Source organism: Cydia amplana, chromosome 19, assembly GCF_948474715.1.
Source record: "Cydia amplana chromosome 19, ilCydAmpl1.1, whole genome shotgun sequence".
NCBI lineage: Eukaryota > Metazoa > Arthropoda > Insecta > Lepidoptera > Tortricidae > Cydia > Cydia amplana.
The window spans coordinates 291603-363691 of record NC_086087.1 but is presented as its reverse complement, the minus strand read 5'-3'; the positions used below and the strand labels follow the sequence as shown (position 1 = coordinate 363691).

General features: G+C 36.8%; 1 protein-coding gene and 1 long non-coding RNA gene across 4 annotated transcripts; one reads left to right on the top strand and one right to left on the bottom strand.

The window, feature by feature from the left end:
• Positions 1 to 3757: 3757 nt before the first annotated feature.
• Positions 3758 to 6714, bottom strand: LOC134657203 (uncharacterized). 3 transcript variants are annotated; one of them, XM_063512757.1, is made up of 3 exons: positions 6385 to 6714; positions 5806 to 5976; positions 3758 to 4864 (listed from the first exon to the last, which is right to left on the bottom strand). In XM_063512757.1, exons 1-3 carry the CDS (start codon positions 6574 to 6576, stop codon positions 3764 to 3766), a joined length of 1464 nt encoding a protein of 487 aa, XP_063368827.1. In that variant the 5' UTR covers positions 6577 to 6714; the 3' UTR covers positions 3758 to 3763. The 3 variants fall into 3 exon arrangements, with proteins under 3 accessions (XP_063368827.1, XP_063368828.1, XP_063368829.1); XM_063512758.1 differs by having other exon boundaries at positions 5818 to 5976; XM_063512759.1 differs by lacking the exon at positions 5806 to 5976.
• Positions 6715 to 19441: 12727 nt separating this feature from the next.
• On the top strand, positions 19442 to 62700 carry LOC134657299 (uncharacterized). The gene is made up of 2 exons (XR_010097591.1): positions 19442 to 19679; positions 62447 to 62700. It is a non-coding gene; the product is annotated as an uncharacterized LOC134657299 (long non-coding RNA).
• The last annotated feature ends 9389 nt before the right edge of the window (positions 62701 to 72089 follow it).

Here is a 72089-nt window from a genome sequence, read left to right as displayed (position 1 = left end):
TATAATTAACATGCATTACGAGAAAATAAGGGAAAAAATACAAGGGAAAAAATACAGTTCTGTAGGATTAGCCATAAATATACCTCTATTCGGCAATATGATTGTCAATAACAACATTGCGTTCGAGCTGTCAGCGCAATGTGAAGTGATAAAGATGCCGGCGGCTGCGAAGAAAGCTGCATAAATATTTTGGACAATAGTCACTAACTGATCATTGTGTAATAAATGATCTATTCATACCTATATGTTGGATATACCTACATACAATCATACATCGTGAGGCCTACGCGGCTTACTTTAAGAGTAGGCTATAGTAATGTCACTAGCATTATTCTGTTTATCTTGGAAAGACGCTTGTTAGACTCGCCCATACGGGAAGAGGTTTGTGATAGGTATGCACAGTTGCCAGCTCTTATCTTGTCTGTCTAAAAAAGCCCTTGTCCTATAGGTAAGCTAAAAATATCCTTACCAACAATGTATGTTCATAGGTACTTCATTTCAAATTGCAGGATGCAATTAGTCTATTACCCAGCAGAATTATAAACAATGGAATGTCCTGCGTCAGAGTGCTGACATCTTCCGAATGCCACATGATAGCTTATTCCTATGGCTATTGCCCAAGCCTCCTACACATAAAATAGCCCCTCCCCCTTTGCACGAGTACATTGTCACCGCCAATTAGCTGCCTATCAGCATGAAAGAATTCGGAATTCATTAGCGGCTTATGTAAGGTTACAGAGGTGAGGTAAGCTATTTATTATATAGCGTTTTAGATGTTCACGCTGCTACAAGGCCTAGGATATTCATAAAGTTTGTACACGATGTGCGAGCAATAGCATGACCATTGTAACTCTGCGACAGTTTCTCAGGTGCGAGGCAGACTACTTTTTTCCGCTACTAGCTATTATTTAATTGGAAACAGACAAGTCCCGCTCGCAATTAAATAGATCTCTTAATTCGAAATAAATAATTTGAGTTGAATGGGGAATGGATGAAAATATTAAAAGTGCCTGATTATTTTTCTGGTGATAGGACTAACCATTTCTAGTTACAGAAAAAAGTTACAGATTTTTCGGTTGCGTCATACATTTTATAAAAATAAAAACATTTTGCTTCACCGCTCGTCCGGCCCCTTACGGCTGTTAACATGTTTGTCAAAGTCTTAAAAAGTTAAGACTACTTGAATCTGTGGTGGGCAATGACATTGACAGTTGATTGACAGCTTGTCACCTTCTCGCAAAATTCATAACCGTTTGTGCTCTCATCTGGTGAACTGCTTTCTTTGATATATGTGCGACTTATCGACTCGTTTCTCCACCCGGACCTCTGATCTTGCCTGCTTCAACGACGACCTTCGCTTGTGAACCCCGGACCTGATTTTGATAGCAACTTCGACGACCCTTGGCATTTGAATTCGGCAAACATGGATACCGCTGCTTTTGTTAGAGCAAACTCATCAAATTTGCCAAAAGTAGACCCATATATGCTTATGGAGTTTATGAAAAATAGCGACAAACATAATGCTGGTGAAATAAGAGATGCCAAAGCTTTATCGTAAGTATTAACCTTAGAACCTTACCCATACCCCATACCATATCTCACACTACCGCGCGTTATCTTGATCTTGACTTGGCAAGCGAAAAATAAACACGTAGGACCATGGCCATTTTTCATAAAGTGTCTGCACGTGGTCCTTAATTGAATAAGTATCATTTACTCTTACCTATTTTATTATTAAAGAAGTAAGTACTTGTTTATATGATTTTTTTTGTTTAAGGTCTTCAAGAGAATCATATGTTGACACTGCTATTGGCTATGTCGAAATAAAACGGACTGGAAATCTTTGTGATGTAAGAGCGAAAGTTGTTCCTGAACAAAGAGTAACAAGCAAATACTATGTTGTGATGGTCCATCTAGACGAGGCAAATGAATCAATCATAGATACTTCATGTGACTGTGCAGCGGGGGCTGGTAAGTTTTGCTATAAACATGTTCATATTGATTTTGTAGAAGCAAAATGCAATAATTACCTCTTATCTTCATAAGATATTACCATTAAATATTAAAAGATATGTGCTACATGGAATTTAGTCTGTCATTTCAAGAAAAGTGGAGCTTGTGAATGTTCTGAATTAGTAGTACAAGTTTTACTATAGATATGTTTAAAATATATTTTTTTGTTTCTTAGGTGGGTGTAAACATACTGTTGTTATACTACATTGGCTACAAAAACGAAGTGATGAACCTTCACCTACCAGTGTCCAATGCTACTGGACGAAACCCAACCTTAAAAGAGCTCTAGAAAGACCGGTAATGTGTAAAGATTTGGCGAAAGGAGAAGTAGCTGAAAGGGGGCCAAAGGACCCTCGTGTACTAAAAAGACTGAGAGAAGAAGCAATGAAACATGGTTGTGGCAAAAGCCTGCTCAGTGCATATGATCCTGAAAGACCAACTACCATCATGTCAAAATATTGCATTTTTGACATGATGGTAGATTTTTTTGAAAAGGAAAATACTCCAAGTTTCAATAAATTTAAAATATTTAGCAAAGAAGTAATGCGAGAAAATAAAGAAAAAATCATGAAAGAAACGGAAGGCCAAGTGAACTCGAAGCTGTGGCATTCTATTCGACAAGGCCGAATCACGGGTTCAAAGATTTATGAAGTCGCTCATTGCAAGACACCCCAGGGCAGTCTTGTTGAAGAAATATTAGGAGGAAGCAAAGCACCAGAAACGAAAGCCATGAAAAGGGGTAAAATCCTAGAAAAACGAGTACTAAATAAACTAAGAACTGATATAAATAAAGAAATAGAAGAATGTGGATTTTTGATAATAGATGGAATTTTTGGAGCATCGCCTGATGGCATTGGAGATGACTTTGTGGTCGAAATTAAGTGTCCCATTTCTGACAAAACTAAAAAAAACTATATAAAGAATGGGCAAATTGCTAATAAGTTCATGGGCCAAGTGCAATTAGAGATGCTAGCGGCTGGCAAAAATAAGTGTTTGTTCTGTGTAGCGGACCCAAAATTTGAGAGCAACGGGATAATTGAGAAGATTATAGTAAACTTTGATAAAGATTATATCGATAATTTGATGAAAGATGCAGAGAAATTTTGGAAAGAGAATGTGTATCCTGTAATTTTGAAAAGTGCATCTACAGCATAATTCATTATGAACTTTGTATTTATCTTAAATAAATATATTTGTCTTGACCTGATTATTACTCATTTTAACACCTATTGATAGTGTATTGTATATTAGTATTAAAGTATATCAGCCTAACCAAGCCTAACCCTTAAAAAATGCAATGTTAGGCCCACTTGAGGCTGAAACAGATGGACTGCAATCTAGTTACAAGTCCCAGCTGAATTGCAATCCTCTTAATTGGCAAGTTTAAGTGTTTTCTTATCTAGTACCCCAAGCTTTTTGGAGGCATTTAAATAAATAAATATTAAGGGACATCATGGACATACACAGATCAACCTAGCCCCAAACTATGCAAATCTTGTACTAGGCCTAAATACATACATACTTATATACATAGAAAACACCCATGACTCGGGAACAAATATTTGTGTTCATCACACAAATAATGCCTTTACCGAGATTCGAACTCCGGACCATCGGCTTCACAGGCAGGGGCACTACCCACTAGGCCAGACGGTCGTCATTTGGCCTTACCCTCTATATGGCCACAGCACTAGACTTCACTCTGGTTACCTATGATTTGTGATAAAATAAAACAACATAATAGTTAATATCAAACGTCTTTTATTATCGGATTCTGAAGATTACTTAATCCGCACGCTATAATGACTAGGTCGTCCAAATATTTTATGTGTTTGTTATTAACCACAGAGTGAGGTTTTAACATATGGAATTCCCGTATTCTCCTAATTACACGCTCAACGTGCACCCTCAAACTGGCAATCACCTTAGTTTTAATTACATCTTTTTTTAACATTTTTTGATTGGCAAAGACACTAGGAGGTCTTAAGAGTTTTCCATTTTTTGTACTTAGAAGGGATTCAATCTCCTTAAATCCTCGATCGGCCATGATTACCGCATTTAGGGGAAGAACATCAACGAAGCCACTCCACTCCGTGATGGCTTTGTCAGATGTACGTCCCCCATAACCCTGTGAGATGAATGATATGTATCCAGCGGGTGTGCAGCCAATCAAATATTTAATTGTGTTGCATGATTTGTACTGCGACCAAGTCTGCGCTTGCTTCTCTGGATCACTGGGTTTTTCTATTTGAATCTCGAAACAGTCTATAATGCACTGTACATTGGAATATCTAATTTTAAATGCTAATGGTAATTTTTTTTTTATTTCTGTCAGTGGAGGTAAATATATACAATTTTGAAAATATGTCGACAAAACTACGACATTCTTTTCAAACACTAAACGTATGGTTGACCTAGCCATTTGAAACTCTTCACTCATCCTAGCAAACGAGTCATTGTTTTTTAATTTAAAGAAAGTTAAAATTATATGAAATGCCAAACAAGAACACTCCTGGGCAATGAAATTAATAATCCACCAAAAGCTTTTTGGCAGACCTAAAAACAATTTAGGTTTGTTGGCAATAATTTTAAGTAGGTGCTCCCTGCCACGTTTTTCAATATGCTCTTGTTGAGCACTCGAAGACGAGTCAAAGTTGGATGTCCCGAACAAGGATGGTGATTGATTGGGGCTCTCCTCAGTGTTGGGTAGTTGCATCATTCGTGATGGTATTACTCTTTCTTTTATTTTTCGCCCACGGAATTGAGTAGCTCTGGTTTGAGTCTTTGCCTGGGCCATAACATACTTGTTTGAAACTCCTATTCTTTTATCACACTGTATAGCTGAGTCAATCTGAAACAAAGATACAAATGTAGCATACCTTAGACTTGTGAATGTTTCATTTAATTTAACGGCCTCCATAGCCTAGTCGGTAGTGACCCTGCCTACGAAGCTGGAGGTCCCGGGTTCGAATCCCGGTAAGGGAATTTATTTGTGTGTTCATCACAAATATTTGTTCCTTAGTTATGGATGTTTTCTATGTATTTAAGTACTTATATATGTATCTATATATTATATATATCGTCGTCTAGTACCCACAACACAAGCCTTATGAGCTTACCGTGGGACTAGGTCGATTTGTGTAAGATTGTCCCATAATATATATATATATATTTTTTTTATATATAGGTAATCAAATTCTTATGCCTAGCGCTAGCGGTAAAACATAGCATTCGCAATATGCTTTAATTATAAGACCAATACAATGTACCTATGATATAACGAATAAATGCGTTCTGATTCTGACCTTATGCCTTTTGTAATAAGGTATACCGATGGACAGTTAATAGTGTGGGCGATGGAAGGTGCATTGGTATACAAATATTAGACATAATATTCATTTCTGAGTTCTGTAAACACATCTTCATGCTCAATGGCCACTAGTAATTTTTACTTAGAGGTATACCTTTTCAAGTCAAGTGCTTATTTCACAACATTGACTTACATTAAACTTGAAAATAAGTGATTTAAGAAAAATTTAATAAAATTTATGATTATCACCCAGCCCGGATTTAGGGTAGAGCGAGTGGAGCGGCCGCTTTAGGCGCCAGATGGCAAGAGGGGCGCCAAAATGGTAAATGAAAAAAAAAAGTTTCAAAAGACGCGAGCTTGGCAGGGGCCCAAAATACGTTTGAAAACTTCAACGAAGGGCGCCAAAGTCGGGACTTTACAGTACAGGTACTGTACCCAAGAATATTAATACATTGTTTGGCATCACTATTATGAATACTTACACTGTGAGAGACCTGCATGCCAGCAGCACTTGAAGTTGATGGCCGATCTTCCATATTCATATTGATTGCAGTTAATGGTTTTTTTGAGAAATTCTTGAGTGTGGCATTTATTTTCAGTCTTGGCTTTGCACCAGAGATCCATTGTCCATAATTTTCTAAATCTTCTTCAAACTGTAAAAATATGAATAAAATATAGTAAACATTTAGGTATAGTTTCATTTTCCAAGTGTTCCCTGGTATTTGCTGTGGCTCACTTACGGAACCTGGGGTCTGCTGGGCAATATAATATTAAGTATTGGCATAGGCACAATTTTTTTTAACTGGAGAAAACTAGGCCTACATAGGATCATGTAAGTACTGACAACTACATCTGTTATTTTAATATAAAGTTTTGAGAAACTCAGTGGTATGAGAAAGGGTTTTTAAACATAAATCGTATTCACATTAAACTATTTTGTTACCAGATTACCTACATTCAATATTTTAATCCATAATTACACAATAAAAAATGGCATTTCATTAAATCTAACATGGAGGTTATTTTTTTTACAGAATAGTAAACAAGACAAGGCATCTTACATTTAAGTGGTCCTCACAGCAAAACAGTGCTCGGCTTGGGCACTTCCTGCCAACCATTTGACACCAACGTTCTTTCAGCTCTTTTCTTACAGTAAAAAACTTCAAATCCGGGTTTTTCAGATCAGTCTTGGAGCAAGTTGGTATAAAGCATGTTTTAGGATCTTTGTACCGTTGATAAGTATTTGTATTCATGGTGCTAAACACGGCACAAAACCAATAGTCCAGTTTCAGTTGCAAGGGTCGTCGAAGTTGCTATCAAAATCAGGTCCGGGGTTCACAAGCGAAGGTCGTCGTTGAAGCAGGCAATATCAGAGGTCCGGGTGGAGAAACGAGTCGATAAGCCGCACATATATATCAAAGAAAGCAGTTCAACTGATGAGAGCACAAACGGTTATGAATTCTGCGAGGTGACAAACTGTCAATCAACTGTCAATGTCATTGCCCACCACAGATTCAAGTAGCTTTAACTTTTTAAGACTTTGACAAATGTCTTAACAGCCGTAATGGGCCGGACGAGCGGTGAAGCAAAATGTTTTTATTTTTATAAAATGTATGACGCAACCGAAAAATCTGTAACTTTTTTCTGTAACTAAAAATGGTTAGTCCTATCACCAGAAAAATAATCAGGCACTTTTAATATTTTCATCCATTCCCCATTGAACTGTATGCACAGACCAACCACAGGTGGTTTTCCGTGACTGTAAGTTATTCATGTTCTAACTGTTCCAAGGTACCCCAGAGGTGTAGAGAGCTTTGGTAAACTCGTCGCGCCATCCTGTTCTGTCCTCGCCACAGAAGTTCTACATGAGTTGATTGATAAAAGGATGCTTCTTTTATTATCCCCAAGAAAGGAAACATTAAACCTAAGGAGACCGTGGAAGATCGAGATATGTGATTATATGTATACTAGCTGTTGCCCGCGACTTCGTACGCGTGGATTTGTATATTGGTGGTTATATATATTCTACATTAGCTTAGAACATTATGCAGCAAAAGATAGCAGTAGGGACTGTTAATCATTTGTTAATTATTATGCACAACCTGGCTACGAAGTTTCAAGCCCCTAACTAAATAAAATTGTTCTCGATATAATCCCTCTCAACCCCCAGCATATTTTCAAGTCCACTATTTAGTAAAACCTACTACCTAACTACCTATTTACGAAGTTTGAAGTTCCTAGCTTTAAATACAATTTGAACTTTCTACCAACTTTCAACCCTTTCTTAAACCTTTTAGGGGATGAATTTTTAAAGAAGCTGAAATTACTTTTCATGTATTCTAATAATATGCCTTTATACAACGATTCAAGTCCCGCACTCTAATGAATGTTTGACCTCCATACAAATTTTCAAACCCCTTTTTTACCAACTTGAGGGATGTATTTTCAAAAATGCCGAAATTACTTTTCTTCTATTCTAATAATATGCCTTTATACAAAGATTCAAGTCCAGCACACAAAAAAATGTTTGATCTCCATACAAACTTTCAACCCCTATTTAATCCTTTTAAGGGATGAATTTTTAAAAACGCTGAAATCACTTTTCTTGTGTTCTTATAATATGCCCTTATATAAAGAATTAAGTCCCGCACTCAAAAAAATATTTGATGTGCATACAAATTTTCAACCCCTTTTTCACCACCTTGGGAGATGAATTTTCAAAAACGCTGAAATTACTTTTCGTGTATTCTAATAATATGCCTTTATGCAAAGATTCAAGTCCCGCACTCAAAATAATGTTTGATCTCCATACAAACTTTCAACCCCTATTTCCCACCTTGGGGGATGAATTTTCAATAACGCTGAAATTGCTTTTCTTGTATTCTTATAAAATGCCCTTATACAAAGATTCAAGTCCCGCACTCAAAAAAATATTTGATGTGCATACAAACTTTCAACCCCTTTGTCACCACCTTAGGGAATGAATTTTCAAAAACGCTGAAATTGCCTTTCTTGTATTCTAATAATATGCCTTTATGCAAAGATTCAAGTCCCGCACTCAATAAAATGTTTGATCTCCATACAAACTTTCAACCCCTGTTTCCCACCGTGGGGGATGAATTTTCAAAAACGCTGAAATCACTTTTCTTGTATTCATATAATATGCCCTTATACAAAGATTCAAGTCCCGCACTCAAAAAAATATTTGATGTGCATACAAACTTTCAACCCCTTTTTCACCACCTTAGGGAATCAATTTTCAAAAACGCTGAAATAACTTTTCTTGTATTCTAATAATATGCCTTTATGCAAAGATTCAAGTCCCACACTCAAAAAAATGTTTGATCTCCATACAAACTTTCAACCCCTATTTCCCACCTTGGGGGATGAATTTTCAAAAACGCTGAAATTACTTTTCTTGTATTCTAATAATATGCTTTTATACAAAGATTCAAGTCCCGCACTCAAAAAAATATTTGACGTGCATACAAACTTTCAACCCCCTTTTCACCACCTTGGGGGATCAATTTTCAAAAACGCTGAAATTACTTTTCTTGTATTCTAATAATATGCCTTTATGCAAAGATTCAAGTCCCACACTCAAAAAAATGTTTGATCTCCATACAAACTTTCAACCCCTATTTCCCACCTTGCGGGATGAATTTTCAAAAACGCTGAAATTACTTTTCTTGTATTCTAATAATATGTATACAAAGATTCAAGTCCCGCACTCAAAAAATTATTTGATGTGCATACAAACTTTCAACCCCCTTTTCACCACCTTGGGGGATCAATTTTCAAAAACGCTGAAATTACTTTTCTTGTATTCTTATAATATACCCTTATACAAAGATTCAAGTCCCGCACTCGAAAAAATATTTGATGTGCATACAAACTTTCAACCCCCTTTTCACCACCTTGGGGGATGAATTTTCAAAAACACTGAAATTACTTTTATTGGAGTCTTATAATATGCCCTTGTACAAAGATTCAAGCCCCGCACTCAAAAACATAATTGATGTGCATACAAACTTTCAACCCCTTTTTTACCACCTTGGGGGATGAATTTTCAAAAACGCTGAGATTAGTTTTCTTCTCTTTTATTATAATACCTTTTTACGTAGTTTCAAGTTCCTAGCTTACAATAAAATTTGAACCCCAAGACAAACTTTCATCCCCTTTTTAACCCCCTTAGGGGTTGAATTTCCTAAAACGTCGCAATTCCTTTTTTTTGTAATCGGCTATTATGCCTTTCTAAGAAGTTTCAAAGCATTTGTAATGGATTCAAACTTTCAACCCCTTTTTAACCCTGTTAGGGGATGAATTTTCAAAAACGCTGAAATTACTTTTCCTGTCTTATAATAATATCTCCATATACAAAGTTTTGAGTCACGCGCTCGAATTTTTTTTATATTTCCATACAAACTTTCAACCCCTTTTTCACCACCTTAGGGGATGAATTTTCCAAAACGCTGAAATTAGTGTTCTTGTATTTTAATAATATATCTTTTTACGAACTTTCAAATTCCTAGCTCAAAATAAAACTTGTACCCCATACAACCTTTCATCCCCTTTTTAACCCCCTTAGGGGTTGAATTTTTCAAAATCGCTTCTTATCTCTTGTACACTTTATAAATGCAACCTGGTGTGCAAATTTCAACTTTCTATCTTTTGTAGTTTCGGCTCTGCGTTGATGAATCAGTCAGTCAGTCAGTCAGTCAGGACACTTGCATTTATATATATAGATATAGATTACTAGCTGTTGCCCGCGACTTCGTACGCGTGGATTTGTATATTGGTGGTTATAATTATATTCTACATTAGCTTAGAACATTGTGCAGCAAGTGATTGCGGTAGGACGGTTAATCATTTGTTAATTATTAATATTATTATACAACGCATGAGACTTTGTCTTTCACAACCTACGAAGTTTCAAGCCCCTAACTGAATAAAATTGTCCTCGATATAATCCCTCTAAACCCCCTTTGAAGATTTTCATGTCCTCTATTTAATAAAACCTACTACCTAACTACCTATTTACGAAGTTTGAAGTTCCTAGCTTTAAATAAAATTTGAACCCTATTCAAACTTTCAACCCCTTTTTAATCATTTTAGGGGATGATTTTTTAAAAGCTGAAATTATTTTTCTTGTATTCTAATAATATGCCTTTATACAACGATTCAAGTCCCGCACTCAAAAAAATGTTTGGCCTCCAAACAAATTTTCAACCCCTTTTTCACCACCTCGGGGGATGAATTATCAAAATCTCCGAAATTAGTTTTCTTCTCTTTTGATAAAATACATTTTTACGAAGTTTCAAGTTTGTAGCTTTAAATAAAATTTGAACCCTATACAAACTTTCAACTCCCTGTTTTAACCCTGTTAGGGGATGAATTTTACAAAACGCTAAAATAACTTTTCCTGTCTTCTAATAATATCCCCAAATAGAAAGATTCAAGTCGCGCGTTCGAAAAAATGTTTGATATCCATACAAATTTCCAACCCCTTTTTCACCACCTTAGGGGATGAATTTTCAAAAACGCTGAAATTAGTTTTCTTGTATCTTAATTTAATACCTTTTTGCAAAGTTTCAAGTTCCTAGCTTAAAATAAAATTTGCACCCTAAGACGAACTTTCATCCTCTTTTTATCCCCCTTAGGGGTTGAATTTCCAAAAACGTAGCAATTACTTTTTTTTTGTAATCGGCTATTATGCCTTTCTAAGAAGTTTCAAAGCATTTGTAATGGATTAAAACTTTCAACCCCTTTTTAACCCTGTTGGGGGATGAATTTTACAAAACGCTGAAATTATTTTTCCTGTATTTTAATAATATCCCGAAATACAAAGATTCAAGTCCCGCGTTCGAAAAAATGTTTGATATCCATACAAAATTTCAACCCCCTTTTTACCACCTTAGAGGATGATAATTCAAAAACACTGAAATTAGTTTTCTTGTATTTTAATAACATATATTTTTACGAAGTTTCAAGTTCCGAACATAAAATAAAATTTGAACTCCATACAAACTTTCAACCCCCTTTTAACCCTGTTAGGGGATGATTTTTACAAAACGCTTAAATAACTTTTCCCGTCTTCTAATAATATCCCCAAATACAAAGATTCAAGTCCCGCACTCTCAAAAATATTTGATCTCCGTACAAACTTTCAACCCCGTTTTTACCACCTCGGGGGATGAAGTTTTAAAAACGCTGAAATTAGTTTTCTTGTTTTTTTAATTAATTACGATTATTACTTATTAATTAATTACTTTTTACGAAGTTTTAAGGTCCTAGCTTAAAATAAAATTTGTACCCCAGGACAAAGTTTCATCCCCTTTTTTACCCCCTTAGGGGTTGAATTGCCTAAAACGTCGCAATTCCTGTTTTTTGTCATCGGCTATTATGTCTTTCTAAGAAGTTTCAAAGCATTTGTAATGGATTCAAATTTTCAACCCCTTTTTAACCCTGTTAGGGGATGAATTTTCAAAAACGCTGAAATTACTTTTCCCGTCTTATAATAGTATCCCCATATACAAAGTTTCAAGTCCAACACTCACAAAAAGATTTGATCTCCATACAAACTTTCAACCCCTTTTTCACCACCTTGGGGGATTAATTTTCAAAAACGCTGAAATTACTTTTCCCGTCTTATAATAATATCCCCATATACAAAGTTTAAAGTCCAACACTCGCAAAAATATTTGATCTCCATACAAACTTTCAACCCCTTTTTCACCACCTTGGGGGATGAATTTTCAAAAACGCAGAAATTAGTTTTCTTGTTTTTTAATTTAATACCTTTTTACGAAGTTTCAAGGTCCTAGCTTAAAATAAAATTTGCACCCCAGGACAAAGTTTCATCCCATTTTTTACCCCCTTAGGGGTTGAATTACCTAAAACGTCGCAATTCATTTTTTTTTGTCATCGGCTATTATGTCTTTCTAAGAAGTTTCAAAGCATTTGTAATGGGTTCAAACTTTCAACCCCTTTTTAACCCTGTTAGGGGATGAATTTTCAAAAACGCTGAAATTACTTTTCCCGTCTTATAATAATATCCCCATATACAAAGTTTCAAGTCCAACACTCACAAAAATATTTGATCTCCATACAAACTTTCAACCCCTTTTTCACCACCTTGGGGGATGAATTTTCGAAAACGCAGAAATTAGTTTTCTTGTTTTTTAATGTAGTACATTTTTACAAAGTTTCAAATTCCTAGCTTAAAATAAAACTTGCACCCCATACAACCTTTCATCCCCTTTTTAACCCCCTTAGGGGTTGAATTTTTCAAAATCGCTTCTTATCTCTTGTACACTTTATAAATTCAACCTAGTGTGCAAATTTCAACTTTCTAGCTTTTGTAATTTCGGCTCTGCGTTGATGAATCAGTCAGTCAGTCAGTCAGTCAGTCAGTCAGGACACTTGCATTTATATATATAGATAAATTAAGCTAAAACATCATATTAGAAGCTCAATACAAAAGTAGACACATGACAATTACTCCACTGGCAAGAGTTGTGCTACGTATTAAAAATGTCGAGTACTAGTTCGTGACTAAATATGTAGTTCAGACCAATAGGTACAAATTGCAGCTCATTCTCGATGGTCCATTGCCTTTACGAAGCTAAAGTTCAAGTTAATAGGGACAAACCAATTGAGAACTAATTGATTTATGAATAGCGAGATGACAGGGGTGATGGCCGCCACACGACACGCCTCGACACGGCTTCCACGCAACCACAATTATATGTATAATTATAATTACAATACAATCCACTCGATAAACATAACGATATGGACATTTTCCCCGGACGGTTGGACGCTATCTCGTTGTTCATGGAACTGATGGAACAATGACCGAGCGTAATAAAATCAGGTGTTTTCTGTTTTTCTTCCGCTTGCTGTTTATCAGACAGGATCAAACATTATACTTACATACAGAAATTTGAATAAGTTTTTTTGTCAAAATATGTGTTTTTAGGGTTCCGTACCTCAAAAGGAAAAAACGGAACCCTAATAGGACCACTCGTGCGTCTGTCTGTCTGTCCGTCCGTCTGTCACAACCTATTTTCTCCGAGACTACTGGATCAATTAAGTCGAAATTTGGCACACATAATGTAAATTTGTGACCCAAAGACAGACGTGTAACGTAAACAAATGAATTTTAAATATGGAGGCCACCAACCACAAAACAACGGGTTGCACTCCGGGAGTGCCGACAGAAGTGAAAATTCAATGACTAGTCCAAAATGTCTGCAGCACAATGTATAATTGACCCATCCTCCTTTCTATTGAAAAACTTTAGCTCCGAAATTGCTGGTCACTGAGCTTGTTTAAAATTAGAAATTCAAATTTGTAGCGTTAATTGTTTAAAATTCAAATACTTACTTATAAATTGTAAAGTTACCTTGCAGACCTCGCATCTAAATATATTTAGTCACTTCGATCAACACGGGCTTCCGACACGTCGGAAGGGATAGGCCCAAGCGATATCTTGACATACAAATCATTCTGCCATTTTTCGCGGGGGGGAACGTTCACACAGTCGCACTTAGGGTTGCCAAATTGAAAGGCGCTACTATCGGGAAAAAATATAAAATTTTCGGGATTTTGGGTCTTAAGTCGGGAAAAATAAAACCATTCAAATTAAATGAATTGTATTAAAAACAACGATATTTTACATTATTGGCACTACGTCATCAGCTGATCTGCCCAATCTCGCCACGAGCGGCGCGCGCGCGCGCTGTCGGGCTCGACGCGGGTCGCTAGCTCGCTCGACGACAGTTCGGAACTTGAAATTATTGTTTTATACTTAATGTGAAGCTGTTTTTCGGGACAATTTTCACTTTGTCGGGAATCGGGACCACATGCTAAAAATCGGGAGAATCCCGCCGAATCCCGACCATCTGGCAACCCTAGACTCGCACTTCTCACACACTTACGTACAAAATCCAATCTGTAATGACGACATAAATACATAGAAAATGACACCCTACACAGACAAATCATGCACACCTCGATCTGTTTTTGTGTACGGACGGGTCACAAGTGTCACAACACGCACACTAACACATTTTCGTCAAGAGATGAGAAGTCGGATTTGTCGCTCGACCGATCCGCAATTTGTACTGGGCGAGAAAAATCGATAAATCCAACAATTACATGAAACTAAAATATAATAATTGTGTTTAAATGTAATTAAACGTATTATATGTAAAAAAAATATTACATGTGAAATGTAACACCTTCTTTTTATAAATTTGATGTCCCCGACCTCTTTGTACAACAAATAAAAAGCGGCCAAGTGCGAGTCGGACTCGCCCATGAAGGGTTCCGTATTTAGGCGATTTATGACGTATAAAAAAAAACTACTTACTAGATCTCGTTCAAACCAATTTTCGGTGGAAGATTACATGGTAATGTACATCATATATTTTTTTTAGTTTTATCATTCTCTTATTTTAGAAGTTACAGGGGGGGGGGACACACATTTTACCACTTTGGAAGTGTCTCTCGCGCAAACTATTCAGTTTAGAAAAAAATGATATTAGAAACCTCAATATCATTTTTGAAGACCTATCCATAGATACCCCATACGTATGGGTTTGATGAAAAAAATTTTTTTGAGTTTCAGTTCGAAGTATGGGGAACCCCAAAAATTTATTGTTTTTTTTCTATTTTTGTGTGAAAATTTTAATGCGGTTCACAGAATACATCTACTTACCAAGTTTCAACAGTATAGTTCTTATAGTTTCGGAGAAAAGTGGCTGTGACATACGGACGGACAGACAGACGGACAGACAGACGGACAGACAGACAGACAGACAGACATGACGAATCTATAAGGGTTCCGTTTTTTGCCATTTGGCTACGGAACCCTAAAAACCAAGCAATTAGGCATTTTTAGGGTTCCGTAGCCAAATGGCAAAAACCGGAACCCTTATAGATTCGTCATGTCTGTCTGTCTGTCTGTCCGTCTGTCCGTCTGTCTGTCCATCCGTATGTCACAGCCACTTTTCTCCGAAACTATAAGAACTATACTGTTGAAACTTGGTAAGTAGATGTATTCTGTGAACCGCATTAAGATTTTCACACAAAAATAGAAAAAAAAGCGGCCAAGTGCGAGTCGGACTCGCCCATGAAGGGTTCCGTATTTAGGCGATTTATGACGTATTAAAAAAAAACTACTTGCTAGATCTCGTTCAAACCAATTTTCGGTGGAAGTTTACATGGTAATGTACATCATATATTTTTTTTAGTTTTATCATTCTCTTATTTTAGAAGTTAGGGGGGGGGGGGACACACATTTTACCACTTTGGAAGTGTCTCTCGCGCAAACTATTCAGTTTAGAAAAAAATGATATTAGAAACCTCAATATCATTTTTGAAGACCTATCCATAGATACCCCACACGTATGGGTTTGATGAAAAAAAAAATTTTGAGTTTCAGTTCGAAGTATGGGGAACCCCAAAAATTTATTGTTTTTTTTCTATTTTTGTGTGAAAATCTTAATGCGGTTCACAGAATACATCTACTTACCAAGTTTCAACAGTATAGTTCTTATAGTTTCGGAGAAAAGTGGCTGTGACATACGGACGGACAGACAGACGGACAGACAGACGGACAGACAGACAGACATGACGAATCTATAAGGGTTCCGTTTTTTGGCATTTGGCTACGGAACCCTAACAATAAATTTTTGGGGTTCCCCATACTTCGAACTGAAACTCAAACATTTTTTTTTTCATCAAACCCATACGTGTGGGGTATCTATGGATAGGTCTTCAAAAATGATATTGAGGTTTCTAATAAAAAAAAATTCTAAACTGAATAGTTTGCGCGAGAGACACTTCCAAAGTGGTAAAATGTGTGTCCCCCCCCCCTGTAACTTCTAAAATAAGAGAATGATAAAACTAAAAAAAATATATGATGTACATTACCATGTAAACTTCCACCGAAAATTGGTTTGAACGAGATCTAGTAAGTAGTTTTTTTTTATACGTCATAAATCGCCTAAATACGGAACCCTTCATGGGCGAGTCCGACTCGCACTTGGCCGCTTTTTCTGCTGCTGTGTTCACTCGCGCCTCTGGACTCGGTCTAGTTAAAAATCCGAGCGCAACTAGTTTTATTACCCGCGCTAGATCAGTTGATCTTGTACCTAGGCAGAGGGGAAATAGTGCGAATGCCGCATCCCTTCCGTGTTGATCGAAGTTTGGTCATGATATTTTGAGTTTTATTCACCAGTACTAGAGTTTTCACTTTTATTAGCGATTTCATCAAGATTGAGCTTTATTGAATTATGTCATTGAGTTTTTCTTTATTGATTTAAATGCCATCTAAATGAGTGGCCATCTAACCGTACGGTCACGTGATCGCCTTACGCTGTCTCGAGTTTATCATTTTTTCCCCACCTCAAAAAGTGCCCAGCGCCGCTAAAGAAGATTTCACTTCAAAAAAGACTTGTAATATATATTTTTTAGGGTTCCGTAGCCAAATGGCAAAAAACGGAACCCTTATAGATTCGTCATGTCTGTCTGTCTGTCCGTCTGTCTGTCCGTCCGTATGTCACAGCCACTTTTCTCCGAAACTATAAGAACTATACTGTTGAAACTTGGTAAGTAGATGTATTCTGTGAACCGCATTAAGATTTTCACACAAAAATAGAAAAAAAACAATAAATTTTTGGGGTTCCCCATACTTCGAACTGAAACTCAAAATTTTTTTTTTCATCAAACCCATACGTGTGGGGTATCTATGGATAGGTCTTCAAAAATGATATTGAGGTTTCTAATATCATTTTTTTCTAAACTGAATAGTTTGCGCGAGAGATACTTCCAAAGTGGTAAAATGTGTGTCCCCCCCCCCCTGTAACTTCTAAAATAAGAGAATGATAAAACTAAAAAAAATATATGATGTACATTATCATGTAAACTTCCACCGAAAATTGGTTTGAACGAGATCTAGTAAGTAGTTTTTTTTTATACGTCTTAAATCGCCTAAATACGGAACCCTTCATGGGCGAGTCCGACTCGCACTTGGCCGCTTTTTTAAATGTGAATATAGTCAAGAGCCGGTGCGACCTTGACTCCGCGTCATGCGCCAGCGCCCCTCGATAGCCAATGGCTGCGCGCGCATTGTTCACGGCAAATAATGCCGTGTTGAGTTGAGATCTGTTGAGATGTTTCCGTTCGCGCAAGACGTGTTGCAACGTATATCATACGCGGCGTATTACTTGCTTACTTAGCCGTGTAAACAGCTTTGAGGGTTGATGCAAAGATGTTATAATAAGTCAAGTTTTATTTTCGAAAGGCAAGTTTAGCCCATCGACATACATGGGCTGCATGTTAGAATCCCAAGATAGAGCGTAATAAGAATTTCTATTAGTACTCATGATATTGCAATATCTGCACCACCGGATAATTTCCTTGTTAATAAGACATTCGATATTGTCTTTATGTTAAGTTCCAGCTGCTACTTTTTGCAAAGTTCCACGAATTCATTAAACTGCTCCTCATTAGTTGTAAGACTTGTAAGGTTGTAATGAATTTACAAGACGAATTAACAAAAGTAATTCGCTTTAATGGCGCTAACAGTTTTTAGAATCGCACCGCACAAAAACTGACGAAGTACGAGTACACAAGTCGTGAAGTCGTGACCGGACCAGTAAGGATGCTGCTTAGAGGCCGGAGATGATGTGTTCAGTGACGTCACGGGTCGTAAGGTGACGACACGAGGCTCAGAAGGGGCTCTCTTGAACATTAGATATTTCTAGAAGCATCCATTTTCATACAGTCAATGACAAAAGATGATATTAGAATTAGGTGTGGACGTGTTTCTCTGAAACAAGTAATTTTTGCTGAACTTACATGGTGCTATTGGTGTCCTCCTAAAATTCCTTCGTTATGATACGTACTGAACGCGGTGATGAGACCAACCTCAAAATCGCAAAAAAGTAATTTGAACCTAATTCTATAACTGTAGAAGTCCTAAGTGATTGACTGACTTCATCAACGCTGAGCCGAAACTACTAAATTGAGGCCAATTGAAACATATACCTAAGTACATGTTGATGCATGCACATAGGCGAAATCGAAAGATAAGAAAATTACATTATTTAGATATCACAACATTCACAACATAAGTTATTGAATTGACCTCCTTGTTTCAAGTTTTCAACTAAGTATAGTCTTGTCGCGTGCGCGCGCATCATCATCATCAATGTATTAGCTTGCGCAATGACCCTTGATCGCGCACGACGGTGTTAATCCATCGATTACGGTTGCTTAATCTATTAGAGCGTTGTCATATTGTCCGATCCGATATCGGACATTGGATAGAAGTAAAATGAATAAATTTTCTGTATTTATTTATCTTTATATCTGTATATCATATAAGAAAGAAATACACAAAAAAGCGGCCAAGTGCGAGTCGGACTCGCCCATGAAGGGTTCCGTATTTAGGCGATTTATGACGTATAAAAAAAAACTACTTACTAGATCTCGTTCAAACCAATTTTCGGTGGAAGTTTACATGGTAATGTACATCATATATTTTTTTTAGTTTTATCATTCTCTTATTTTAAAAGTTACAGGGGGGGGGGGGGACACACATTTTACCACTTTGGAAGTGTCTCTCGCGCAAACTATTCAGTTTAGAAAACAATGATATTAGAAACCTCAATATCATTTTTGAAGACCTATCCATAGATTCCCCACACGTATGGGTTTGATGAAAAAAAAATTTTTGAGTTTCAGTTCGAAGTATGGGGAACCCCAAAAATTTATTGTTTTTTTTCTATTTTTGTGTGAAAATCTTAATGCGGTTTACAGAATACATCTACTTACCAAGTTTCAACAGTATAGTTCTTATAGTTTCGGAGAAAAGTGGCTGTGACATACGGACGGACAGACAGACGGACAGACGGACAGACAGACAGACGGACAGACAGACAGACAGACAGACATGACGAATCTATAAGGGTTCCGTTTTTTGCCATTTGGCTACGGAACCCTAAAAAGCGGCCAAGTGCGAGTCGGACTCGCCCATGAAGGGTTCCGTATTTAGGCGATTTATGACGTATAAAAAAAAACTACTTACTAGATCTCGTTCAAACCAATTTTCGGTGGAAGTTTACATGGTAATGTACATCATATATTTTTTTTAGTTTTATCATTCTCTTATTTTAGAAGTTACGGGGGGGGGGGGGGACACACATTTTACCACTTTGGAAGTGTCTCTCGCGCAAACTATTCAGTTTAGAAAAAAATGATATTAGAAACCTCAATATCATTTTTGAAGACCTATCCATAGATACCGCACACGTATGGGTTTGATGAAAAAAAATATTTTTGAGTTTCAGTTCGAAGTATGGGGAACCCCAATAATTTATTGTTTTTTTTCTATTTTTGTGTGAAAATCTTAATGCGGTTTACAGAATACATCTACTTACCAAGTTTCAACAGTATAGTTCTTATAGTTTCGGAGAAAAGTGGCTGTGACATACGGACGGACAGGCAGACGGACAGACGGACAGACGGACAGACAGACAGACAGACAGACAGACATGACGAATCTATAAGGGTTCCGTTTTTTGCCATTTGGCTACGGAACCCTAAAAAGGCTCACTTGATGCCATAGCAGCTAGCAGCTGTTTTTATTTTTTATTATTTTAGTTATTTATTACACAAAAGTTACAACTTTTTTGTTAAGGACAAAGCTCCACAAAACTACATTTGTTTGACTGTGGAGTCGCATTATTCTATACTTAAATAAATTTATGTTATAAGTAATAGGCTTACATTGGGAGTTATAATACTAGGTAATGTCATGAATACTCTATAGGGCAACACATTCCCCTATAGTGTATTCAAGAGATACATTTTAAGACTCTTTTTTAATCTACTTTTTTTGGGTTCTTTTACTATGTCTGCGGGCAAAGTATTCAGTAAATAGGGTAACCGTTTCTTAAGTGTCCTATCGCCATAATAATTATACACCCTAGGTACTTCATATTTGCCCGCCGTTAATGCTCTGGTGTTATGACTATGTTTGACTAGATCCCTGTGTTCTTGGCTGCCATGACTGTTTATAGTTAACATATATTTAAGTTTTAATCCCACTGGTAAAATTTTACATAATTTAAATAATTGTCTGTAGTCAGTTTTGCAACTGTGTTTTATCTTTTTATTAACTAGTAGTTTTAGAAAACGGATTTGTAACAATTCTAATTTATCTATGTTAGTTTTAAACGTGAGGCCATAGCAGTCAAGTCCATAACTAATAATAGACTCTACTAAACAAGTATAAATACATTTCAACGTGCTAACAGGAACTTTAAAACTAAGATGGTAAAATATGCTTAAAAGTATTCTTAATTTATTACAAATGAAATCTACATGAGTTGTCCAGGAGAAGTTTTCGTCGATTTTCATGCCAAGATACGTAAAACTGATAACTCTTTCTATGGGCTGGCATTTACAAGTTACGGAATCAATACTATGTATACAATGGAAACTATGTGTGAAAATGGACGGGATATCGTTTTTAGGTAGTAAGTATGGAGAATGTATTAGCATAAGTTTTGTCTTATCGGCATTTAATACGATTCCATTATTTTCTCATAGACACCATCCGACATGCAATATCGGAGCGTCAGTCAGGTGTCCGACAGACACTAAGTAGCGTTTGCATGTTATCAGACGTCGGATATCGGATATAGGATTCTACATCTGATACTGCAGAATATTGTGATACTGCGTAAGCAAATGTAGGACCCTCATACAATATCGGATCGGATAATGTGAAAACGCTCTTATCTCTCACAGACTAAGCTATTGTGAACCTTACTATATTGTCAGAAGGTCTTTATTGGTTATTAGTCACACGTTTGTAGATAGCAATAGATTATAAAGGAGTTTTAAAATTTCACTACGCATTTGCATTGAGCACGATTCAATTAATATTTACTATAGTTTACGCGGCTTAGTCGAAGAATTTGGTAATAAATATGTATTTGGTAATAAAATGCATTGAAGGAACTTTAAGGGCCACTTACACCAACCCAGTAATCTGGGGCTAACCGGTTAAACCCGGAGCGACCATGGTTACCAGTACAATTTGACACTGGGTTAACCGTTAACCCAGATATTTAATAATAAATAACTTACTTTAGGACTGTGTAAGAATGTCCTATAATATTTATTACTTATTTATTTCCTTCCGCGAGTCTCAAACTATCTCCATACCAAATACCAAATCATCTAAATCGTTCAGTGGTTCAAATGGAAAAACGTAGCAGACAGGGTTCGCATTTAGAATATTAAGTACATAGTAGGTATATATATATCAACTAATCTAGGTCTATAACGATATTCATACGTTATTACAATAGTGATTGCGCCGGCGCGGCGCACATAGGGTTGCCAGATGGTCGGGATTTGGCGGGATTCTCCCGATTTTTAGCATGTGTTCCCGATTCCCGACAAAGTGGAAATTGTCCCGAAAAACAGCTGCACGTTATAAAACAATAATTTCAAGTTCCGAACTGTCGTCAAGCGAGCGAGCGACCCGTGTCGAGCGCGTCAGCGTTATAAAAACGTCTATGGGCAGAGCAGCTGACGTAGTGCCAATAATGTAAAATATCGTTGTTTTTAATACAAGTACTTTAATTTGAATGTTTTTTTCCCGACTTAAGTCTCAAAATCCCGAAAATTTTATATTTTTTCCCGATAATAGCGCCTTTCGATCTGGCAACCCTAGGCGCACATAATGCTCACATAACCAGTATTATTATCCACGCAAGCTGTCCAATACTAATCTAATCGCTTTAAGTATACTGGGCATACTTTATTTCAAATGACGGAAGCATTATGTCCATTACGCGGCGGCAGCGGTGGGTACTTACAGAGTAGGTTATAACATAGTAGTTTACTCATAAACTATCTTCGAATTAAAAAGTGAGCGCCAAAAAAATCAATTGCTGAGTTGTGCCATTTTGGTGGACACAGAGTTTTATAAATATCTGATACTTATCTGTATGTTTTTATTATGTTCTACTTATATTAATAATTCAAACACAAAACAAAGAAGTAATAGAAGCGAAACGTACGTGTATAGCGTGTGGCATCATTAGGATTAGCTGCACTAAACTTCACCGCAGGCTACTGTCAGTCGTTGTCAGTTCAGTATGGCGCTTATGAGATGTCAGATGTGAAAACGATTCCAGTTAAAATTACAAATAATTACAAATATGCCGTGCTGCTCCATTTTGGAGTGTAAAAACACTAGCGGAACAAAAAATATTAGACATGGAGGCATTTCATATCATCGGCAAGTATTATTTCATGTAATATTTCAATCTTTTTTACATTAACGGTTTCCGCAAGGATTTTTGGATTGTTTAGTACAAAAATCAAATTTATGTAAATGAGATAAGGTTGATATCTACTTAGCGTAAAAGTCATGTACGGGTGCGCTATTCGGCCACAGTGCGAGGACCATATCAAAAAAGTTATCGATGTCGATGTTTGTATAAATACACAGTTCGTTTTGTTTATGTTGATACATGTTCTTAATATTTTATTTTTCTTTTTGTGGAAGGCGTATTTTCTATATTTATCGAGTGGCATGCATTACGTAGCGTTAGTAGTCTAGCGGTAAGAGTAAGAGTACGAGTTCGGAAGTCATGGGTTCAAATCCCGCCTCGTACGAGTTTTTCGGAAGTTGTTTATACGACAACGGTTTCACTTACTTGAATTTTTAGTCGCTATTGGCGACATGTTTCGGGCCTTTTTTTCGGAAGTTATTTATGGTGAAGAGAAACATCGTGAGGAAACCGAACTATTTCCAATAAGGCTTACATCCGTATTCGCACAATGAGATGCGCCAAATACTAGATATTGAAACGATATGGATCGGATCTGTCAGCGTCAAAAGTGACGTATTTGTTTGAAGAAACGTCACCGACACTTGTTTGACCCATATCGTTTCAATATTTAGTATTTGACGTATCTCATTGTTCGAATAGGGCTTTAGTGTAAAGTCTCCTCTCGAAGTTGGAAGGTTAGATGACAGTCTCTTTCTTAAAAATGAGTGCCTACGCCAATTCTTGTGATAAGTTTCCAAGCAGACTCCAGGCTCCGTAACGCAGGTCGGCTCACGGGCCGTGGCAAATAGCCGGAACAACGCTAGGAAGAAGGAAGATGATGGTTGAGCGACGTGTAGCACGTAACTGAGGACGCGGACATCACGCGGGGTGTGCTGAGGCACAGTATAAGTAATAGTATTATCATACAGAACGGCCACGCACCGCCCCGCCCCGACTCGCATTACCTCGCCCCGCGACTGGCCTAGACACGAATCTGGCGGACTTCTGGCGTCCTCTCAGTAAAGCGACTTACCCACACATACACATTGACGCGTGTACAGACGTGCCGCGCACACATATAAACGGAAATCACTTTTGATGTATGGCGTGTCCGCCCTGTGACTAGGGTTCAACAGTTTTTATTATATAGGTACTCGCTTACAGTTATATTCGTAGTTGGTGGCTTGATTACTTTCAATACGAGCATTTTTTTATTAAAAAGTAAGTAGGTAACCTAATCTTCGCCAGAAAATATAGTATACATATGTATAAAAAAACTGAGTAGTTTACGTGTACTTACACTAATTATTAATAAGCGTTTATCGATATCACACCGAATCATGCACATCCCTATCGTATATGTCAACGTCATAGTCGAATATTTTATCCTATCGCATTCACTCTTCGAAAAGCCATGCAAGTGTAAAAGGGATAGAGCATAAATTACTATTTACAATAAATAAAAATCGTAGTGCAATTTGACATAATTTTCTTTACTGTAAGGTTCAAATTATTGTGATGGGTGAGGGTTCATAATCCCTTTCGAAATAAGAAAATATGGCCAATTTTTGTGACAGCGTGTTGGCGACATAGGTTCCCATACTAATCCAGGCACATGCCGTTTCCCCTTAGAGCGCGGCGGGCTCTTTTTTTCTTCCGTGTTCAAATAACTGCAAGTTTTTAGATAACATTTGAATGGAGATTGCAGCAGCGTTAAAATCCTTAAAGTTGTAGTCTTGTAATTTGTAATATACCTAATCATGAGAAAATTTAGAGGAACGCAAACAAGGTTTATTACTGGATTACAGGTATTACAGCACCTAAAGTAATTTCAAAATTAGTAATTAAACTTTTTTTCTGCGTTCCTCTAAATTTGTCCATGAGTGTAGTAAATCTCAAGTCTTAAATCTATCTGACTCCCGACTCCAGAAGGACCTCTCTGTTTTACACCTCTTTAAGTCTCAGATTTTTACTGTTAAATTTGAATTACAAGTTAGGTACCTATTATGTCATTATGTAAATAGTAGGAACGAGTAGCAACTCCATCTGAAATTCTAACATTTACTTCGAATCCTATACGTTCGAAGATGGGCTACTACAGTCCTCATACTGTGGTGCTTGCAAGTAGTATGTATCGTAAGCTGTCGTGCAAGCAGCAGTCATTGTCTACAATTATATGTTATGTATGATCATATTTATGGACAAATGAATAATAAAACGCATAATGTTATGTAAAATGTTGTAGGCCTGGTTTTGACACCTCTGAACTAGATGACGAATGATGAAGTATAGGAATGGCGATATAAGTAGCAGGGTTTTAGGTAGGTAGGTAGCTGGTTTTTTTGTTGGATAGGTAGGTATACTATACTTATAAGCGGTTGGTAAAGAATTTTCGCGTTGATTTTCGAGCAGTTCGGAATTAATTTGGAGATACGATTTTAATGCCGTTTTCAAAATGGCGGCAAATTATACCTACAGATTCGCGAGATCTACGGATCACAAAGTCACTAGTTACTATTTTACTTGCCTGTGATTAAATCGAAGTCCGTTACGCGGCGCGCGCGCCGCAAATGTGTCAAGATTGTCAACCAGTTCCATCTATAACTACATCTAAAATAGCTCTTATCCCATTGACATAGAAAACGATATTGTTTACACAGGCTAGGTATTCGTGCGGTTCAGCCTAATCACAGTTTGAGAACTAATCAACACCGGGTCTCGAGGTTTTTGCGGTCGGAATCTTGCTAATGTCGTTTTTTGCAGGAATTTATGAATAGTACCGACAATCGTGAGGTTTGGGCTGTTAGAACACGACGTTACTACTTGGTATAAAAGTCTATCATATCCCGAGGATTAGGTTTTAAAAACATCTGAAAATGGTACCTTCTGTGGACAAAACATCAAGAGTTAACGATCCGGGTAGGTACAGGGTATATTATCAGTGGCATCACGTTTTTCTTACTGAACCAAATTAACCCGCCTGTAAGGGCGCAGTTCAAAAATTAGCTTTTGATTCTCTTAACTTTGCTATGTCTACAGAAAAGACGTGAACGAGTAAAGCATACAATAACGTGTATGACCCTTTTACTCTATTGACAGTTGAAGTTCATGAAATCATGCTGGGTCGGGTAACATTTTTTATACTGTTATATTTGTTCTCCAACGCTACAGTTTCATAGTAGGTAGATACAAAGTGGGAACGACTCTCCGTGAATAGGGCATTTTGTCACAACGTGTTAATTGAACCTTGGCAGCTACCTTCGGGACCCAATCACAGGGCGCTAATGAAGCTGTAAAATTTACGAAGATGTGTAATTTTTTTTAAATTCTTGTGTTTGAGGTGTTGTTTTGTTTAGAGCTGAAATATAAATTATGTATTGGAATTCAAAATAATATAACTTCAATGTTTTTACCTTAAATTCCGACATTTCAGCTGAGTTGCACCAGCTGTGGTCACGGAAAGACTGACGTCCCAGCAAATGTCAACGGAGATATAAATAAAACATCACTGAAATACCCGAAATTATAGTTTATAAAAATGTTCGGGGTAGACAAAGAAATTGCAGCTACCCGTTTATATGGTCAAGATCAAGAATTTCATATGGCCAAGATCCTCAATCATAAGGAAACGACTAGAAAGAAGATGATCTTTAATAGAAAAAAACCGACTTCTCTAACTACTAGCCTGGACCCACTTAACGGCGCTTATACTTTATTTGGTAATATGTATACATTTTATGGTAATCATAGTGGTTTGTTTAGTTTAGGTATCATAGTGGTTTTCCGGATCAAGGTCCGGGTCCGTGTCCGGATCCGGGTCCGAGTCCGAGTACGGGTCCGAGTCCGAGTACGGGTCCGAGTCCGCAGTCCGGGGCCCAGTCCAAGTCAAAATCGAAATTCAGAATCACAAAACGTGTACTATGCGTCGTTGAAGAGTTCTGTTCTGATCATTATCAGCAGTTCCGCTTCATCAAATGCCACAGTTTGTAATGTAAATGCTTTTTTTTTTTTTTTTTTTTTTTTTTTTACAAATGAAACAATATTTACATAAAACCTAAAAATAACAACTAAAACTAAATATAAAATATCTCTCCAAAGCTGCCCGCTTCTGGAATGGAACCTAGAATGCTGGCGGCGTTGCCCCTTTGAACCGCCAGACTTAAACTTTGAGCCAAGAAGGAGCCCGCCCTGTGGTCGCCCGAGACACCTATTAGTCTGACCGACACTTCCTTTATTAACTGTTTGGTGTCGGTCGACCATGGGCCCAGTGTTTCAATGGCGAGCGCCGCAAAATCGTATCGGTCCGTTAGGAACGCATATTTGCGGCGCTTTAGTGTCTGGGCCTGGTCCGCGGCAGTCCCGGGCTTCCGAGCCGATCCCTCAACGTGGGACGGTGCTAGCGTATCGACGCAGGTAGCGTCCCACGCTAAAGGGCGGCCAAGGCTCCAGGGCACAAGAGTGCAGCCGTCAGGTCTCTTGCCGTCTGTGGCAGAGAGGCCTGACGGCTCCAGAGTTGCGGGTAGAGAGGCGGTGCAAAGGGCGCGGCGGATGAGGTCGTTTAATGTGGCGTGTCTATATAGTCGGCCTGCGCTCATTTGGCAATGTAAGCCGTGCCGTCCTAGAGCATCAACAGGTTGAGCGCATCGACTACAGGCGTGGGGCTCACATATTTTTAGGCCCAGGCGGAGGCAGACAGCGATGCGAAGGGCTGAAGGATCTAGAGTGGAGCCAAGGTTTCGCGATGGAAGCGCGTGCAGCCAATGTCCTGACTCCTTTTCGGAAACGGCTAATAGCCTCGCCCGTTCGTGGTTGTTATGGCAGTTTTGTAGTAGGAGTTGGTGTTGCGTTTTTATATTTATGACGTCCCATGTTGCTTGGCTAGATTTTTCCTCTGGTACCTGTTCGACGGGATGGTCTGCACTCCAAGCCGATTCAGCGTCCGCCAGGCACGACACCGACACATTAGTGGTTGAAGGGGTACGTAATATACCACCAATGAGGGTGAGCGTGCTATAGGCAGACGACAAAAAGGCCGGGAGAGCTAAACTGCCCGTCAAACGGATACCAAGACCGCCGTATTTGATCGGGAGGGTAGCTTGGATCCAACTGGGGGATGTGAAAGTTACGTTCAGAATTTTACTAACGGTGTCCTTTAAAATTTGGTCAATGTTTGCAGTAATTATGGGGAATTTCCAAAGTGGGGCGCAGCGAAGGATGTACAAAAATTTGGGCGAGAAAAGGCATAGTCGTAAGATGTAGAGGGCCATGTGTGGGTTGATTTCATAAAAAAGGTTCGAACACTAAATGCTTGATTTTCTGATGAAAATATATAAAATTCTATACGTATGCCTTTAAGATTTGAGGAGTTCCCTCGATTCCTCATGGATCCCATGTTCAGGACTTGAGATTGACATAAATGTGCCTAAAAACCTAACTTGCTTAACAAACATAACGAAAAGGACAAATCGCCAAATGCGAGCTATGCGTCGTTGAAGAGTTCCGTTATGATCATCATCAGCAGTTCCACTGCATCAAATGCGACAGTTTTGAATGAAAACGCTTAATTTTTTGATGAAAATACAAAAATCTCTATATGCATGCCTTTAAGATTTGAGGAGTTCCCTCGATTCCTCATGGATCCCATCATCAGAACTCGAGCTTGACAAAAATGTGGCTTAAAAACTTAACTTGCTTAACAAACATAACGAAGAGGACAAATCGTCAAACGTGTACTATGCGTCGTTGAAAAGTTCCGTTCTGATCATCATCAGCAGTTCCACTTCATCAAATGTCACTTTTTTAAATGTATATGCTTGATTTGTTGATAAAAACACAAAAATCACTATATGTATGCCTTTAAGATTTGAGGAGTTCCCTCGATTACTCATGGATCCCATCATCAGAACTGGGTTTTGACAAAAACGGGACCAATCTGTATGCATATACATACAATCAAAAAAAATTTCAAAATCGGTCCAGTAATGACGGAGATATGAAGTAACAAAAAAAAAAATAAAAAAAAAAACATACAACCGAATTGATAACCTCCTCCTTTTAGATTTGGAAGTCGGTTAAAAACGTGAACAATCAAAAATGTTCGCCTGGGAGTACATCGCCTTAAAGCAACAACAACAATCACTGAGCAAGTTCCGCGCAGGTCTACAAAAGCTAGTCAATCAGAAAGAGCTAGGAACTACCTTTAAAACTACTGACATTTTCGAGTGCCTTATTCATGTGAGGTGACATTTACCTGCCATTTCTTGTTTTTAGGGTTCCGTAGCCAAATGGCAAAAAACGGAACCCTTATAGATTCGTCATGTCTGTCTGTCTGTCTGTCCGTCTGTCCGTCTGTCTGTCCGTCCGTATGTCACAGCCACTTTTCTCCGAAACTATAAGAACTATACTGTTGAAACTTGGTAAGTAGATGTATTCTGTGAACCGCATTAAGATTTTCACACAAAAATAGAAAAAAAACAATAAATTTTTGGGGTTCCCCATACTTCGAACTGAAACTCAAAAATTTTTTTTTCATCAAACCCATACGTGTGGGGTATCTATGGATAGGTCTTCAAAAATGATATTGAGGTTTCTAATATCATTTTTTTCTAAACTGAATAGTTTGCGCGAGAGACACTTCCAAAGTGGTAAAATGTGTGTCCCCCCCCCTGTAACTTCTAAAATAAGAGAATGATAAAACTAAAAAAAATATATGATGTAGATTACCATGTAAACTTCCACCAAAAATTGGTTTGAGCGAGATCTAGTAAGTAGTTTTTTTTTTATACGTCATAAATCGCCTAAATACGGAACCCTTCATGGGCGAGTCCGACTCGCACTTGGCCGCTTTTTTCTGGAATGTTTTATTTTAGCTTGTTGGGCAGTAGTTTCTGCTATTTATTTTACAACTAGCGACCCGCCCCGGCTTCGCACGGGTTAACACATTATACATAAACCTTCCTCTTGAATCACTTTATCTATTAAAAAGCGGCCAAGTGCGAGTCGGACTCGCCCATGAAGGGTTCCGTATTTAGGCGATTTATGACGTATTAAAAAAAACTACTTACTAGATCTCGTTCAAACCAATTTTCGGTGGAAGTTTACATGGTAATGTACATCATATATTTTTTTTAGTTTTATCATTCTCTTATTTTAGAAGTTACAGGGGGGGGGACACACATTTTACCACTTTGGAAGTGTCTCTCGCGCAAACTATTCAGTTTAGAAAAAAATGATATTAGAAACCTCAATATCATTTTTGAAGACCTATCCATAGATACCACACACGTATGGGTTTGGTGAAAAATTTTTTTTTGAGTTTCAGTTCTAAGTATGGGGAACCCCCAAAATTTATTGTTTTTCTTTCTATTTTTGTGTGAAAATCTTAATTGAATTGAAAATCTTTATTTCAGGTCTGTCGGCCCATATTCTGTTAGTTTACACTGCTTAAAAACTATATTAGTTGAGTACATAAATTGTAAAATAAATAAAATTAAATTAAAATATTAAATTAGTACTTAAGCTCAATTAAATTTAAATTTGATTAAAATTAAATTAAAAGTAAATTTAATTCAATTATAAATTACATTAACATTATAAATTATAAACCAGAAAACAAAATCACTTGACATATTGCCAAGCTGATTTGACTTGCCCAACCCAGTATTTTTGAATTGGACAGTCGAATCTGCCTGCAATCATTTTCAGAATGCTATTGTGGCTATTTCTTACCCGACTCCACATTGATACAATTTTTTTGCGCATGATTGCATAGAAGTCGTCCGTTCGGGCCTCGGCAAACATGCCTGAGGCACTACACCATCTAGGTAGCCCCAACAGCATTCTGAAAGCATTATTATATTGCACTCTTAGGGCATTATAAGCTCGTTTAGTATACTTGACCCACAGGGCGCTCGAGTAAAATGATTGGCTGTAGGCTTTAAATAGCACAATTTTTACCTCTTTAGAACATTTCGCGAACCTGCGGGCCAGCATATTACTCCTCACTGATAATGCCCTACGCTCTCTTTCTATATCTTGATCATCAGAGAGATCCTCGGTAAGTATGTGACCAAGATACTTAAAACTTTGCACAACTTGCAGCACAACCCCTCCAAGAGCAACGGGAGGTACAAAGTATGGCTTAATTTTACCTGCTTTAAAGACCATCACCTCACTCTTAGAGGAGTTATACATCAAGCCGTGTGAGTGCGCGTAGTCTTCGCACCTGCCTATTAACTGCCTCAGCGCCCCAATTGACGGGCTCAGCAGCACCATGTCATCTGCATAGCTCACATTGTTGACACATACGTCCTCAATATGGCATCCCGCATGCATGCTGCTGAGACCACCTATCAGGTCGTTCATATACCAATTAAACAGGGTTGGAGAGGTCAAACCTCCCTGCCGAACTCCACATTCAAGCTGGTATTCCTCAGACAGAGCCCCCGCCCACTTAACCTGGTTTGCTTGGTTATTGTACCAATATTTTAAAATGCTGATACAATTTGCTTGTACACCTGCTTCCTCTAGCTTTTTCCATAATCGAGGAAACAGGCATAAACAGGAGTTTTTCTAGCCGTGTAGTACCCGACAGTATGCTTCAAACACATAATGGCACTTTCAGTAGACAAACCTGCCCTAAAACCAAATTGGGCTTCATGAAGGTTTAGTTGCCTTTTAAGTATAGTGTTAAGCATAATGCGGTTCACAGAATACATCTACTTACCAAGTTTCAACAGTATAGTTCTTATAGTTTCGGAGAAAAGTGGCTGTGACATACGGACGGACAGACAGACAGACAGACAGACATGACGAATCTATAAGGGTTCCGTTTTTTGCCATTTGGCTACGGAACCCTAAAAATCCGTTGCGTAGGTAGTTTTAAAGATCTAAGCATACATACAGACAGACAGACAGACAAGCGACTTTTTAGGGTTCCGTAGCCAAATGGCAAAAAATATTCGTCATGTCTATCTGTCTGTCTGTCTGTCCGTCCGTATGTCACAGGCACTTTTTTCAGAAACTATAAGAACTATACTGTTGAAACTTGGTACGTAGATGTATTCTGTGAACCGCATTAAGATTTTCACACAAAAATAGAAAATAAACAATACATTTTGGGGGTTCCCCATACTTAGAACTGAAAAAAAAAAAACATCAAACCCATATATGTGGGGTATCTATGGATAGGTCTTCAAAAATGATATTGAGGTTTCTAATATCATTTTTTTGTAAACTGCGCGAGAGACATTTCCAAAGTGGTAAAATGTGTGTCCCCCCCCTGTCACTTCTAAAATAAGAGAATGATAAAACTAAAAAAAATATATGATGTACATTACCATGCAAACTTCCATCGAAAATTGGTTTGAACGAGATCTAGTAAGTAGTTTTTTTTAATACGTCATAAATCCCCTAAATACGGAACCCTTCATGGGCGAGTCTTTTTAGGGTTCCGTAGCCAAATGGCAAAAAACGGAACCCTTATAGATTCGTCATGTCTGTCTGTCTGTCCGTCTGTCCGTCTGTCCGTCCGTATGTCACAGCCACTTTTCTCCGAAACTATAAGAACTATACTGTTGAAACTTGGTAAGTAGATGTATTCTGTGAACCGCATTAAGATTTTCACACAAAAATAGAAAAAAAACAATAAATTTTTGGGGTTCCCCATACTTCGAACTGAAACTCAAAAATTTTTTTTTCATCACACCCATACGTGTGGGGTATCTATGGATAGGTCTTCAAAAATGATATTGAGGTTTCTAATATCATTTTTTTCTAAACTGAATAGTTTGCGCGAGAGACACTTCCAAAGTGGTAAAATGTGTGTCCCCCCCCCTGTAACTTCTAAAATAAGAGAATGATAAAACTAAAAAAAATATATGATGTACATTACCATGTAAACTTCCACCGAAAATTGGTTTGAACGAGATCTAGTAAGTAGTTTTTTTTTTATACGTCATAAATCGCCTAAATACGGAACCCTTCATGGGCGAGTCCGACTCGCACTTGGCCGCTTTTTTATACTATGTAGTGATTAGTCCGATCCAACTATTTACTAACATGACAATTTACATTGGAAGTTCATGCTACTAATGCTTCTGCATAACCTTAAAACACGTCTTCAAAAATCCATATTAGGTATTGCCACTTATGACTGTGTGTATGTGTGTGTGTGTGTGTGTGTGTGTGTGTGTGTGTGTATGTGTGTGTATGTGTGTGTGTGTGTGTGTGTGTGTGTGTGTGTGTGTGTGTGTGTGTGTGTGTGTGTGTGTGTGTGTGGACCTAAGCGTGTCCGATAGAAAACCAAATCACCACAATTCGCATTGGATGGATGGAGAATTGGAGAAAGGCAGACATGTTTACGAGGTCTATCCACCCTTTGTTGCGCGCTATCGTTACCTCACGTCGCATACATTCGATTGCACTTTACGGTGAATAAATCACGTATCTAAATCGTTTTTCTAAGCTTTGTAAGTATTATGTGCACTTAATCGCCTATATCAATTAGGCAAACAGCAATTAAAGGTTTGTTAATTAAATTCCGCTATGATTGATTCTTCACCGCGTGTTTGCTTTGATCGAGCATAATCGTTAATTTCCTGGTTATTGGTCACGATTTACGAGAACCCTTAATTTTTTACGACCACTCGTAAACGGAGACTTGAGGATTAACATACAAATTCAGATGTAACAACTGGTTTTGACACGACCTTGACGATTGTCTTCATGTTGACGATTGGAGTACATCTCACGCACGACTTTCACTTCATTTGCATGCACCAATCTTCAAGGTCGTATCCAAATAAGATCAAAACTGAACAAGTTGTTAAATCTGAATCGGACTTATGGACGAAAGATGAAAGTAGGTACGAAGTACGAACTCATATTAAATAGTTAGTTAGGGGTATAGATAGGAAACTGCATGGTTCGCTAGAGTACATGTAGTTTTTCCTTACAGGCTCATGTTTTTCCTTCACTGGCCCATTTGAATGAAACCTTTCCTACATCCCGTATATTCCTACATATTGTACCTAGGTATATCATGATTTTACAAGACTGCCTTACAGGTTGATTTATGTATGAAACCCCCTTTGTGGGAATTGTGGGTCATCCTCAACGATAAATTAGATGTTTAGCTCGCTAACCGTTGCCGCCGATGCGTGTCACAGTTCCGCTGCGGTCTGCGGTCGCCGGTCACCACATGCGCGCGCTGCGGTCCTACCATTTGCGAGTAGTTGAACTGTGCATGTGTGGTTAGAACTGTGTCGAACAGTAATAAACACGGGAATTGTAAGGCATACAGACAGCTTAAGCTACAATAGTAACGAATAAATACAAGAGAATTAAAATAGATATAAGGTAAAGGTACCTACTGGTGCTCAACGCGATCCCAGTACATGTCATCTTAAAACTTAAGTCATTGTCAATAGAGGTGACAGCAGGGTGCCATCTATTGGGCATTAGAATGTCGAGCACTAGTACGTTTACCTTACTTAAGCTAATAAATAAATAGGTACTTTACACATGTATAGTGCATTAATTGTTTTCCATCGTATTTTCTCGGAAACTCTGTAATCAATCAATCTGTTTCGATCTAACTAGATCGTATGGGCAGGATTAAATGAACGACACCATAAACCGGCGTCCCGACAAACCACGCAATTACGCTATAATTGCCTTGATGAAATTGAGACCCGGAGAGACGGGATCTCGATATGAATAGTTAACTCGTCAATGTAATGTTATAATCGTAAAGCGTCCAGACTAACGTTAGTGTACAGCGAAGTTGTCCTTTAGGAGCAGAAAATTGAATTCTCATAGTTAAAATCCCAAAAACTGCCAACATGATCGGCATCGTGCCTCAGGGGTAGGGTTTGCAATCCGGATCCGAAATGTATGCAAATATCCGGATCTGGATCCGGATCCGCGGATCTTCCCATACATTTCGGATCCGTCGTGCCAACCCTACTCAGGGGTCAACTTTAGAAATAGATGTGTATGTGTGCGATCTCATCCTAGATAGTCCTCGTTCGAGATCAATTTTACCAACCTTGGTATTACATAAGAATTACACAAAGTAGATAAAGTAAATACGTATCTAAGCAAGTTTTTCCTCCAATTTAAGTATTATACCTGGCTACTGGCTACTACATGTGCTACTAGTATTAATTGCCAATGATAAGTGTAAGTGGCCATTTTAACGGGCACTTACAAATAGCTCCACCTACTTAGGTACTATTAATTTCGTTGATTGTGAAGGTTGAAACAGTCAAGAAAGATTTTATGCACTTACAAATGACCTCTTGACTATCACTTTTCTATGTCGTAATACCTAAAGGTGTTTTTAGGCCAGACACATTAGACTTTTTGGAAGAAATACCTTCATATTGTCCTAAATGCGTGTAATCCGAGTTTGCGCAATCCCACGAGGTGTGCATACATTTTTAGCGTTCCGTAGCCAAATGGCAAAAAACGGAAGCCTTATAGATTCGTCATGTCTGTCTGTCTGTCCGTCTGTCCGTCTGTCCGTCTGTCTGTCCGTCCGTATGTCACAGCCACTTTTCTCCGAAACTATAAGAACTATACTGTTGAAACTTGGTAAGTAGATGTATTCTGTGAACCGCATTAAGATTTTCACACAAAAATAGAAAAAAAACAATAAATTTTTGGGGTTCCCCATACTTCGAACTGAAACTAAAAATTTTTTTTTCATCAAACCCATACGTGTGGGGTGTCTATGGATAGGTCTTCAAAAATGATATTGAGGTTTCTAATATCATTTTTTTCTAAACTGAATAGTTTGCGCGAGAGACACTTCCAAAGTGGTAAAATGTGTGTCCCCCCCCTGTAACTTCTAAAATAAGAGAATGATAAAACTAAAAAAAATATATGATGTACATTACCATGTAAACTTCCACCGAAAATTGGTTTGAACGAGATCTAGTAAGTAGTTTTTTTTTTATACGTCATAAATCGCCTAAATACGGAACCCTTCATGGGCGAGTCCGACTCGCACTTGGCCGCTTTTTGCTCTTTTTTCAGTGATTTTGCTTTCCGTCGGACGTATATATTGCAGCGGGCTATTGTAAAAATAACAACACCTTGAAGATATTTATCCATTTATTTTCTTGTCTTATTCCAATTCACAATAATCTCGTCTTATGACAACCGTTCGCTAGCAGGACTCAACAACCAAGAGAGCTGTCCGCCAAGTCTCTTTCTTTTTATACCCAACCAATAACAGTCTTCAATTTCAAACTACCCTTAACTTTAAAAACTTATTAAGTAGGTATGCTAGGTCTTATTTCAAACTACCCGTAACTTTAAAAACGAATTAAATAGGTATGCTAAATACCAAAAACCCTACACTCGTCCATCCTGACTCCGTGTATGTCCTCATACACGTGCCAGGTGGAAACCCTACACTTGGCCGACAGACTACGTATACTACTTAACAGTGGATACACTAATCGCATAGGATACGAAACTGTTTCAATCAGGCATCAGCAAGTCAAAATCTCAAAAACATCATCTAAATAACCTTTCGTATGCCTGCCACACAATTTGGACTAGAATTTACAGTTTCAAGGTTATTAATTCAGTGGTAAATTTTGACTAAAGCATACGAAGGGTTAAAATTGTTACTCTTCTGCCGGAGACATCCTGCTGGAGACGGCTCGCACCGGACTCTGGCGGCGCGAGGCGGGCTCCTGCTGGAGACGGCTCGCACCGGACTCGCACCGGACTCTGGCGGCGCGAGGCGGGCTCCTGCTGGAGACGGCTCGCATCGGACTCAGGCGGCGCGAGGCGGGGGACGCCGGTAGAGGTGCGGCGCTCAACTTGCTAAAAATATCCAACATTGGGTTAATAATCACAACAGTGTACACCTTGACTAGTAATTCAGGGTAACAGATCATTAATTGCCATTTATTATTCGATTTTCATGAGTAATGATCATCTCTATCTGCAGGTAGATAGTACACGAACCAATTCAATTCTCGTGACTGAAGCACTATCAATCTTCCTGCCATATATAATATGAACCAGTTCGAATCTTTTCTAAAATGGTAGTACTTAGCTGTGTCAGCACACGAATCAAATCAAATTCTCGTGGCTTCAACATCATTTTCCATTATCATGTCAAGAAATCTTCAATTATAAACCTCACTCTTGAGACAGGAATATTTCCCGAGAACCTTTCAGTAACTTTAACCCTGACTATAATTTATAAAATATTACTATGATGAATAACAGCGATAATTAAATAATTATTGTGTACAACTTGACCTATTATGTTCCCATTATCAATGCATTAATCATCTGGTACTAAAAACCTATACCTAATAGCTCCCCTCCCAATGTTTTCAGAGAAGGTCGTATATTCTAGCTTGTTAGGATTTATCCAAGCTGACAAAGTACTTAGTCCATCAATTGCAAGACGCGTTGGGATTTTCAGACTATTAGATTTTTTTATAATATGCATATTGTTTTATGAAAGACTTGAACAGTATATTAATTCACTAAATGTCTTTATAGCATACCAAATCCCGCAGTTCGGGAATAAACATAGCACCTAAATAGGCGTGTTTATTTTCTCTACACGTTGAATTAAATAAATTATACGTTTCAAATGTTACATGACAGACAAACGATAGAACTGCAAAAACCTGATGTTTTACCTATCCGTACCTTCCGACTTGTTCTAGAATACAATCAAAAATGTATACCATGGAATCGCATATTTTGTAACTGAAATATGGTATCATTTAACTACTGGGGTGATTACGACGACGTTGTAATTATGTTTAGGTTGTAAGAAAACTGCCCACGCAATATGTATCACCAATATCCACTCAGAGATTTCTTCAAGGAAATACTTGCGTTAATTGAGATCTACATACTGGAGCTTCGCCTTTTTGTAAACATAAAATATTAAGAATAAATCTTTTAATTACGATTTGCGCACTAGTATAAATATAATTATCAAATTTCAAGTTCGGCAATAAGTAAAAGTATAAAAGTGAATTCTTTACCGCAATACGTGTCTTTAATAACCTCCCAGTTGAAATTAATATCTCTTATTATTAAATTATCTCTTTTAAAAACTGCCTCAATGGTAATCTACTATTATTTGACGAGTTTTTTATAGTTCATGTATTATTTAATATATCAGCTTATCTAGTAATGAGATAATGTTTATTATTGTACATCTATTTTTATCAAGTCTTAATTTAAACATAATATTTAAACATAATAATATAACCAATAAGAGGCCATCAATCCTCCTCGATCTCGGTTTAATTGTGGTGAGTTCTACAGGTTCAACCATGCACTCTTCATTATCGCTTATATTAAAATCATCATATTAAAATAATTTCAATGTAATGCTGCAACATTAACTGCAGTAACCTATGAATTAAAAATATGATTCAATAATTCAATGATTCAATAATTCAATAATTCAACGATTCTACAATTCAATAATTCAACGATTCTACAATTCAATAATTCAACGATTCTACAATTCAATAATTCAACGATTCTACAATTCATTAATTCAACGATTCTACAATTCAATAACTCAACGATTCTACAATTCAATAATTCAACGATTCTACAATTCAATAATTCAACGATTCTACAATTCAATAATTCAACGTTTCTACAATTCAATAATTCAACGATATTCTACAATTCAATAATTCAACGATTCTACAATTCAATAATTCAACGATTCTACAATTCAATAATTCAACGATTCTACAATTCAATAATTCAACGATTCTACAATTCAGTAATTCAACGATTCTACAATTCAATAATTCAACGATTCTACAATTCAATAATTCAACGATTCTAAAATTCAATCAACCAACGATTCTACAATTCAATCAACCAACGATTCTACAATTCAATCAACCAACGATTCTACAATTCAATCAACCAACGATTCTACAATTCAATCGACCAACGATTCTACAATTCAATCAACCAATGATTCTACAATTCAATCAACCAACGATTCTACAATTCAATCAACTAACGATTCTACAATTCAATCAACCAACGATTCTACAATTCAATCAACCAATGATTCTACAATTCAATCAACCAATGATTCTACAATTCAATCAACCAATGACTCTACAATTCAATCAACCAATGACTCTATAATTCAATCAACCAATGACTATAATTCAAGCCCAATGACTATAATTCAAGCCCAATGACTATAAATTATGACTATAATTCAATCAACCAATGACTCGATCATTCAATAAACCAAACGACTCGATCATTCAATAAACCAAACGACTCGATCATTCAATAAACCAAACGACTCGATCATTCAATAAACCAAACGACTCGATCATTCAATAAACCAAACGACTCGATCATTCAATAAACCAAACGACTCGATCATTCAATAAACCAAACGACTCGATCATTCAATAAACCAAACGACTCGATCATTCAATAAACCAAACGACTCGATCATTCAATAAACCAAACGACTCGATCATTCAATAAACCAAACGACTCGATCATTCAATAAACCAAACGACTCGATCATTCAATAAACCAAACGACTCGATCATTCAATAAACCAAACGACTCGATCATTCAATAAACCAAACGACTCGATCATTCAATAAACCAAACGACTCGATCATTCAATAAACCAAACGACTCGATCATTCAATAAACCAAACGACTCGATCATTCAATAAACCAAACGACTCGATCATTCAATAAACCAAACGACTCTATAATTCAATAAACCAAACGACTCTATAATTCAATAAACCAAACGACTCTAATTCAATAAACCAAACGACTCTAATTCAATAAACCAAACGACTCTAATTCAATAAACCAAACGACTCTAATTCAATAAACCAAACGACTCTATAATTCAATAACCCAAATGACTATAATTCAATAAACCAAACGACTCTATAATTCAATAAACCAAACGACTCTAATTCAATAAACCAAACGACTCTAATTCAATAAACCAAACGACTCTAATTCAATAAACCAAACGACTCTATAATTCAATAACCCAAATGACTATAATTCAATAAACCAAATGACTCTATAATTCAATAAACCAAATGACTCTATAATTCAATAAACCAAATGACTATAATTCAATAAACCATATGACTCTATAATTCAATAAACCAAATGACTCTATAATTCAATAAACCAAATGACTCTATAATTCAATAAACCAAATGACTATAATTCAATAAACCAAATGACTCTATAATTCAATAAACCAAATGACTCTATAATTCAATAAACCAAATGACTCTATAATTCAATAAACCAAATGACTCTATAATTCAATAAACCAAATGACTCTATAATTCAATAAACCAAATGACTCAATAAACCAAATGACTCTATAATTCAATAAACCAAATGACTCTATAATTCAATAAACCAAATGACTCTATAATTCAATAAACCAAATGACTCTATAATTCAATAAACCAAATGACTCTATAATTCAATAAACCAAATGACTATAATTCAATAAACCAAATGACTATAATTCAATAAACCAAATGACTATAATTCAATAAACCAAATGACTATAATTCAATAAACCAAATGACTCTATAATTCAATAAACCAAATGACTATAATTCAATAAACCAAATGACTATAATTCAATAAACCAAATGACTATAATTCAATAAACCAAATGACTATAATTCAATAAACCAAATGACTATAATTCAATAAACCAAATGACTCTATAATTCAATAAACCAAATGACTCTATAATTCAATAAACCAAATGACTATAATTCAATAAACCAAATGACTCTATAATTCAATAAACCAAATGACTCTATAATTCAATAAACCAAATGACTCTATAATTCAATAAACCAAATGACTCTATAATTCAATAAACCAAATGATTCAATAAACCAAATGACTCTATAATTCAATAAACCAAATGACTCTATAATTCAATAAACCAAATGACTCTATAATTCAATAAACCAAATGACTCTATAATTCAATAAACCAAATGACTCTATAATTCAATAAACCAAATGACTCTATAATTCAATAAACCAAATGACTATAATTCAATAAACCAAATGACTATAATTCAATAAACCAAATGACTATCAATACTAGATACTAGATACTCGATACTAGATACTCGATACTAGATACTCGATACTAGATACTCGATACTAGATACTCGATACTAGATACTCGATACTAGATACTCGATACTAGATACTCGATACTAGATACTCGATACTAGATACTCGATACTAGATACTCGATACTAGATACTCGATACTAGATACTCGATACTAGATACTCGATACTAGATACTCGATACTAGACCAATAAATAAACAAAGCAACAAATCAATCAATTCAAAGAAAATGTGCCATTAATGAGCTAATTATTGTCCAATTTTGTTTATAATCAGATGGCATTATAGATGTGGAGCTTCCTTGCAGTTCAAATAGAAATCACAAAAGTTGGTCAAAGGCCTGACCGGCTGAGAACCACTCATAGATCGTATCTATTATTTCGTAAGATAAGATATATACGCGTTATTATATCGCATTGACATATTTAGGCAAAAATTTCTCATAATTGGTACACAAGTAATAGTTTCTATCGGTTCATCAAATTTATTTTTCTCAACTTATCCTCTGGCAATATATTCATCTTATACTTATGTTATATGTGCTAGATGTCGATGAACGAGATGAAGTCAAGCAATTCACGGTATCTAACACACATTACCATATCAATTCATTCATAATATAATAGTAAAAGTAGGTGTACATGACCTGATGTCCAGTGGCGCGTGCCTCTCGCTAAGGCTGTCGAAGCGGGGTTACTCCTGACTTTCACAACAGGACTCTGCTTCGGTCTGGATTCCTTTTTCACTGCCGCTGTTATTCCAGCTACATTCCCTTTCGCGAAGACCGAGGCTTCTGGTGTTCGCAAGCGCCGTTGATCATCATGAGTCATCGTCAGCCATATTCTCCAACAACTCGGCATGAAACGTAAAAGTATCCGGTGTTACATATACCTATATACTATATCATAATACCTTATAAACTATAAAGGAATTATATGACAAAATAATGTTTAATCTATGCGTCGTAGCAAAAAAAATGACTGAAAATTCAATGCCCCGTTTGCATAGTAAGCCATCTACTTATATTCCACAAATTTTAACATTAAGGATCAAAATCAAAACTCAAAATCTTCAATTAAATTGCGAGACCTGGTTATAAATCATAAATATCAATTTATCTCTGAAACTATGCGCCGTAGTGAAGAAATTATGAAAATTAAGGCACCCTTGAATACTCCAACCAACACATATCAAGACCCACGTGTTGACATATTCTGCCTAATTCCCACATGTGTGTGGGTAAGTAAGTAGCAAAGAAGTTAATAACTACAGTCACGTATCTATTTATTAAGAAGAACACGTGTACTTGATTTTGTTAACTGAACATTATTATGCCTAGCTGTCGGTGGCATGGTGGTTAAATACTTTGAATTCTCGACAAACTGACGCATATATTCTTATGATTACACATTGATATTATGTCCATTTAATTACATTTATGGGTCAAACTAACCTAAGTTTAACTGATATGCAATTAGATAGCCTATAATCATAATCATCATAATATTATTAATAAATGATGCAGGTACTCATTTAAATTAAATAAAAATGTTACCAGTACCATATTTCTTACGTAATCCATTAGAATTTCATATAGTTAATTAATTATCTCCAAGCTCAGAATAAGGGTCATGTTATCAGTTATCTCACTAAATCAATAAGTAATAGCAGTAGGCGTGTACTTACGTTCTGCACACTTCTGAAGTGTAAAAATAACAACACCTTGAAGATATTTATCCATTTATTTTCTTGTCTTATTCCAATTCACAATAATCTCGTCTTATGACAACCGTTCGCTAGCAGGACTCAACAACCAAGAGAGCTGTCCGCCAAGTCTCTTTCTTTTTATACCCAACCAATAACAGTCTTCAATTTCAAACTACCCTTAACTTTAAAAACTTATTAAGTAGGTATGCTAGGTCTTATTTCAAACTACCCGTAACTTTAAAAACGAATTAAATAGGTATGCTAAATACCAAAAACCCTACACTATTGTTTATTACAAATTGTGATAGTAGGAGCTATTAACCTGTGATTTATTTCTTAATATTTACCACCGTTACTGTAATATAATACTAGCCTGCAGTTTGCATCATGAGCACTAGGTTTGCGTGCTATAAGTACGAATCATCATTATGGGTGTACCTGATTGGTCAAATTACACACTTGCGGTAGAAAACCACTAATGTGCATTTCCTGTGTCGTGCGCAATAATATGCGCGTGCGCTGCGGACTTTTACCATCACTGGGTGCCTAGCCAAGGTGACAATCGTTTGCGTTACGATAACGAAACGCTTTGGGACTCTCTATCGCTCTTATACTTTATGTATTAGTGCGAAAGTGACAGTTGCATTTCATGCGCTCCGGAGCGTAAACGATTGGCATATTGGCTACGCACTCTGTTCACAAATAGGTATTACAAAAGTAAAATATACATTACTAGCTGTTGCCCACGACTTCGTACGCGTGGATTTGTATATTGGTGGCACAGACTTGTCATTTTCGCGCTCGCGCTTGACAGACAGCTGAAGTGTGCCAAAGGGAAGCCATCACGTATATGAACATCGCATGAGTGCGAAAGAGTTAGACTACAAATGAGAAAACGTGACCATTTTTGAGTTTGACGACGGCCGCGGACGGCCAAGAGCGTATCACCGTAATTTTCAATTTGAAAAATATACACAAATTGGGAAGAAAACTATTTGATAAAGTAATACAATGAAGATAGTGTCTTGTAGTGTACCGGATTTCAGTGTCACGGGGCCAAATAAACCTAACAAATACTCATTTCAGAGGAATAATGATATTCCGAGCGAAATTTTCTTAACGATATTTTGTCAAATTAACAGCATAAAAAGTGTAAGAAGCCGGTTTATACAGTTGATTATAAGTTTTTCTTCCTTTGTGTGCTAATATTTTATCATATTACTCAATAATTTAAAATATTTTGTGTAAAAACATAAACTGTTACTTTACGCTAGGGCTTGACAAAATGTTCAGATGACAGTATCGATAACTTGTCGGTATATTAATAGCTATGTAATCATTTCTTCACAAGACATATTTAAGATATTAACCTTTATAACCGACTTCAAATAATAACGATTGTTATACCATTTTGAAGGTGCAGATGTTTAGCAGTAAATTTAAACTTCACTTTCCAACACAGTAAGAGTTAGACTAAGATAAGGCTGTAACGATTTTGATAGCGCACGCAGTGGTGTTATTTTTAGAGATGCCGCGAATATTCGGCAACTATTCGGTATTCGGCCTATTCGGACACTTTGCCGAATATTCGGTATTAGGCTGAATGTTGCCTACTATTCGGCCGAATACCGAATATCTGTTGCACCTACTTAAAAAGAAAAATTGCACAATAAAAATAACCAAAAACTATGTAGGAATATTTATAATGTGTTCTTGGAAAGTTGGTAAATACGAGGACCCTTTTTTGAGCATTTCTTGATTAAAAAACATTTCATTTTTATCATGAGTCTGTTTTGTTTGACTCTATTCATTAATGCTTTTCAACAAAAATATATCTTAGCTAAGGTCATCTAACGTTGAGCTTTGTTAGCGATCAGGTTTCATAATAATTGTGACTCAAAATGTTCGCATGTCATGCCGAATATTCGGTATTCGGCCGAGAGAGGGGCCGAATATTCGGTATTCGTTATTCGGCCAAAACCACTATTCGGGGCATCTCTAGTTTATTTTATACATCATAATGTCGTAGAATTTTAACGTTTAAAATAATACATTTGAAAAAGTAGTCGATAAAGCAATCAAACACCGACAGATTATTAATATGTTGTAACATGACATCACTATTTTTGATCTCACATAGACAATTTACGCACACACTTGCATTTCATTTTTGGTCGCACTTTTGAAGATTGACAGTTGTTCTTGTCTATTCTAATTCTATGATTGGTGGTTATATATTCTACATTAGCTTAGAACATTATGCAGCAAAATATTGCATTAGGACGGTTAATCATTTGTTAATTATTAATATTATATAACGCATGAGACTTGTCTTTCACAACCTACGAAGTTTCTAGCCCCTAACTAAATAAAACTGTTCTCGACATAATCCCTCTCAACCCCCTTAGAAGATTTTTATGTCCTCTATTTAATAAAACCTACTACCTAACTACCTATTTACGAAGTTTGAAGTAATAGTACATTACTGCAGACGCCGGGAAAGAAGGGCTTGCCGGGTGAGTAGGTATAGCCGGCCGACCGTAGGGAGGCCGGATAGTGATACGAAGCCGGCAAGACCTTTTCACGGCTAGGCATGTATAGTGCTTTTCTCAAACATGCAATGAAATAAAAAAATACACCACTCAAAAAAACAAATTTATAATCTTTATAATAAAAATCCAACTTCACAACAAAAGTTTTTTAATTTTCCTTTCAATCCCGCCATAATTGTTTATTTTACGGAAGTCGTCCGTATTTCGCGTGTGTAGTGTCCGAATAGACCTTAGAGATTAGGGTCATTATACACAATCTGATAATAAGAATCTCAATTTCTATAAATAAAATAAAATAAATGCAGAGGATTTTAAATATTGTCTATGGTCTCTGGTGACTTACGTATAGACAAAATTTTAAATTTATTCATCAACACATTGAATCATACAGATTCGTATTCTTAATATCAGTACGTTCGTGTATAACAGGCGTTAACACGGATATTTTGGTCCGCTAACCATTCATTCACAAAAAATAAAAAAATAAAAATATAATTCGGCTGTTTAGCCTGTTCATGGACACAGACCCCATGTTTACATTAGAATTAAAAAAAAATTACTTCCCAGCCTAGGCCTTCAATTTCGTATGAAATTCCTTTACAGTTCTCTGGAGTTGCTCCGCCCTAAACGTGATACTTCGAACTCGGAATAATAAACCAACAGGAACCGCCATTAACAGGCGTTCCCCTCTGCCAAAAGTCGGCGGCCGCCGGTCAAGGAGGTTATATAAAACTAGTTGCCATACGTCATACGCCATTCAGCAAACGTCAGTCTAAGCGGAATGTTAGGAGCAGAAAATGCCGAATTGTAGCGTTTTCTCCTGTAAAAACCGATCGGACACATCTAGCGTACTTAAAGAACACGTTTCTTTTCATATGTAAGTACTATTACATGTAAATATTATCAAATAGTGCACTAATTTAGCAAAAAACTAAAAAACATTGTCAATCTGAAAGTGATACCACTTCATGGTACTAGATCTAATTTAGGGTAATATTTAAAGAAGACTTTCTAAATATTCATTAGGTATACCTAACTTCTAATTTGCGTTGCTTATTATTATATAATTTATATAAAACATTATTTTTCTATAACACCTTATTTTTATATCAACATAATCCATTCAATGAAATAAATAGTATAAATCATAAATAACGTGATATTACCGATATAGGGTCATTGTGCTAGTTTCCGTCCATGCTCTAGTCTCTAGTTTTCGTCCACATGACAGATTAGCAAATAACATAATATTTGATATTTAATTTTCTACTTGCCAAATACATTTTTTATGTAGATAGATACTCGTATATTGTCTCGACATTAAGGATTGCATTAAGTCCAAATTTGTGCAGCAATGTAGATTTATATTCAATTTCGTCAAGTGGACGAAAACTAGAGCTGGACGAAAATTAACGCACCTATCCTACTACCACCTACTACTGTTTGAAAATTCATTTTTCTCTTAGTTTCTATCGTATATTTTTTATTTGACATGTCCAATATTTGTATTGTATTTTATTTATTTTAAGGTATTTACTGCCGTCATTTTCCATAAATAGGCACTTTTAATTGATTACTCTGGTATCACTCTACCATAGTTAGCGATGGGACACCATAAAAACCAATATCGATAATAGTAGTTTATGCAACAGTGATATAATAAGGGTTCTTAAAATTCAAGGGTCGAAGTTACAAAACGAGACGTAGTCGAGTTTTGTAAAAAAAGACCCGAGAATTTTAAGAACCAATTATGAGCTGTTGCATACATTACTTTTTCTATGACAGCTGCAGCAAAAAAAAAAAAAAAAAAAAAAAAAAAAAAAAAAAAAAAAAAAAAAAAAAAAAAGTTATTATTAAAAAAAAGTTATTATTAAAAAAAAAGTTATTATTAAAAAAAAGAGTTATTATTAAAAAAAAAAGTTATTATTTAAAAAAAATTGAGTTATTATTTAAAACAAAAAAGAGTTATTATTGTAAATGAAAACATACCTCTTTCAATCAAGATGATCGGAACTTGTATCTTTAAAAAAAATAAAGCAGTTGTATTATACTCATAAGATGACTGCTAGCAGTCATCTTATGAGCCTATAGACAAAGCATTCAAATGACATTGCTTTAGATATCACTGTCAGTCATTTAATTGACACATTTAAGTGCTGGAGTAGAAAAAATCTATATGAACATTATACCTAAATATATTGTTATTATAATTAATTTTTTTAGATTTCCAAAAGATGCAATAAATTTTAAACATAAGTAGTTTTCAGCTTATCAAGCCATCGAAAACCTAAAAATATTGCAATATCAGTCACGTTTTAAAGATCTAAGAACTGCATAAGTTTGTAATTCCATATAAATATATGCTATTACAAAGTTACTGTTGCAGTTCCTACAAATAGTAGGTAAAGTAAAGGTACACTACGATGTATGTACGATGTGAGTATGTGTTTAGTTATGATATATGTATACATAGTATGGGTATGAGTACCCGAAAAGAAGGACTGTATACAAAAAGAGATGAGATCCCATCAAAAACATTACATGTAAAAAGGTGCAAGTCTCGCAACGCTTTTATTACAAAAAGTTCTGAGATGTAACGTGAAACCAAGTCGGTTATTTTAATCAGTGCCAGAGGGTGTTAAAACCGTATCAATAAGATATCTTTAGTTTGTAATACATATAATGACTTGGCAATCGCACATAATGCTTTACTCGTACCGTACTCGTAAATATGTGTAATGCTCAAACTGCAATTAGCGCTAGCGTTATGTTCAATTAGAATTATTTTTAATAGGTGATGATGATCTTTATGTCATTATGCAGCCGTGCGATGGCCAAGTCATTATACGTATTACAAATTAAAGATATCTTATTGATACGGTTTTAACACCCCCTGGCACTGATTAAAATAACCGACTTGGTTTCACATTAGCATTACATCTCAAAACTTTTTTGTAGTAGAAGCGTTGCGAGACTTGCACCTTTTTACGTGTAATGTTTTTGATGGTTATAATTGACTAAAGCAGACAGTTAAAATTCAGTCAATAAAATATCGACAATATTATCGACAAGTCCCTCGCACTTCTACGTTTACTTAGAACTGACATCATCTCGTTCACGGACAGGGTTGTCTGTGTTTGTTCTTGTATTTGTGTGAATATAGTTTATGCTAGTGTTTGATAATTTTGTCGTGTGCGTGTGTAGCGACGCATGGAAAAAATGCATTAGTGTTTACATTGTTTGTGTGCGTTCCTCGCCCCCCGCGCCGAAAACGACAGAATTTTTCACATAGACATTAGTGCGTGTCACCACTCCATATTGGATTATTACTCCGAGACTTCGAAGCCTGATATAACGCCCGGAGCGACGACATTTCATTGCATGTTTGAGAAAATAAAATTTGAACCCTATATAAACTTTCAACCCCTTTTTAACCATTTTAGGGGATGAATTTTTAAAAACGCTGAAATTACTTTTCTTGTATTCTAATAATATGCCTCTGTACAAAGATTCAAGCCCCGTTCTCACAAAAATGTTAGAACTCCATACAAACCACCACCTTGAGGTATAAATTTTCAAAAACGCTGAATTTTTTTTTTCGGTTTTAAAATAATACCTTTTTATGAATTTTCAAGTTCCTAGCTTAAAATAAAATTTGAACCCCGTACAAACTTTCAACCCCTTTTTAAACCTGTTACGGGATGAATTTTACAAAACGCTGAAATGACTTGTATTGTCTTCTAATAATATCCCCAAATACAAAGATTCAAGTCCCGGGCTCGAAAAAATGTTTGATATCCATACAAACTTTCAACCCTTTTTTCACCACGTTAGGGGATGAATTTTCAAAAACGTTGAAATTAGTTTTCTTGTATTTAAATTTAATATCTATTTGCAAAGTTTCAAGATCCTAGCTTAAAATTAAATTTGCACCCCAAGACGAACTTTCATCCCCTTTTTAACCCCCTTAGGGGTTGAATTTCCAAAAAACGTCGCAATTACTTTATTTTGTGATCGGCTATTATGCCTTTCTAAGAAGTTTCAAAGCATTTGTAATGGATTCAAACTTTCAACCCCTTTTTAACCCTGTTAGGGGATGAATTTTACAAAACGCTGAAATTACTTTTCCTGTCTTATAATAATATCTCCATATACAAAGATTCAAGTCCCGCGCTCGAAAAAATGTTTGATATCCATACAAACTTTCAACCCCTTTATCATCACCTTAGGGGATGAATTTTCAAAAACGCTGAAATTAGTTTTCTTGTGTTTAAATTTAATATCTTTTTGCAAATTTTCAAGTTCCTACCTAATATAAAATTTGCACCCCAAGACGAAATTTCATCCCCTTTTTAACTCCCTTAGGGGTTGAATTTCCAAAAACGTTGCAATTACTTTATTTTGTAATCGGCTATTATGCCTTTCTAAGAAGTTTCAAAGCATTTTTTATGGATTCAAACTTTCAACTCCTTTTTAACCCTGTTAGGGGATGAATTTTACAAAACGCTGAAATAACTTTTCCTGTCTTTTAATAATATCCCCAAATACAAAGATTCAAGTCCCGCGTTCGAAAAAATGTTTGATATCCATACAAACTTTCAGCCCCTTTTTCACTACCTTACGGGATGAATTTTCAAAAACCCTGAAAACAGTTTTTTTGTATTTTAATAATATATCTTTTTCCGAAGTTTCAAGTACCTAGCTTAAATTAAAATTTGAACCACATACAAACTTTCAACCCCTTTTTAACCCTGTTAGGGGATGAATTTTACAAAACGCTGAAATTACTTTTCCTGTCTTTTAATAATATCCCCAAATACAAAGATTCAAGTCCCGCGCTCGAAAAAAATGTTTGATATCCATACAAATTTTCAACCCTTTTTCACCACCTTATGGGATGAAATTTCAAAAACGCTGAAATAAGTTTTCTTGTATTTAAATTTAATATCTATTTGCAAAGTTTCAAGTTCCTAGCTTAAAATGAAATTTGCACCCCAAGACGAACTTTCATCCCCTTTTTAACTCCCTTAGGGATTGAATTTCTAAAAACGTCGCAATTACTTTATTTTGTAATCGGCTACTATGCCTTTCTAAGAAGTTTCAAAGCATTTGTAATGGATTCAAACTTTCAACCCCTTTTTAACCCTGTTAGGAGATGAATTTTCAAAAACGCTGAAATTACTTTTCCTGTCTTATAATAATATCCCCATATACAAAGTTTCAAGTCCCACACTCACAAAAATATTTGATCTCCATACAAACTTTCAACCCCTTTTTCACCACCTTGGGGGATGAATTTTCGAAAACGCTGAAATTAGTTTTCTTCTTTTTTAATATAATATATTTTTACAAAGTTTCAAATTCCTAGCTTAAAATAAAACTTGTACCCCATACAACCTTTCATCCCCTTTTTAACCCCCTTAGGGGTTGAATTTTTCAAAATCGCTTCTTATTTCTTGTACACTTTATAAATGCAACCTAGTGTGCAAATTTCAACTTTGTAGCTTTTGTAGTTTCGGCTCTGCGTTGATGAATCAGTCAGTCAGTCAGTCAGTCAGTCAGGACACTTGCATTTATATATATAGATTTTGAGTGTATGTGAGGTGTGCAATAAAGAGTATTGTATTGTATTGTATATCTAATTGACCGAGGCGTAGCGAAGGTCTACGTTTTGACTCGGGCATTTTGCTTTTGTATGTCCGGATGTTCTCCTCTACAGGTCGCAATTCTTAACCGATTTTCGTGAAATTTTGTGACCGAATTCTATGACTAAATAAAAACTTTTTGTCGATCCGGTTTTTGGAAATTTTTCAAAATGGCGGAATCGTGATAGCTCCCGCCTAAACAAATAGTCGTATCGGTATCATAAGAGTTTTTTCTTTTTGAGATATGTTTATATATTAAATGGCCAAAAATTCAGAATTTTTGTATCGCTGGTTTTGGCGGTATTTAGATATTTAGTTTTTACTTGAGAATGAGTAGCTAAATTTCGTCAGCTTTAGTAAGAACTATAATGGCGTATTTTGCAAACGTTCGCTTTTTTTGTTTGCATCGGCAGGTCCCTGGTTCCATCCCCAGTAATTGTATACTGCTACATAACTTTTTGTATTTTTTTTTATACTTAAATTTGGTATAGTTGTTTTTTTTTGTTGAAAAAATTAAAAATTTCGTATTTTTTATTTATCAAGCGCGGGTTAAGCGTATTCGTTTAATTTTTGTTTGTAGCTTTATGTAGTTTTAATTTTTTTGTTTATATTACATGTACCTATATTTTAATAAATATTTTTGCCATACATTTATTCAGTTTTAAGCTCTGCTCGCGAGGTCTACAGCTCACAGAGCCACTAGTATGAATAATATGAATGAAATATATTTGCTGCGACTTATTTTTCAAGAGTAAAAGTCACATCAAGGTCGCTTTACCTTCTTTCTAATGGAAAAAAAGCGAAGTACCTACATACCTATTAGGTCTTTTAATACATCACAAATATTAAAGGAGATAAAATGATATCACCCGTTTACTGCTGCTGCAGTCGTAATAAGAATGTGACCTTTAGTTAAGTCTGTTTGCTGCCAAACACGGCACATTTCTCGTGTTGCATAATTAGCATAATGACAGTTTGCGCGGTGCCGCCTCTACGTTAGTCGTAGCACTCGACGCGCGTGCGCAGGGACTAGTGACACAGTTGTCGTAATGATGGGGGCACTGGTGCACCCCGTACAGTCGCCATCAGATATCGGAGCGGCCAAGGCGGTTCACAAATATCTTCAACAAGACCTCTATCAAGACGTTAAGGAGCATGTTCAGATATGTTTGAGCGCCTTGGCCGCTCCGGTGTATCAGGGGCCCGTTTCTCAAAAGCTTGTAACTTGTAATACAAGCGGGATTCACTTTTTGACAGCTTTTCTTAGAAAGGGACTTCCACTTGTATTACAAGTTACAAGCTTTTGAGAAACGGACCCCAGACCGTCTAGCATGCAATGAGTTGCGTTCTCGCGCGCGAGTCCATACTTGAAGTCGCGCAGGATGTATGGAGTCGCGCGGAATTTGGTGAAACGGCGGAAAAATCCTAAACCGTTTATAATATTAAACATTTCCAGACTGCAAAATAGCTATCAATAAATTCTACTTTTAAACAGACAGAAACGACATGTATGTAAACAACGAGTCTATAATAAAAACGTTGCAATTTTCTATTGGTTGAACCCAAGTCGGATGTTACCTACAATAAAATAGCAAAAAGCGTTGCAAAATATATTATACGGAGTTAATGTAATTTAATGCAACACGAGTGGACAATATCAGGTCAGGTGACAACCAACACTAGTACTAGTTATCTACCGGAACAAGGTTGATTTTTGTTTAATATTGTAATTGTAACAAACGTGTGCGAATCATTCATTCGTGACCTAAACAATATCAAAGGTGACAATGGAAATCGATTCAGCGTCTTATTTCATCCAACATATCCGTTACTATATTGATCGAAACGTAAACATGTTTGGTATCAAGCGGTTGCCGTAACCTATGGACGCTTAAACCCTTAGGGACTCCATAGTTTCAAAATATTCTCCTAGTAAACGTAAAGTTTTGTTAAAATTGACAATAATTATGCACATAAAAAAAACAACGGGTTGCACTCCGGGAGTGCCGACAGAAGTGAAAACTCAATGAGTAGTCCAAAATGTCTGCAGCACTATGTATAATTGACCCATCCTCCTTTCTATTGAAAAACTTTAGTTCCGAAATTGCTGGCCAGTGAGCTTGTTTAAAATTCGAAATTCAAATTTGTAGCGTTAATTGTTTAAAATTCGAATATTAGAAATTGTAAAGTTACGTTGCAAACCTCGCATCTATTTGGTCGTGATATTTGGTTATATATTTGGTCATGATATTTTGAGTTTTATTCACCAGTACTAGAGTTCACTTTTATTAGCGATTTCATCAAGATGTAGCTTTATTGAATTATATTTGAGTGATATAAAGTTAGAATGTAACTGTGAGATCCTCGTATTTCAGCCCGTACAAGATTAGAACCTTTTTCCCGTACAATGTCATTGCGTTTTTAGGGTTCCGTAGCCAAATGGCAAAAAACGGAACCCTTATAGATTCGTCATGTCTGTCTGTCTGTCTGTCTGTCTGTCTGTCCGTCTGTCTGTCCGTCCGTATGTCACAGCCACTTTTCTCCGAAACTATAAGAACTATACTGTTGAAACTTGGTAAGTAGATGTATTCTGTGAACCGCATTAAGATTTTCACACAAAAATAGAAAAAAAAACAATAAATTTTTGGGGTTCCCCATACTTCGAACTGAAACTCAAAAATTTTTTTTTCATCAAACCCATACGTGTGGGGTATCTATGGATAGGTCTTCAAAAATGATATTGAGGTTTCTAATATCATTTTTTTCTAAACTGAATAGTTTGCGCGAGAGACACTTCCAAAGTGGTAAAATGTGTGTCCCTCCCCCTGTAACTTCTAAAATAAGAGAATGATAAAACTAAAAAAAATATATGATGTACATTACCATGTAAACTTCCACCGAAAATTGGTTTGAATGAGATCTAGTAAGTAGTTTTTTTTTATACGTCATAAATCGCCTAAATACGGAACCCTACATGTGTGAGTCCGACTCGCACTTGGCCGCTTTTCTTTATTGATTTAAATGCCATCTAAATGAGTGGCCATCTAAACCTCACGGTCACGCTGCGCTGTCTCGAGTTTATCATTTTTTCCCCACCTCAAAAAGTGTCCAGCGCCGCTAAAGAAGTTTTCACTTCAAAAATTGTCATCGTATTTTTGGGCCACCCTGTAGGTATTATACACGTTACCGGCCTTGTAAGAATTTATAAGAATTTAATTGATCTGAACCATACCACCTACGGTGAAAAACTTACGATAAATTTACATTGTTAATCTTCACAACAGTAATACACTTCGTTAGTTTGTTATGTTATGCCAGGCTATGGCTGTTACACTTAGAAATTACAATTACAAATAGGAAACGTTCAGTACTAGACGAACTTATCAGTTTGAACTTTGAGTAGATGTGACTTATTTAATTTATTATATTACGGTTATTTGCGCAAATACGGTTTGGCTGTCTCTTGGCAATCTTGGTATAATGGTGTTAATAGGTACGACGTCCGTATTTTGAGGAATAGAAGCAATCGTGTCATGATAAATGGTTGGCGCTAACCGACGCTAAGAGCGCCTAGTATAGCGGGGACCCACGCCTTACATTGTACAGTCAGCATCAAAATAATCTGTCTAAAACTAGTTCTGCACCGTCGTCGTAGTAATAAAGTGAAGCAGTGCCACTATAACATATTTAATTATACTTTAGTTAATTTTAATTTTATCGTAGGTAAGTACTTATTTCAAATGTGTATGGAATTTTATTCTTAAATAAATTATTTGTATTGAATTGATAAACGTAATTTGAATTTGAGGTTTTTATGATGGCACTACACAATCTGTGCATGTGTGAAAGTGCATGTGTGCAGAGTTAGCTTAGTCCGGCAATTACAGTGTCTGTGGCTGACATTTGAACGCGACTTGTATAGGTACCAGGCGGTATAGCATGAGTTGCGTTCTCGCGCGCGACTTCAAGTATGGACTCGCGCGCGAGAACGCAAGTCATGCTAGACCGTCTGATAACTATACCGGGTGTTCCCGTAGCAACAGGAGCAACAAACTGGCTGTAAGTTCTCCTCAAAGTGACCAACATTTGTTCAGCGATTTTTAGTACGCGATTTTTGGCGCGTTATTCTATCCTCTACTGTTGATGCTGACTGTACTATAGTGTTAGAATCGGTCATCCATAGAACTGTTGGTCGTGTTGGTGTGATCACGAACAAAAACTTACGCAAAATGCGCCTGTCTTTCACTCATAATAAAACATATTATCCCTTGACGTTGTTGACATAAATTATATAAATCAGTAAGTTTGCATGTCTATACAAATATTATATTACTTAAGTAAGCGTTGGAATAAAAACACGCGGGTGCAATGCCCTCTGTGACGAGCAGAAAATCGAGTGTTATAGATCAGGGATGTTGCGGATGCAGATTTTTTGACATCCGCGGATGCGGATGCGGATGCGGATTTTTAAAGGCTCACATCCGTGGATGCGGATGCAGATGCGGATGTCAAGATTAGGTACTTAGAAAACGTCAAATATTACATTTTTAGTATTTTTTTTATTAAAAAAACCAAACGTTTAGTATTTGAGCAAGAATATAGGTGCGTTATATTTAATAAACAGTAACTTCGCCGACTTTTCTGGATCTAGACGATTTCGTTATAGGTAATGACGAAATTACCTAGCACTTACGCCGCCGCTAAGACGTTCCTGTACCGACTTGTTCAACATCCGCATCCGCATAAGCTCCGCATCGATTTTATGCGGATGCGGATGCGGATGCGGATGTTGAAAATAATGCGGATGTTCCGCGGTTGCGGATGCGGATGCGGATGTTCGCAACATCCCTGTTATAGATTGTGAAACTGATAGCAGTAAGTAGTGATTATAAAATAAAAACCGGCCAAGTGCGAGTCGGACTCGCGCACGGAGGGTTCCGCACCATCAACAAAAAATAAAGCAAAACATGCAAAAAAACGGTCACCCATCCAAGTACTAACCCAGCCCGACGTTGCTTAACTTCGGTGAAAAATCACGTTTGTTGTATGGGAGCCCCACTTAAATATTTATTTTATTGTTTTTAGTATTTGTTGTTATAGCGGCAACAGAAATACATCATATGTGAAAATTTCAACAGTCTAGCTATCACGGTTCGTGAGATACAGCCTGGTGACAGACGGACGGACGGACGGACGGGCAGCGGAGTCTTAGTAATAGGGTCCCGTTTTTACCCTTTGGGTACGGAACCCTAAAAATCAGAAAATAAGAGTACCTAAGTAGGTATTGCAAAATAGCAACAAAAAAGATTTGTGCGCAAACGCTTCTTTGGCGTTTATCTACAACGCAGAACTAAAAGCTAACTCCACTGATACATTGATTAAAAGTCAAGGATAGAACTTTGCAGCTATCTGATTATCTTTATAATAATGTAAGAACGTCTAATGTGCTCGGTTTGTCCTCAATCCTACAATTTACGTAAAGTACCGCCGTTCTCCGATCCTCTCTCCGATGGCTCCGATAAGTGTAACGTTCGTTTCTGCCAACATTACGCGCGAGTCGAGATGCAAATGCAATCTATAATCAAATTACGCTCTCTGCCGATCCGTTAGTCATAATCGGAGCATAATAACTGCTTCTTTCGACTGCTTGCCGAGTACTGGGCTCAAATAAACTAGCGTAAACGCAGTTTTTCCTCATGTCTCACTACACACACTCAGGCTTGTTGTTCAGTCGGTGCCCTAACATGTAGTATCTGCTTTACTAAATGGCGATGTTGGGGCACTTACTGCACAAGAGAATTTGGGCAACAATCCCAGATCCGCGATGTACAGTCACCAGCAATAATACGTTACTCTTCGAAGGCCGCAAAAATATGTGACCCGCTCTTATGGCTCTATAAATAAGATAGTGTCAGATATATTTGCTGCCTTCGTTGTGTAACATAATATTGCAGGTGACTGTACTGCGACTACTGCAAACAGTGCCGAATACGTGCTGTATACGATCTTACAAATATGAAGGCCACAATCCACAATACACTGGTTCGAATACCCCGACCCGCGCGCGCGCACGCTACAGAAACATAGCGTTGTTCCTGATGCATATTAATAACATAATGTTAACGAGAACCGGTTTCTTTGCATGATGAATGGGTTCAGCGATAGTGAGATTAGTGACCGAGTCGAGTGGGCGACGAGGGAGGCGTTCTACTCCATATATATGAGTATATCTCGGTAGTTACAGGACTTACAGGAATTGTATAGTCTTGAAGAACAAAACACAACGCAATTTAGATGCTGAGAAACTTATAATATATACGTAATTATGCGGCTTTCTATCAGATAAAGGGTCGTTATGTTTCACGTGCAATAAGGTCCATTCTATCAACATTTCTGTTGGAATTTCAGATAAAATGGTCCTTATTGCACTTGACTTGAAGCATAAGGACCCTTCTGTAATGGAAGCCACATATTTGTTTCATTATTGAAGCTGACTGTAAATATTGTAACTTGTAACACATTGCTAACCAGAAGTCTGAATTAAGCTGGTCTTAAATTTGGCGAATGGTTACGTAAAAGGAATTAAAATTAATGGTACTAAATTGAATGACATTGGTACAAACAGCAACACTCCACTGTACATCGATACGAGGCGATTGAAATTAAAAAACATCCAATAATTTCAATCGAGAGAACGGGTCAAATTATCGTCTACTTGGGGACCAGTGATTCAAATGTTGAAACCAGCGGATATATCTTCGGACCAGTGTACGGATACTGTGAGTGTTGCGTGTTGTGCCGTGGACAATAAACATTAAACTTTGACGGGTAGCTGCAATTTCTTTGTCTACCCCGAACATTTTTATAAACTTATTTCGGGTACTTTAGTGGTGTTTTATTAATATCTCTGTTGACATTTGTTGGGACGTCAGTCTTTCCGTGACCACAGCTGGTGCAACTCAGCTGAAACGTCGAAATTAAAGGTAAAAACAATGAAATTATATCGCGGTAGACCCGTTTGTGTAATTAAATATGTGTACATCGATAGACCTTATTACAAAAGGTATAAGGTCCACCGATGTACAGTGTACAGTGTGGGCGATGGTACCTATCAACCTATTTTTTGAATCCTCGATGGGTTATGTTCATGAAATAAAAAGAAACTGGTAACCCTGCGAGGTTCTCTTCATAACACTATTAAGTATATACCTAAAAACCAAAAATTTACTATTTACAATGCTCTTGTAAAACCACACCTGCTATACCTTATTGAAATTTGGGGCAGTGCTGCAAAAACCAGATTAGCTGAACTACAAATTTTACAGAATAAAATAATTAAAATGCTGTTTAATTATCACTACCTAACACCTACAAAAAGAATTTTCGCTGAAACAAATGTAATGAGTATTAAACAACTATATATATACAACAGTTGCATTTTTATACGTAAAACTTTAAATAAAAAAATACACACGAACTTGTCGTTTAAAAATAGAAAAAATGTTCCGAACCCCTGCACTCGACATAGCCGCCGCGCTAGTTTTCTTATCTTACCGAAGATTCGTACTAACTACGGCAAATCAATGATTACTTTTGAGGGTGCGCGCATGTACAACAACCTACCCTCACATATTAAACATCTCGAAGCGTTTAACTCGTTTAAAAAGGAACTTGCTAAACATGTCATTGCAGACAAACCGATAATATAAAACGAGTTGAACGTGTAGTTAACTGTGTTATTCAGTTAAACCTAATAAATATGTACGTACCTATTTTAATTTTGTTATGCCGCGACGACGAAAAAATAGATGTAAATATGTATTTTAAATATGTTCTCATGTCAGTGATGTATTGTCTTTATGAGAATAAATGTCTTTAAACCTAAATAATCTAGAAAGTAAACAAGTGTGACGAAGATTTCTTTTAGTTATAGATTTCCGATACCACTGATGTAACCTCACTTCCGTCAAGTCCAGCGATCGACACGATTTTGATAAAGATCCCGTTCCAACATAATCCGGTGCAATCTTTGAGTTGCCCAACACGTCTGTATACAGATAAATAAGTTGGGCAACGCGTGCACCGATTTGTACAATATGATTAGAAAGGATGTACAGTCGCCATCAGATATATCGGAGCGGCCGGGGTACTCATAAATATTTGAACACGCACTCTAACGCCTTGACAAAAAGCGGCCAAGTGCGAGTCGGACTCGCCCATGAAGGGTTCCGTATTTAGGGGATTTATGACGTATTAAAAAAACTACTTACTAGATCTCGTTCAAACCAATTTTCGGTGGAAGTTTGCATGGTAATGTACATCATATATTTTTTTAGTTTTATCATTCTCTTATTTTAGAAGTTACAGGGGGGGGGGACACACATTTTACCACTTTGGAAGTGTCTCTCGCGCAAACTATTCAGTTTAGAAAAAAATGATATTAGAAACCTCAATATCATTTTTGAAGACCTATCCATAGATATCCCACACGTATGGGTTTGATGAAAAAAAACATTTTGAGTTTCAGTTCTAAGTATGGGGTACCCCCAATTTTTTTTGTTTTTAGGGTTCCGTACCCAAAGGGTAAAAACGGGACCCTATTACTAAGACTCCGCTGTCCGTCCGTCCGTGCGTCCGTCCGTCTGTCACCAGGCTGTATCTCACGAACCGTGATAGCTAGACAGTTGAAATTTTCACAGATGATGTATTTCTGTTGCCGCTATAACAACAAATACTAAAAAGCGGCCAAGTGCGAGTCGGACTCGCCCATGAAGGGTTCCGTATTTAGGCGATTTATGACGTATTAAAAAAAACTACTTACTAGATCTCGTTCAAACCAATTTTCGGTGGAAGTTTACATGGTAATGTACATCATATATTTTTTTTAGTTTTATCATTCTCTTATTTTAGAAGTTACAGGGGGGGGGGACACACATTTTACCACTTTGGAAGTGTCTCTCGCGCAAACTATTCAGTTTAGAAAAAAATGATATTAGAAACCTCAATATCATTTTTGAAGACCTATCCATATAGATACCCCACACGTATGGGTTTGATGAAAAAAAATTTTTTAAGTTTCAGTTCGAAGTATGGGGAACCCCAAAAATGTATTGTTTTTTTTCTATTTTTGTCTGAAAATCTTAATGCGGTTCACAGAATACATCTACTTACCAAGTTTCAACAGTATAGTTCTTATAGTTTCGGAGAAAAGTGGCTGTGACATACGGACGGACAGACAGACGGACAGACGGACAGACAGACAGACAGACATGACGAATCTATAAGGGTTCCGTTTTTTGCCATTTGGCTACGGAACCCTAAAAACAGAATAAAATAAAGATTTAAGTGGGGCTCCCATACAACAAACGTGATTTTTGACCGAAGTTAAGCAACGTCGGGCGGGGTCAGTACTTGGATGGGTGACCGTTTTTTTGCTTGTTTTTTTGTTTTGCTCTATTTTTTGTTGATGGTGCGGAACCCTCCGTGCGCGAGTCCGACTCGCACTTGGCCGGATTTTTTTTCTATTTTTGTGTGAAAATCTTAATGCGGTTCACAGAATACCTACTTACCAAGTTTCAACAGTATAGTTCTTATAGTTTCGGAAAAAAGTGGCTGTGACATATGGACGGACAGACAGATGGACAGACAGACATGACGAATCCATAAGGGTTCCGTTTTTTGCCATTTGGCTACGGAACCCTAATAAATGAGGCGTGAGATATTTGTGAGCACCTTGGCCGCTCCGATATATCTTATGGTGACTCTACCGTCTTCGCTGTTGGCTGACAAATTGCAATTCTTATTGCAAAGAGATAAGGTATAGCAGTGGTTAGTAAATCACCACACACTTTAGATAAAATGCGATTAAGTGCGATTTGCGGCTAATTATTGCATAAACCATCATCTAGTCCACCAGCCAATTTTGAAGTTCAAAGTATAGGTACAAACTTGTTTTTCAATAGATAATTAAGAAAAAATTTTTTTACAGAAATTTCAAGCTCTACTTACTATGAATGGGCCAATTTTTATTTTGCTAATGATTTTTTGGATAGAATAGAAACAAAAGCTATAAATTAGATTATCGAACGAGCGAGCGAAGCGAAGTGAAGTTCTTACATTCAACTTTGAACACGCGGCTGGCTAGCGGCACGTCCCGGCATTTCGATGTTTTTAAGCTGAACTGTCAGAAGATAGTTTGATACACAATAACTTAAGTAAATTTGTTCTAATTTAAATGAAATTGGGTAAACGTGTAGTCGAGGGCATTATATTTTAGTCATTAAATTATGAGCAGGCTCGATCAAGGGGTTATTGAGCTAGAAGAGCTTAGAAGGCCAAAAAGCTGTTTGTGAGGTGTCTTGCTATTCTGGTCATTTTATTTGCAAGAAAGTATGGTCGAGTTTGGTATCAAATGAAAGTGCTCGGCTTACACTTTTATAATATCGTTTTTAAATTTACCATTTTGAAATAATTAGCAAGCTAAAAATAAAATAAAATTAACATAATATAGGCATTTGACATTTGACAGGAAATATTTCGGCTTACCACAGATACAGTATCACTTAAGGGCTCCACAGACCTTGCAATAAATCGTACGCACGCGGTTTTCGATCCTTTGACGACTGCATTTAATTGATATTTTTGGCGAACCGCGAGTTCTCAGTTCGGGGCGAACTACTAGTATGTATAGAGTTAAATATGTTATAATATATGTTAAATATAAGCGCAATTTCACCGTATTTCCTAAAAAAACTTCCTCAATAACGTATATAATTTCATAATTCCATGGAAAATTGCATGTTCTTAGTCCCAAATTGGGATTTAATATTACAATAAATAATGAGGCTCTTCAGACCAGCCTAATTTTATAAAAATTTAACAAAAAAAATCGTATAAATAAAATAACAATCGGCCCAGATAATTAAGCAATAAGTAAACATTTTAGCAGCCACGTCGTGATTTAACATGTTTTGAGCTCCACTTACTATGCATATTAATAAAAATATAAAACTGACAACAAATCAACATGGCAATACAATGCAACACAAAATGAAAGAACCAGCGGGGTTCCAATCGTGGACCATGTATACTCGAGCACGATTATTCAACATAACTATTCATGTTCGATGAATGGTCATTAAGCAGTGCGTTCAATGCTTCCACATGCACTCTTAATTGCAGGCATGCATAATCAATTTAATTTGTACTATATCCGGATGGAGGAGTATTTTAGATTGCGCAATCGTTTCTCTCCTCTCTTCGTGGTATTAGGGCAAAGCTAAAAGCTTTGAGGGACTTTAAAGAATCAGTCTAAGCTATACTAAGCTATAATGCTAAGCTATGCGTCTAAGCTAACTTTCTACTAACTTAAACAGAATAACACTCTCTGTAATAACACTTTACATAATATACTGTGTTATAAACTGTATAAACGTCATATAAATTTGACATAAATCCGTAATCGCAAATGCCAGTATAGCTTGGTCCGATACAAACGTTAAAATTGTTGAGCCGAATTCATCATTCTCTAGATGAATCGACTTGTTTGTGGCTAATATACCTACCTACTGGCTATATAGGCTACATTTTGAAACGATTTTTCAAAAAGCGGCCGAGTGCGAGTCGGACTCGCCCATGAAGGGTTCCGTATTTAGGCGATTTATGACGTATTAAAAAAAAACTACTTACTAGATCTCGTTCAAACCAATTTTCGGTGGAAGTTTACATGGTAATGTACATCATATATTTTTTTTAGTTTTATCATTCTGTTATTTTAGAAGTTACAGGGGGGGGGGACACACACACACATTTTACCACTTTGGAAGTGTTTCTCGCGCAAACTATTCAGTTTAGAAAAAAATGATATTAGAAACCTCAATATCATTTTTGAAGACCTATCCATAGATACCCCACACGTATGGGTTTGATGAAAAAAAAAATTGAGTTTCAGTTCTAAGTATGGGGAACCCCAAAAATTTATTGTTTTTTTTTCCATTTTGTGTGAAAATCTTAATGCGGTTCACAGAATACATCTACTTACCAAGTTTCAACAGTATAGTTCTTATAGTTTCGGAGAAAAGTGACTGTGACATACGGACGGACAGACGGATAGACAGACAGACAGACAGACAGACATGACGAATCTATAAGGGTTCCGTTTTTTGCCATTTGGCTACGGAACCCTAAAAAGGCGTCTCAATCTTTCGAAAAACCAACAACAAATTGAATCGCGACTTTGTAATTGAAATTGAAATCATTTATTTCGAACAAAAGTCCATAATGTGTTAGTAACATAAATACTAATTCTTAAAGCCTAGCCTAGTTAGTACAAACATAACCTTAAAACAAATTCTGATACACTGGGGCATGTAGCTGCACCCAGTGCTTCAGCCACGGTGAGTCCCACCGGTCGGCCAACGTGCACAGCATGGTATTGGAGCTGGCGCGCCACCGCCTCAACAGTAGGGAATGCAAATCGGTTATTTTTTGTATGGAAATAACCGCGGTTTCGGTTAATAACCGATTATTTCCATACAAAAAATAACCGAAAATAACCGATTTGCATTCCCTACTCAACAGCAAGCTACACCGCTTCCTGATGATCGCGTGGAAGCCATCGATCCGTCCCTCCGTGAACATACCCGAGGCGCAACAGTGTCGCGGCAGCCCGAATACCACTCTGTACGCATTGTTGTACTGGACCCGCAGAGCGCTGTATGCTCGCTGCGTATAACTGATCCATAGGCTGCACGTGTAGAAGGACTGGCAATATGATTTAACTACGGAACCCTAAAAAGCGTAGCCTTCACCTTCTCTGTACATCGTGCAAACCTACGAGCAAGCATATTGCAGCGCACAGCCAGCGCTCTGCGTTCCCTCTCAATGTCCATATTGTCGCACATGTCATCAGTGACCCAGTGGCCCAAATACTTAAAATGCTTCACTTGTGCTAAAGGAGTGCCACAAAGACTCACAGGGAACACATTATAGGTCTTATTACCCGCTTTAAATAGCATGATCTCACTTTTGCTAGAATTGTATTTGAGCCCATGGGCCTCCGCGTACGACTCACATTTGCGCAACAAACTAATTAAACCACCCACTGAGGGGCTCAGCAGCACCATGTCATCCGCGTAGCTGATGTTATTAACGCGCACTCCGTCTATGGAACATCCCACACTGGCACTGCTGAGCTCCTCGAGCAGTTGATTCATATATAGGTTGAAGAGGCGGGGCGAACTTTGTAACATCATATAACTATGATTAGATTGATTAGTGCCCTTAGATCGTCTGGCAATCTTTACGTAATTACATAAAGTACCTAATACCTGCTCGCTATACTCTATTAACCAGAAGCAACCGTCGCCACCCGCCACTTAAGTGTTTATTGCGATCAATCCATCATCTAGTAGATTACCGTTTCGTCAAATCGGTGTGGCAATCCCATTGTAGCGGTACACTTGTCTGTCAGTATAACCATACAGAAATCTGTAAAGTTGTATAAACTTAGATTAGGTATGTACTCACGCCAAACATGGCTACCCATGCTTATTCCTAAATGCGAAAGAGTCTGTCTTCTGTCTTTTACGCCTGAACAGGTTTAGATGAAATTTGGTATGTGGATAGTTTGAGGCCCGGGGAAGGACAAAATATAGTTTAAGTATTTCAATCATCATCATCATTACACGTAGACGAAGTCGAGGGCATAAGCTAATAGAGAAATAAGTAAACTTAGAGCCACGCCAAACATGGCTACCTTTATTTATGAAACCATAAGTTCTGGCAGGTAGGTATGGTAAAACTTGTAATTTATTTATTGCGATCAATCCGTCCATCATCTAGTAGATAACTGTTTCGTCAAGTCTGTGTGACAATCCCATTGTAACCATACATTTGTCTGTCTGTATTACATTCTTTATTAATCTGAACATCACTATTCAGTAGTGCGACTAGTGGGGCAATCTCAATCCAGTCAATAGTCAAAAGACTTGTCTGATCGTTTGTCTGTATTCCAATGTGATCATCATGATGATCAATATATATTTAATGACACATATTAAATCAGAAAGATTCAAAATTCTAAAAAAGTACACAATGTATTTTTTTATATTCTAAAATCACGCACGGGGAAATCAGAAAATTACTCATTACAAAAAAACCGGACATGTGCGAGTCGGACTCGCGCACGGAGGGTTCCGCACCATCAACAAAAAATAGAGCAAAACAAGCAAAAAACTGTCACCTATCCAAGTACTGACCCCGCCCGACGTTGCTTAACTTCGGTCAAAAATCACGTTTGTTGTATGGGAGCCCCACTTAAGTCTTTTTCTACTCCAGCACTTAAATGTGTCAATTAAATGACTGACAGTGATATCTAAAGCAATGTCATTTGAATGCTTTGTCTATAGGCTCATAAGATGACTGCTAGCAGTCATCTTATGAGTATAATACAACTGCTTTATTTTTTTTAAAGATACAAGTTCCGATCATCTTGATTGAAAGAGGTATGTTTTCATTTACAATAATAACTCTTTTTTTTTAAATAATAACTCTTTTTTTTAATAATCTCTTTTTTTTTAATAATAACTCTCTCTTTTTTTTTTTTTTTTTCTTTTTTTTTTTTTGCTGCAGCTGTCATAGAAAAAGTAATGTATGCAACAGCTCATAATTGGTTCTTAAAATTCTCGGGTCTTTTTTTACAAAACTCGACTACGTCTCGTTTTGTAACTTCGACCCTTGAATTTTAAGAACCCTTATTATATCACTGTTGCATAAACTACTATTATTTTATTCTGTTTTTAGTATTTGTTGTTATAGCGGCAATAGAAATACATCATCTATGAAAATTTCAACTGTCTAGCTATCGCGGTTCGTGAGATACAGCCTGGTGACAGACGGACGGACGGACGGACGGACGGACGGACGGACGGACGGACAGCGGAGTCTTAGTAATAGGGTCCCGTTTTTACCCTTTGGGTACGGAACCCTAAAAAACAAAGGGTTGTTTATTTCTTGAGTCTTCTAAAATATTTGCTTATTTGGAAAGTTTCAGCTGCACATCTCTTTATATACTCGTAAGAACTAATGGAACTTCGAGGGTTATCTGTGCGTATGTATTGACCTTACACACTATAGGTATTATACCAACATATCCAACGTGCTAAAGTGTTAAGTATAGATGAGTATAGCGATCGATCCGCGATCCGGTCGTGTCGTGGGGCAATCTCATTGTGTCCATTGTGCGGAGCGCGTGTTGCAAGACCAGCAACACTCTGCACGGATGATTCAATTAAGAGCCAACAGGAGTGGTAATTTCTCCATACAAACGTACTCGACTGTTTCCTCCGTGGGTTTTGAAGCTAGAGCAATGATTTTTTCAACACAGATTAATATTGTCAATATCTGTGTCGGACCGTTTTGCTTTTTTTGATATTTTTGTTTTTTAAGGCGCTAGAGCCCTTCAAAAATGGCCAAAATGGCCTAATTGACTATGCCGCAATGAGAGGCGTGTTATTCAAAACTGACATCAATTAGTCAAAAAAGCAAAACGGTCTGACACAAATAATGTCATAATCATTTAGATTTCCAAATTTGGTTACGATTGGTTAAGTTTTGGAGGAGGAAACAGTCGAGTCCGAAACCTCGATTTTTGATATTTTTACGCAGGATTTTTCGCCTTGTCCTTATGGCACTACTTTTAGGAGCCGCTTCCGTTAGCGAGACGGGTATATTTACCTAAAATATTTAAATCTTAGCTCCTGTTGGCTCTTAAGCAATATCGTGAATGAGAGCAAAGGGTTTCTTAGAGGACCGTTGTATGAAGATGCATCGCCCTTTATCGTGCAGTTCGAAGTTCTAGATTCTTCAAGTCTAAATCGAGAGGCTTTTTGATTATTAAGTGCTGCAGGTTTAGGCTTGTAGATATTTTTAGGGTTCCGTAGCCAAATGTCAAAAAACGGAACCCTTATAGATTCGTCATGTCTGTCTGTCTGTCTGTCTGTCTGTCTGTCTGTCTGTCCGTCTGTCCGTGTATGTCACAGTCACTTTTCTCCGAAACTATAAGAACTATACTGTTGAAACTTGGTAAGTAGATGTATTCTGTGAACCGCATTAAGATTTTCACACAAAAATAGAAAAAAAACAATAAATTTTTGGGGTTCCCTATACTTAGAACTCAAACTCAAAATTTTTTTTTCATCAAACCTATACGTGTGGCCCGTTTGGGGTATCTATGGATAGGTCTTCAAAAATGATATTGAGGTTTCTAATATAATTTTTTTCTAAACTGAATAGTTTGCGCGAGAGGCACTTCCAAAGTGGTAAAATGTGTGTCCCCCCCCCCCTGTAACTTCTAAAATAACAGAATGATAAAACTAAAAAAAATATATGATGTACATTACCGTGTAAACTTCCACCGAAAATTGGTTTGAACGAGATCTAGTAAGTAGTTTTTTTTAATACGTCATAAATCGCCTAAATACGGAACCCTTCATGGGCGAGTCCGACTAAAATAAAGTCCGAATAAAATAAAGATTTAAGTGGGGCTTCCATACAACAAACGTGATTTTTGACCGAAGTTAAGCAACGTCGGGCGGGGTCAGTACCTGGATGGGTGACCGTTTTTTGCTTGTTTTTTTTTTGCTTGTTTTGCTCTATTTTTTTTGATGGTGCGGGACCCTCCGTGCGTGAGTCTGACTCGCACTTGGCCGGTTTTTTTTTCATTTTTTTCATCACAGACAAAAGGATTTATAAAGCGCAACAAACGATTAATAAACAAATGGCCGTTGCGCAATACACTACAATTTATGAAGATGCAAGCACTATAATAAATAAGTAATAATCTAGGTACCGCTAGTTTACAAGCGAGCACTAAAATATCTAGGTCGTCCAGTTGGCCCGCTGTTAACGTGATTGCAACTGCAGACCAGGCATTAGGCAAATTACCCAAGTGAATCACCTACGAATATTCAATATTCATTATGTTATCATAGGTTTAATAATATTCATAGATTTGCTTTTAGATTTATTGGTGTAATGCTCCATAACCTCTTAAGGGGGCATTTTCTTATTGTTTATGATATAATTGACATACAGTAAAACCAGCTTAATACGATCACGTTTAATACGATTTCCCTCATAATACACCATTTTACGCCGGTCCCTGCAACTTTAGGCTTGTTTTCATACATTTTTTCACGGTTAATATGACTCGAGTCCCGCTTAATACGCCATCTAAAATTATATATTACTTATCCGTCCCATTACGTACCATCTGTACGTTTGTGTTTTTGTCATAACCGTCGCATTGTTATGCAATACGCCGTTAGCCAACATTTTTTATGTGTTTATTACCTACCTTAGCTTTTTGTTTTGTCTAATATCTTTTGTCGGGTCCTTATCGGCGTGAGAAGGCGATGCCATCTGCTTGACCGTTATGGAGCACGGAGTGCAAGCTATCGCTCCCAGATTTATTTGCAGCCAGTTTCTCCAAGACTTTCTAGTTGAGCCTATCGTTAGTGTTCCTAAATTATTTAACTTATACCTACCTACACTTAAGATCACATTCGTTCATTATCATCCATTATTATAGTTTTTTTTTGTTCACGTTTAATACGATTTCCCGTTTAAGACTCTTTTTTTGCTAGGTCCCCTCAGAATCGTCTTAAGCGGGTTCTACTGTAATTGTATAAGTGACATGATGACAGTCGAAATATCTAATGTAAGCAATATTGTTTGTTTGTTCTGTATATTCCCATGAACATCAATAATCAATTGGCAATAGGGATGATGATACATGTTGAATTTTATAACAAAATCTAGTAAAATAGATAGCAAACAAGCAATTTATCACAATAATGTGGATATTAAAATACAAAAGTACAGGACCTGAAAGTTTCAAAATTTAAGTTTTTTTTTTACCTTCCAAAAACGATAAAAGTAAGGGTACCATTCGATTCCTTACATTTCATCCAAAAAAATATTGTAGAGCAACTATATACATTTAAACGCAATATTTCACCGACAAAAACGCAATTTTCTTGTTTTGTCCATACTACAAGATGGGCTCCCAGAGACATTGACGTCACGTTCCCTAGTCGTTTTGTATGGGGCGTTTCGCGAGTGAAGTGCGACTGTCGGCCTATGACTACAATTTCTGACTTTTGTGTTACTTTTATGCAATGGGTTCCATATAGATATTTGATCCTAAAAACAAACCCGATCGATTGATACCATAAATTAAAATGAGTCATGTAGCCTATTAATCAATAGAAAATCGTTCACAAACCGTTTTGTTCTTGTGAGAATGTAATTCATAATTCTTTCATAATACAATAGTATTTTATACAATCGTGATATAATGGAGAGCTTTTCAGTCGAGTGCCGTGTTTAGGCAACGAAGCTTGCTGAGTTGCCTAAGTAAAGGTACGAGATTGAAAAGCTTGATTATATCACTATTGTATACAATACTTTTTTCACCTCAGCAGCTCGAACAAGGGTACTTTGCTACTTACAAACAGTGAGACAAAATGAGCAAAATGCGATTTTGCTCACTGTTTTTAAGTAGCAAAGTACCCTTATTCGAGCTGCTGAGGTGAAAACTTAATTGTTGGTATATCTTAAGAAAACATGAGTGAATAGAGGTAAGTGATGAAGAAGGAATACATCTTTCGGGTTCTCTAATATGTTCTCACTGCTGAGGTGAAAAGTTTTGTGAACTACACGACATCAAAGTTATTTACATCGCGTGCGCTTTTGAGTTACTACGCTCAAGATTCTAAATTAGATTCACTCGCTACGCTCGTGAATCTAGTATAGTATCTTTCGCTTGCACGGGACTCAAAATAAGCACTCGAAGAAATATCAAACTTTGATCTCTTGTTGTACAAATAACTATTTAACGGCGGAAAAATATTCGAAGGGCCGATCCCAAATGAAATGGTAAAAAGGCACGGAGAAAGAAAAAGATCCATATTATTTAACTAACCTAACCTAACCCACTTAACGGTGCTTATACTTTATTTGGTAATATGTATACATTTTATGGTAATCATAGTGGTTGATTTAGTTTAGGTATCATAGTGGTCTCCGGCTCAAGGTCCGGGTCTGGGTCCGAGTCCGAGTACGGGTCCGAGTCCGGAGTCCGGGGCCCAATCCAAGTCAAAATCGAAATTGAAAATCACAAAACGTGTACTATGCGTCGTTGAGGAGTTCTGTTCTGATCATCATCAGCAGTTCCACTTCATCAAATGCCACAGTTTTTAATGTAAATGCTTGATTTTCTGATGAAAATATATAAAATTCTATACGGATGCCTTTAAGATTTGAGAAGTTCCCTCGATTCCTCATGGATACCATGTTCAGGACTTGAGATTGACATAAATGTGCCTAAAAACCTAACTTGCTTAACAAACATAACGAAAAGGACAAATCGCCAAATGCGAGCTATGCGTCGTTGAAGAGTTCCGTTATGATCATCATCAGCAGTTCCACTTCATCAAATGCGACAGTTTTTAATGAAAATGCTCGATTTTCTGATGAAAATACAAAAATCTCTATACGCATGCCTTTAAGATTGGAGGAGTTCCCTCGATTCCTCGTGGATCCCATCATCAGAACTCGAGCTTGACAAAATTGTGGCTTAAAAACTTAACTTGCTTAACAAACATAACGAAGAGGACAAATCGCCAAACGTGAACTATGCGTCGTTGAAGAGTTCTGTTCTGATCATCATCAGCAGTTCCACTTCATCAAATGTCACTTTTTTTTATGTATATGCTTGATTTGTTGATGAAAATACAAAAATCTCTATACGCATGCCTTTAAGATTTGAGGAGTTCCCTCGATTCCTCATGGATCCCATCATCAGCACTCGAGCTTGACAAAAATGTAGCTTAAAAACTTAACTTGCTTAACAAACATAACGAAGAGGACAAATCGTCAGACGTGTGCTATGCATCGTTGAAGAGTTCCGTTCTGATCATCATCAGCAGTTCCACTTCATCAAATGTCACTTTTTTGAATGTATATGCTTGATTTGTTGATAAAAATACAAAAATCACTATATGTGTGCCTTTAAGATTTGAGGAGTTCCCTCGATTCCTCATGGATCCCATCATCAGAACTGGGTTTTGACAAAAACGGGACCAATCTGTATGCATATACATACAAACAAAAAAATAATTTTCAAAATCGGTCCAGTAATGACGGAGATATGGAGTAACAAACATAAAAAAAGCGGCCAAGTGCGAGTCGGACTCGCCCATGAAGGGTTCCGTATTTAGGCGATTTATGACGTATTAAAAAAAAACTACTTGCTAGATCTCGTTCAAACCAATTTTCGGTGGAAGTTTACATGGTAATGTACATCATATATATATATTTTTTTTTAACATAACTTTTTTTTATTTTCTTGTTTTTTTTTTTTTTTTTTTTTCTACTTACAGTCTTTATTTCACAATAATGTCAGATTTACAGAATTCCACATCAAAGTAACTTAAAAAAAAACATATGATATAAAATCTAACTAAAGAAACAAGAAAACTAAATATATACTATATTTTTTTTAGTTTTATCATTCTCTTATTTTAGAAGTTAGGGGGGGGGGGACACACATTTTACCACTTTGGAAGTGTCTCTCGCGCAAACTATTCAGTTTAGAAAAAAATGATATTAGGAACCTCAATATCATTTTTGAAAACCTATCCATAGATACCCCACACGTATGGGTTTGATGAAAGAAAAATTTTGAGTTTCAGTTCGAAGTATGGGGAACCCCAAAAATTATTTTTTTTTTTCTATTTTTGTGTGAAAATCTTAATGCGGTTCACAGAATACATCTACTTACCAAGTTTCAACAGTATAGTTCTTATAGTTTCGGAGAAAAGTGGCTGTGACATACGGACGGACAGACAGACGGACAGACAGACGGACAGACAGACGGACAGACAGACAGACAGACAGACATGACGAATCTATAAGGGTTCCGTTTTTTGCCATTTGGCTACGGAACCCTAATAAAAAAAATAAAAAAAATAATAAAAAAAATAAAAAAAAACATACAACCGAATTGATAACCTCCTCCTTTTAGATTTGGAAGTCGGTTAAAAATGTAGAAACGTCAGTCTCTTGTTATTAAAATTCCATTTTACATAAAATTATAACCGCTATACAAACACTAACAAGCAAAAATGCAAATTCCGGTGTCCGGTGTTATTCGAGCATATTAATGAAGTAAAAAGTTGTTTAGTAGACACTTATTTAGTTTCTACTTGAGTGTGGGGTCTGGTGGGCGACCTT

Coding starts and splice junctions, on each gene's coding strand:
- LOC134657203 (XM_063512757.1), bottom strand. CDS start 6,576: ATGAATACAAATACTTATCAACGGTACAAAGATCCTAAAACATGCTTT. Junction 5,977..6,384: donor GCTGTGAGGACCACTTAAAT/GTAAGATGCCTT, acceptor ATATTTTTACAG/TTTGAAGAAGATTTAGAAAA. Junction 4,865..5,805: donor GCATGCAGGTCTCTCACAGT/GTAAGTATTCAT, acceptor TCTTTGTTTCAG/ATTGACTCAGCTATACAGTG.